Source organism: Apium graveolens, unplaced genomic scaffold (assembly GCF_009905375.1).
Source record: "Apium graveolens cultivar Ventura unplaced genomic scaffold, ASM990537v1 ctg3611, whole genome shotgun sequence".
NCBI classification, from domain to species: Eukaryota; Viridiplantae; Streptophyta; class Magnoliopsida; order Apiales; family Apiaceae; genus Apium; species Apium graveolens.
This window is the reverse complement of record NW_027418179.1, coordinates 91,057-162,254: the sequence shown is the minus strand read 5'-3', so window position 1 is coordinate 162,254 and position 71,198 is coordinate 91,057. Positions and strand designations below refer to the sequence as shown.

At 37.4% G+C, this 71,198-nt stretch overlaps 3 non-coding genes across 3 annotated transcripts; all 3 read right to left on the bottom strand.

The window, feature by feature from the left end:
* Positions 1–26,361: 26,361 nt before the first annotated feature.
* Positions 26,362–26,468, bottom strand: LOC141701232 (small nucleolar RNA R71). The gene has a single exon (XR_012566721.1). It is a non-coding gene; the product is annotated as a small nucleolar RNA R71 (small nucleolar RNA).
* Positions 26,469–31,633: 5,165 nt separating this feature from the next.
* LOC141701231 (small nucleolar RNA R71) lies at positions 31,634–31,740 on the bottom strand. Its single transcript, XR_012566720.1, has one exon. It is a non-coding gene; the product is annotated as a small nucleolar RNA R71 (small nucleolar RNA).
* Positions 31,741–42,599: 10,859 nt separating this feature from the next.
* LOC141701233 (small nucleolar RNA R71) lies at positions 42,600–42,706 on the bottom strand. Its single transcript, XR_012566722.1, has one exon. It is a non-coding gene; the product is annotated as a small nucleolar RNA R71 (small nucleolar RNA).
* Positions 42,707–71,198: the final 28,492 nt, after the last annotated feature.

The following is a 71,198-nucleotide window of genomic DNA, read 5'->3' as shown; positions in this document are numbered from 1 at the left end:
TATCATCCGCAAACCGATGGGCAAAGTGAAGAACTATCCAAACGATTGAAGACGTGTTACGAGTTTGTGCGATCGATTTTGAAGGCAGCTGGGATGAACATTTACCTCTGGTGGAATTTTCTTATAATAACAGCTATCACGCCAGCATTGGAATGCCACCGTATGAAGCATTGTACGGAGAAAATGCCAGATCACCAGTATATTGGGATGAAGTTGGAGAATGCAAAATTTTGGGTCCAGAACTAATTCAACAGATGAAGAAAAAGATTGAACTCATTCGAAAACGACTCGATGCAAGCACAAAACAGGCAACGCAAATATGCAAATCAGCCAGGAAAGATATGGAGCTATCAGGAAGGAGAAAAATGTACTACTCAAAATATCGCCATGGAAAGGATTAACCAGATTTAGCAATAAGGTAAATTGAAGACCACGATACGTTGGATCGTTTGAAATTGTTGAAGAAAGTGGGAAAAGTTGCATACGAATTAGCTTTAACCGCCTCATATGTAGCATATTCACAATGTGTTTCACGTGTCCATGCTTAAGCGATATAATCCTGATTCTAGGCATGTAATCGAGTATGAGCCGATATATATCCACCTGATTTGTCTTTTATAGAACAGCCGGTAAGAATTTTAGATCGGCGAAAGAAAGTGTGTGAGAAATAAGTCTGTATATTTAGTGCGAGTGTTGTGGAGAAATCCTATGGTTGAAGAATCAACCTGGGAACTTGAAAGTGAAATGTTAGAGAAATACCCCATTTGTTTTCATAAAAGATTCTGAGGACAGAATCCTTGTAAAGGGGGAAGGATGTAACGATTGGGAACTTTACGTTTATATTATATCATGATTATAATAAAATATGTGTATTAATGTGTCATTTATGTGTGATTATCTGATAAACCCTAACTGTTACGTGATACGTGATCCCATGTCATTTCTGTTTTTTTAAGGTATTTTCAGATATTTTATTATGCATTCATAGGTTTTATTTCAAAACGTTTTACGACCCAAACAATGATTTTAGAGCCAGTATTTCAAATAAATAATGGGCCTTATTTTCGTCAAATGGCTTTTACAATCGCCTTGTTCTGAACATCTAGATAATTTATAAATTTTCTCGTTTTGCGGAAAATGACTTTTCCGAGCCCAATTGGGTGTCAAAAACCCCACAAAAATCACATTTTTATTTTTATAAAATTATAGGACTTTCATTTATATTATTTCTTTGCATTTTTATATTATTCACAATTTTGAGAATTTTTGGCATATATATTGCATATATAAAATATTTATAAATTAAATTTTAATACTCAAAAATTATAAAATTAGGGCCCAATATTTTATTTAATGTATAATTAGCCCCTTAATTTTAATTAGGAGTATTATTTTTACTACTATAAATAGCCTAATTTTTATTTAATTAATTATAATTAATCATTAAAATCTGCAAAATTACCAAAAATCCTCTGAAATCGGGTCGGGAAGAACAGGTTCGGGTCAAGAATTCAAGTCGTGATTTTGATCTGATTACAGCACCAAAACAAGTGATTCGAGTATCCAAATTGAAGGTTTTGATCTGTTCTTTCTGTTTCTTGCATCAATTTCACGTTTTATTGCATCATTTTTTATTTTTGATTTCTAGGGTTTATGTTCGAATTAGGGCTTTTTGATTCTGGGGTTATTTTGATGTTTTGATGATTGATATAGCTTTGTTAGATGATTTACAGTCGATTCATGGTGTTCAATTGAATAAACGATGCTTGGATAGTGATTCACGATTTCTAGGGTTTAGGTCGAATTTTCAAAACACAACTCGATGATTTCTGTGAATATTTCGTTCTTGTAATGTTAGGGCTTTGATTGTATATGTTCTTAGCTTCATTTTGCACTATATAACGTTTGATGTTATGTACAAATGAGTGATTTGGATTTTTTGCCGGAGTTCTTGATGATTTTGATCGAAGAATGATATCCAGGGATATTTCTGGTCGATTTTGGCCTGAAACAGATTGGGGAAGTAGTTTGGGATGTTTTGGGATAAAAAACGGAACCAAACGGTGTCCGTTTGGCCAGGAATTGGACTCGCCGGAGTCCGGTGAAGTCGCCGGATTCTGGGTTTAAACCCAGATTCCGGTGGTGTTCTTCATAGACCCGGAATCCCACCCGGTTGACCCGTTTCCAGAACCCGTTTTGATCCACCTTGTCAGATGTCTGTTTTCTGACATATGTTTCTGGAAATTATTTTTACTTTTTATTTTTATTAATTTAAAAATCAGTTTTATTTATTTTGTAAATTGATTAATTAATTATTTAATTAATTAATTTATATTATAAATAATTCTGAATTATTTTATAAAAATCATATTGAATTATTTTCTTAATTATTTATTATTTATTTATTACTTATTAATTATTTAAAAGTGATTAATTATTTTGATAATTAATCAATAATTTTTAATAAATCATAATAACTTCATTTTAATTTCAAAAATTATAGAAAAATTATTTTTAATTCTGATTTTCTTAAATAATGATTTAAAACTATTTTTGGGTTTTAAAAAATTAGTAATAATTATTTATAATGATTAATAAATGGAATTATCAGTATTTAATTAATAATAATTCAACCGTCAGTCCGTTTTGCGTGAAACGAAAGCCTGTTAACTCCGAAAAATGAATCCTTTTCATTAAAAATAATATCAAAGCTTAATTTCTTTTAGAAGTTAGTTGATTTGTGACTTGTTTGATTATCAGTCGAGTTACGTGCCGAGACGAGTCCGAAAAATTCCGGAAAAAATGGGAAACGAGTCAGATAACGATCAGTTGAGCGATCAGCGAGTCGATTTTGGTTTTAAAATTATTTTAACCATAAAAATGATTATGTGCTTAGGTGCTTATATGTATTACGTTGTTAATCGAGTCTTACTTGCTTATATGTAATACATGAGTCAGTCATAAGCGCATGGGTAGATGTTAGGATCGGTTTGAAGTAGATTCAAGATGCAAATGAAGTACGACGTGACTTAACCAGTCTATTTTGCCAACAGAAGCTAAGCCAGCCAGGCCAGTTGAGTCGGTAATAGTCCAAGGTGATAGACAGAAGTGATTCAATTGCAGTGAGTCGCGCAGAAGGCAAGTTTTTCCTCTATTCTACCTTCAGAATAGTGATATTGATTCAAATATTTATCACATTTGCATTTTCTTGATTATTGTTCTTAATCACTGATATAAACTTGCTATTCCTTTGTTCATATTTCATTTCAATTCTTGATTTCTCCGTTTCTTTGGATTCTTGATTCATATTCTATTGGTGACACATGGAGATTGATATATTCTAATGTTTGGAATATATCAAAGCATACCGATTGTTCCGGTTGCTAAGCGATGGACTGGATAATGATATTTTGGGATTGAGTGTGTCTTAATCCTGAGGACCGGGATGACTGGTGCCTCGACATGGGCCGTAGTGCCTGGGTACCCGACTGGATCTATATATTGAGATATGGATCTGCATTATAATCTGACTGATCAGCAGAATATAGATTTGAACTTGTGTCCAGTTTAGTTTATTTGTACTCGCCAGTAATGGCCTTCTTTCTATTCTTATGAGGTTATATCTTGGCAGATATACCTGGGATGGCGGATTCATTTAAAATGCTTTAACACTGTTTATATTTTTGTGGACTTGTTGAGCAATTTTTGGCTCACCCCTTTTGTTGTTATTCACCTTATTGTTTTCAGTTGAGAAGGAATATGAAACCAATCAGGACTCGAGTGGTAAAGAAGCGGGTCAAGCCTCGGGATCCTCTCATACCCAAGGTGTTGATCCCAATCCAGGAAGAAAGCTTGGAGTTGCCCGAGCAGGTGGAGTGTTGATAGATAGTATGTGTGTGTGTTTGAATAAAAGTTGAACTTTGTTTAAAATGAATTAGACAATGGTTTGTAATAAAGAGAGTTTGTGAGACTTTGAATGTTGGTTGGTAATAAAAGTAGTTAGTGGTTCTTGTTTTCATACTTCAACCTAAAAAGATCCTGGTTAGTGTTAAAGGGGTTTAATTTCATTTCTTTATTAATTATTAAATCAGATTGTACAGGTTTGGTGATTAGCTAGTAACCCCCAGACTTATACCCCGGGTCTTGAGGGCGTTACACCTTTTCTGGACAAAGACAATTACCATCACTGGAAGGTAAAGATGCATCTTCATTTACTTTCTCAAGATGAGGCCTATGTAGATTGCATAGAGAGAGGCCCTCATTTACTAATGAGAGCTGCAACTGGAAATGAGCCATCAGTTCCCAAGCCAAGGCATGAATGGTCAGATCCTGATATTGAACAAGTCAGGAAGGATAAGAAGGCCATGAATATTCTGTTCAATGGAGTTGATGGTGACATGTTTGACAATATTATCAATTGTAAAACTGCCAAGGAAGTTTGGGATACAATACAGATTATCTGTGATGGCACTGAACAAGTCAAGGAAAATAAGATGTAACTGCTAATTCAGCAATATGAGCACTTTCATAGTGAAGATAGTGAGTCTCTCACTGACATTTTAGTAGATTTCAAAAACGACTAAATGCTCTGAAGTTGCATGAAAGGGTCTATCAGATAAAATACTCCAATCTTAAGTTCCTTAGATCTCTTCCAAAGGAATGGAAACCTATGACAGTCTCATTGAGAAACTCTCAAGATTACAAGGAGTTTACTTTGGAGAGACTGTATGGCATCCTGAAAACTTATGAGCTTGAAATAGAGCAAGATGAGAGGATAGAGAGAGGAAAGAAGAAAGGAGGATCCATTGCACTAGTTGCTGAGTTAGAGAAAGAGAAGGAGATGAAGATGGAAGCTGTTTAATCAACTTCAAAGGTTTGTGAAAACAAGGGCAAAGGGCTGGTAGCAGAAAATGAAGATTCTTTGAGCCAAAATGACATGGAAGATATTGATGAACATCTAGCATTTCTTTCCAGAAGAATTTCCAAGCTCAAGTTCAAGAAGAACTTTGAAGCAGCCAAGCCAAATAGAAACATGGTGGATAAATCAAAATTCAAATGTTTCAAATGTGGCTTAGCAGGGCACTTTGCCAGTGAGTGTTGAAAGTCAGATTCTAGCAAAAAGAAGTTTGAGCCTGTGGATTATAAACAAAAATACTTTAAGTTGCTCAAACAAAAGGAAAGGGCTTTCATTACACAAGAAAATGACTGGGTAGCAGATGGTCTGTATGAGGATGAGGATGTCAACTATGTTAATCTAGCCCTAATGGGCAAGTCTGATGAAACAAAGACAAGTTCTTCAAGTAATCAGGTAATCACCACTAACCTTGCACATTTATCTAAAGCTGAGTGTAATGATGCAATAAATGACATGTCTATAGAATTATATCATTTGCGTGTTACACTTAAGTCTCTTACTAAGGAAAATGATAAAATCAAAGAAAACAATTTGTTTTAAGTGGGAGGAATAATGTGCTAGAGTCTCAGTTCATTGAATTTGAAAAATTGAGAATTGAGTGTAAAATTGCTAAGGATGAATTAACTGAGTCCTTGAATAAAGAAGAGATCTTGAAGAAGTAGCTTGAACGAGAACAAGAGGTAATTAAGGCATGGAAAATATCTAGAGATGTTCATGCTCAAATCACCAAAGTTCAAGGTATTGAGTCCTTTTGTGATGCAGCCTGGAAGAAGAATAAGGAGAAGCTGGAATCCAATTTGGTTGAAGGATTGCTAACAGATGTAGACTCGACGGATGATGAGGGTCATCCGTCGGATAACAAAAAAGGGTTATCCGTCGAGTGATATAAATCCTCATCCGTTGACTGTGAGCAAACATATGAGTAAAGCCAAACTTGCCAAGTTAAATGAGAAATATGGATCAGTTTCCAAGAATTTTATTCCAGGAGAATCCAGTCAAGTGAACAAGGAGAAAAAGGCTAATGTTGGTCATATGACTATCAAGCAATTGAGTGATAGACTGGAAAAGATTGAGGTTAAAACAAAGGCTAAAAAGAAAAATAATAGAAATGGTAAAGTAGGAATTAACAAGCATAACAACTACACACCTGATAAATATGCTCCTAGAAAAATCTGTGTCAAGTGTGGTAGTGTAAATCATTTGTCTGTTAATTGCAAAAATGACATGTCTACTTCCATATATTTGCCACCTCATTTTCCCAACATAAATGCCATGCCTTCTATGCCTATGAATGCTATGTCTACACAGAATATGAATGCACAGTTTGCTAATATGCCATTTGCACCTAATCCTTATTATGCTGCATTTAGTATGCCACAAATGCCATTTAGCATGCCTTACTGGAATAACATGTTTACTAATAGCATGCCATTTCCTGTTAATCAAAATATGCATGATAATTCTACTGTAATGAATGGTTTCAAAGGTCCAACTCAAATGACTAAAGATGAATCTGAAATCCCCAAGTGAAATAAGATCAAACCTAAGAAACAGAAAAAGAAAGTTAACAAGGTAGGACCCAAGGAAACTTTGGTACCAAAATCAACTTGATTTGATTTTAATGTGTGCAGGGAAATAGAAAGAATCTATGGTACTTGGATAGTGGTTGTTCAAGACACATGACAGGTGATTCTACCCTGCTCACAGAGTTCAAAGAGAGAGCTGGCCCAAGTATTACTTTTGAAGATGACAACAAGGGTTATATTGTGGGATATGGCTTGATTTCTAAAGACAATATCATCATTGAAGAGGTTGCCTTAGTGGATGGTCTAATTTGTTGAGTATCATCCAGCTTTGTGATAAAGGCAATTCAGTAACATTCAACTCGGAAGCATGTGTTGTGACAAACAAGATAAGTAACAAAGTGGTTCTCACTGGTGTGAGAAAAGGAAATGTGTACCTAGCTGACTTCAACTCATCAAATACATAATATGTTACTTGTCTTCTCAGTAAAGCAAGTCAGGATGAAAGTTGGTTATGGCACAAGAAGCTATCCCATTTAAACTTCAAGACCATGAATGAACTTGTAAAGATAGAACTGGTTAGAGGTATTCCTCAAGTGGAGTTTTCTAAGGATGGATTGTGTGATGCCTTCCAAAAAGGAAAGCAGATCAAAGCATCATTCAGAAAGAAGCTTGATTCAACAATTAAAGAACATTTGCAACTGCTACACATGGATTTGTTTGGACCAGTCAATGTGTTATCCATCTCGAGGAAAAGATTTTGCCTAGTTATTGTGGATGATTTCTCAAAATTCTCTTGGATATATTTCCTAAAGTCTAAAGATGAGGCTAGTGAAATCATCATCAATCACATAAGGCAAGTCAATAATCATCCTCATTTCAAAGTTAGAAGAATCAGGAGTGACAATGGAACTGAGTTCAAGAATTCTGTCATGAGAGCATTTTGTGAAAAAAATGGGATTTTGCATGAGTTTTCAGCAGCAAGAACTCCACAACAAAATAGAGTAGTAGAAAGGAAGAACATATCACTTATTGAAGTTGCAAGGACAATGCTTGAAGAGTCTAAGTTACCAACATATTTCTGGGCTGAAGCTGTAAATACTGCATGCTACACTCAAAATATTTCTCTGGTTAATCAAGCAAAATGCATGACTCCCTATCAATTGTTCAAGAACAAGAAGCTAACTCTAAATTTTCTTCATGTCTTTGGCTGTAAATGTTATATCTTGAGAAATCAAACTGATCAGAATGGGAAGTTTGATGCTAAAGCAGATGAAGGAATTTTTGTTGGATATGCTGTTGGTAAAGCATATAGAGTCTACAATCTAAGAACCAACATTATCGTGGAATCAATACATGTTATGTTTGATGATAAAAAGATTGAAGGATTGCAAGATGGAGATTACCATGAGAGCCTCAAATTTGATGACAGTGATGATAAAAGTGATCAAGAAACATTATCAAAGGATAATGCAGAAAAATCCACTACCAATGAAGCACAAAATTCAACATCTATCGAGTTGTATAATGCTTCATTTATCGGGAGACAATCTGCTTTATCCGTTAGGAGACAACCTGCTTCACCCATTGGTACTCAAAATTCACCATCCGTCGGGTCATCAAAAGAAGCTAGAGGTCAGAATAGATCACTTACAGAAAGTTCCCCTTTCTCAAATCAAAGATCCATTAACTCAGGGGGAGTTTCTAATAATCTAAACTCAATCACACATCAAGACAATAATGAGGCCTCTTCATCTAGAGCTAATCTACCTCAACAAAGAAAATGGACAAAGGATCATCCATTTGAGCTCATCATTGGTGATGTATCTTCTAGAGTTCAAATAAGGAGAGCAAATCAAGAAGAATATCTATACAGAAGCTTTCTTTCTAAGGAAGAACCAAAAAAGGTAGAAGAAGCTTTGTTGGATCCTGATTGGATTTTAGCTATGCAGGAGGAGGTAAACCAATTTGAGAGGAATAAGGTATAGAAGCTGGTGCCCAAGCCTAAAGGAAAGAATCCAATAAACACCAAATGGGTATTCAGAAACAAGATGGATGAAAATGGCATAGTAGTCAGGAACAAAGCTAAATTGGTTGCTAAGGGCTATTGTCAACAAGAAGGAATAGATTTTGATGAAACATTTGCTCCTGTTGCAAGACTTGAAGCCATCAGAATCTTCTTAGCCTATGCAGCCCATGCCAATTTCAAAGTCTATCAAATGGATGTCAAAAGTGCCTTTCTGAATTGAGATTTGGAGGAGGAAGTCTATGTCAGTCAACCTCCTGGTTTTAAAGATCCTAATTTTCCAGAATATGTTTACTATCTTTTGAAAGCACTTTATGGACTGAAGCAAGCTCCTAGAGCCTGGTATGACACTATGTCAAAATTTTTTTAGAGAATCACTTCACTAGAGGTACTGTAGACAAAATTATTTTCTTTAGAAATGTTAATGGCTCTAGTATACTTGTTCAAATTTATGTAGATGACATTATTTTTGGCTCTACAGATGAAAAACTTTGAAAAAAGTTTGCCAAATTGATGCAAAGTAAGTATGAAATGAGTATGATGGGAGAATTAACTTACTTTCTTGGTTTGCAAGTTAAGCAAGTTAGTGATGGAATATTCATTAGTCAAACTAAATACATTTATGATCTTTTGAAGAAGTTTGATCTAATGGATTGCACATCTGTAAAAATCCCATGGCCACTGCAGCTAAGCTTGAATTAAACACTACTGAAAAGTTTGTGGATATTTCAAGTTATAGGGGCATGGTTGGCTCACTTCTGTACTTAACAGCTAGTAGGCCAGATATAATGTTTGCTACATATTTGTGTGCTAGATTTGAGGCTGATCCTAAAGAATCTCACTTAGTAGCTATTGAGAGAATTTTCAGATATTTCAAGGGAACACCAAAACTTGGCATTTGGTACCCTAGAGATTCTGGTTTTGATCTAGCTGGTTATTCAGATGCAGATTATGCAGGTTGTAGAATTGATAAAAAAAGTACAACAAGAACCTGTCAATTTCTAGGAAACAAGCTTGTGTCCTGGTTCAGTAAAAAGCAAAATTCAGTTTCTACTCCTACAGCTGAAGCTGAATATTGCTGCTGGCAGTTGCTGTGCACAAATTTTGTGGATGAAAAACCAATTGCTAGATTCTGGTTTGCAAGTTGAAAGGATTCCCATTTTCTGTGATAACACAAGTGCAATTGCCATCACTGAAAATCCAGTACAACATTCAAGGATAAAGCACATAGACATCAAGTACCACTTCATAAGGGAACATGTAATGAATGGTACTGTGGAACTACAGTTTGTTCCAAGTGAAAAGTAGCTTGCAGATATATTTACCAAGCCACTGGATGAATCCACCTTTTCAAGGTTGGTAAGTGAGATAGGTATGCTAAATTACTCTTGAATCTTTATAGATTGTTTGCAAGTTATAATGCAACCAGAAATTTAATTGATTTTTCAGTCTTAGATGGAATTTTGGCTAAGTCAAAATTTACATCTCGGCGGATGATCACTATCCATCGAGTTTGATCATCCGTCGGTATACATTTTGTTAACTAAAATCAATTATTTTTCAGGAATATTTTATGACTCGATGGATAACAGATTTATCCTCATCGGTTGAATTGTCTTATTTTTAGCCGTTGATTCTCTGAACATTATCCATCGAGTATACTTACAATTTGTAAGCATAACATGACGGATAATTGAAGGAATATTTACAGTTTCTTTTAAACGGCTATTTTGGGCAATTCTTATTGGTTACTTTATTTTACTTTATTATTTTTGACAGTTATTTTTGAGATAGTATAAAAGCATAATTCATTTTCATTGCTTTTCTTTTATCATTCTCAAATCATCTGCTCTAATTTCTTTCTTTCTCAAAAGCACTTACTCTCTCTCTGCAAGTTTTTACTCTTTAACAATGGCACCTGACGTCAAGATAATGTCTCAAACTGGATTTATTTATGAGAAGAACAACTTCACTGCTCTTATAAATAAGGGGATTCAACAGTCTGGTGACTAACACAAGATGATGGATTTTGTGAAGAACTGCAAACTTAACTATGTCATGCTAGAATCACCCACCATCTACTGTGAGGTTGTTGAAGAGATGTGGACAACTGATACATACAACTCAGGTGATAAGACTATCACTTTCACTATTTAAGGTAAGGAATCTTGTGTCAATAGTGACATTGTTAAAGCATGTCTCAAGATTCCTGATAATACTGTAACTTCACCACACACAGACACTGACATTATTAACATGCTTACTCCATGAACTATGCACTCTCTACTTCTAAATTAAGTGAAATTAGGAGGTTGGGTCTTAGAAAGGAATGGAGTTATTTGTGTGATGTAGTTACCAAGGTCTTTTCTGGTAAAATTAATAATTTTGATTCTGTCAATATCACTATGCTTAACATGCTTGTTACTGATAAATTTTTCAACTTTAGTGATCTTATCATAATTGAGTTGGGGTTTAAGTTAGGGGAGTTAAATAAGAGGGGTAAAAATGGTTATTATGCTAGATTTTTCATGATGCTTGCTAACCACCTCTCTGAGGAAATTGTGCTTGAGAACCCAACCAACAAACTAGATTGTTGGGTTCAAGAAAGAAGAATTATTGCAGATTTGAACAGGGAAAACCATCACAAAGAGGTGCCACTCTTCTATTTCCCTGAAATGGAAGCACCTCAGGTAAGTGAGGTAATTTCATTTGTCTCTACTCTTCCAACCTCACAAATTTCTTTGCATTCTAGTGTAGCTATGGAAACTGTGTCAATGACCCAACAACTGCCTACCCAAGCTACCAAATCCAAAATTTCAAAATCAAAGACAAAGAAAGTCCCCTCTGGTGTCTCTCAAAAGATGCCAGTTGCAAAATCCACCAAATCTAAAGAGGGGAGTGTGAAGGTGGGTAAGGTAGGTGAGGGACAGGGTGAACATAAAAGAAACCCTAAGGATAAGGTTGGAGATGTGAGTGTTTCCCAGCCTAGCCACACTGCAGTTTCCCAACAAACTGCATTGCTTAATAAGGACATAAGCTCATTGCTAGTTGCATCCTCCCAAAAGGATGTGATTATTGAACAAAGCTCTCAGCCAAGAGCACATGCCAAAAGGGTAAGGGACACAAGCTCACCCCAAACCTATACTAGAAAGAAGAAACCAAAAACCCTTGGGGATGCACAGGGTTCACACACTGTGCAAACTGGTGCTGAAGACATAGTCATTACACCTTTTCAAAGTCAGTTTGATGTGACTCCAATAAATGTGGAGTCACAGCCAAAATCTTTAGTTATAGAAGCACCTCAAACACCAAATTATCCCACAAACTCTCTGGATGTGGATATGATCAACACATCAATTCCTGATTCCCCTTCTTTAACTCTGTTGGGGAAGCCAAAATCTAGTGCAAGTGAGCATCATCTTTTGGATGATTTGTTGGCTCATTTGCCAATTCTTTCAGGAACTTTTGAGACATCTGTGCTAAAACTCTCATCAATTTGCATAGAGTCCACAATAGTCTCCACTCTGAACTCATTTATTCCTACTCTCTCGATGGATATTGTTCATCCGTCGAGTGGTGATTCTATCCCGATGGATAAGCCTAACAGCAGTTATCCGTCGGATAGTCAAACTACTAAGTCGACGGATATTCCTCATCCGTCGAGTGTCTCTGCACAGCTTCAAATTTCATCAATTATCTCAAGTGCAGAAGACTTAGTGGTAGTATAATCACTCCTAGGATTGAGGAAAGGGAGTGAACTAATTGAGAGTCTGGGTTGCTCCCAGGAAAAAGGAGAGGAAAAGAGTGAAAATATACAATCCATTTCTTCAGGATTGGAAAAAGAGAGCGTGAGGAGTCCCACCTTAGATGGTGAAGGTGAGGGTATGAGGGTGGGGAGCCAAGGTGAGACCTTGATGCAATAAAAGATAGATAATGAGAGAAATGCAGGTATAGGAGATATAAGGGTGGATGTCATTGTAAGTGAGTTAATGAATGTCCAGGATGCAGACAGGGAGGGACTATCTCAGCAACCTCAAGCTGTTATAGATTCTACCTCCCTTGATGCTGAGACATTTACTCACCCTGTTGCAGCATATCAACTTCTAGTTGAACAGTTGAATGACAATGCATAAATGATGCTCAACTTGGTGCACACCATACAGTCAATGCTAAGAGCTAAGGATGCTATCACAGCGTTGCCCTCTATAACTGGTGATGTTGATTATGAGACTGGTGGTTCAGAAGATTTCTTTGACGGTGAGCATGCAGAAAGTGGAGAAGAGCTATTGCACTTAGGGGGAGAAGCTGGCCCCAGTTCAAGGTCAAGCATGCCATCATGGGCTTTCTCCAAGAAATGTGATGAACATCACTTCAAATCTACTCTCATCCAGCTAATCAGTCAAACACAGTCTACACGTCAATCATCCACAAATGCTAGCACCAAGAAGCTTCTGCAAGCACATCTTGCTTCTCTCCAACTACATCAAATTCAAGGCTATCAACAAACTCTCAATGTCTCCACTCTTAAATAGGAAATTGGTGAACTCAAGAAAGACTTTTCTGAGAGATTGGAAGCTAGACTTCCAGGGACAACAATTATAGACATCAAGAGACAACTCAAGAAAAACTCAGATCTTGCCACCAAAGTTGATGCCTTGGACAAAAGAATGTTTGCTATGGAAGCATCTCTTACAGCAATTCATCTACACCAAGCTCAACAAAAAGACTTGCTTCAGATGCTGGTGGCTGCACAAACCTCCTCCTCTACTCATCTTGATGATAACAAAAAGGGGAGAAAGAGAGTTCTAGGAGTGAGGGGGAGCAAACAGTGATCAACATTCAAGTTAGCAAAGTAATTGTGCCTACAATTACTATCTCAAAGCCACTAGCCAAAGATAGCTTGATCTGATAAATGAAGCAACAACCAATATAAGAGCAGCTGAAAAGGAGCAGTTGAATCCAATCAACTGGGAGAAAATTGATGAGGAAATTCAAAAGAAGTTTGGGCTAGCAAAGAAGCCAGAAAAGTCAGCCATTCATCACTCTCAAGTCAGGCAAATCTCTGTGAATGAAATGAGCATGAACTATCTGGAAAGAGGACAGCCATCCTGCATCAAATCTCCAAAGGCTGAAGTACTTTTGAAGCCAAGGGTGAACTATCCAAAATAATCACTAAAGAACCCCTTGGATACAGTTTATGAGACACCAAAGCCTGATGAAAAGAAACTGTTGTCAAGATCTTTTGCCTTCTACAAGGATCCAGCTGATTCAGCTTTGAAAAGGAGAATTGCTAAAGTTTTCAGGAATGGTAAAGAAATTTGTGTGGTGGCTGGACATCCTCAATTTGCTGAAGCAAAGAGAGAAGAAAAGGCAAGACTGAAGCAAGAAAAGAAGCAAGTTGCTCTAGATGCTAAAAAGGTTAAATAAAAGAAAGAGCAGGCTGCTATCTTGGCCAAGCTACAAGCTGTGAAACCAACACAATAAATTCCTGCTCAGCTATCTGAAATCACTGAATCTCAAGATCCAAAGAAGCAAGTTGAACCACAATAAAAGAAATCTCACAGATACAAGGAAATGGTCAAAAGAACCAAAAGGAAATTGAACTTTGTTGGTAAGGAATTGGAGGATCAGTTCCCCAAGGAATCCATTCCAACTATAACTCAAGCATCAAAACCCTCAGTGGTATTTGAAGACATTAAGGTGGTGGATCCTCAAAGGAACATTCATGGTGAACCTATTGTGCCTAAGGATGAACCAATAGACTGGGAAAGTCTACCAATTTCTGACTTGAATTTGCCAATCCTTAACAAGCCAAAGAGAACAAAGTCAAGAGCAGTCAAGAAAGTGAAGTTGTCACCTCTCAAACCCATATCTCTAACCAAAGCTCAATCCAAAGTCAACAAGGGAGATTACATGTACTTATATGACATCAAGGAATTCTCTGATCTAAACCTCTATCTAGATGAACTGGAAGAAGTTAGAGGGATTGATGCCTATAGGAATCTACCTGAAAGGTTAGTTTTCAAGTATAAGGGAGGAAAGGAGATTCAATGGCCACTTCACGGGATCCTTCAAGAAAGCCAATCTGTGCTGGTAAAGGTTTATTCATCATTCAAGAAGAACTTTGGATTCAATATAACTGCAAGCAGACTTGTTCTAAAGAAGATTGAAGAACTGAGGAGTATTAGAGCTAAAGATGCACTCCCAAAGACTCTAACTATTCCTTACACAGGGAGTATAGTGCATCTAAGGCCCTACTGGCTGATGGAGTTCATGGATGACAAAGGAGTTAGAAGATTTTTCAGATTAGAAGACCAATTGAGCATCTCTAGCAATGAGACCCTTTTGGAAATGCAAGAAAAGCTAAATCCCTCTGAATATGATGAACTGGAATTCCACAGACAGCTCCAAAATCAGATAGAAGAAAACAACAGAAAGCTTGGAAAGAGATCCAGATCTTCAAGGAATTAGATTAATCTGCTCAGGCTAGAGGAGCACCTTGAAAATGACTTTGAGCTAATCTTTGTGCATTTTGTTATTTGAAGCACTATACATTTTTATCTACTTACTTTTAAAGTTGTATTTTTAGGGTATTTTGTTATCATCAAGTTTCTCTTAATTTATGGCTACAATTCCAGTAGACATAAATTGGGGGAGATTGTTGTGGATATGTTGTGAATTTGATGATTTCATTAACAAAACACCTTAGTAGATTTTACTTAGTGAAAAATGTAGCACTCGACGGATAAGGAATATAGTCCCGACGGATGACTCAATATAGTCCAGATGGATGATGATTAATTATCCATCGAGTGAGTAGCTTGTGTAATAATGAGTCTATAGCACATTTCTTCATACACCTTGTTTAGATTCTATAGTAGCACCCAAGTCATGTTGACTTTAATTAGATACGCAGAATAGGTTGATTAATTGTACATAGATGATATCTTGTAATTATGCATAAATGAAATAAAGTCAAGTACCAGATAGCTACCCGACGGATAAACAACAATGCCACTTGACGGATGATTAACAAGGCAACCCGACGGATGATCATGTACCCGACGGATAATCAATTCAAACATCTGTTGACAGTGACAACACAGTCACATGCATCGAGTGTATGCAAAAGGAATGTGGAAGCCTATTCAACTGGGTTTTAGAGAACAAAGAAGCATTGCCATTTCTATGCTATTATGAAGATATTCAAAGATGCTGGAATAGAGTAATGAAGCAGCATAGTATTAGACTTGATAGGTTTTGTTTTATTATCTTGTCTTATTACTTTGTAACCTTGGTGATATATAAATCGATAAGTAGCAAATAGAACAACAACAAGACTAAGAACATTATCTCAGAGAAACAATTATAAGCTGCATTCTTAGCATTTCTCTTTAAACTTAGTTGTTCATATTTGTAAGCAGCTGTGAGCTAATCTTGCTACATAGAGTTCTCTTGATATAATATATATCTCTGGGGGATACATTCAAATCCATCAGAAAGTTTTTAAAGACTTATGTTTTTAATTACTTGTATTTTGATTTTACTAACTTCTTATTCCGCACTTTACAAATCAAACACTTATATATTATTAAGATAGAACCTTTTTAAAACAAGAAAAAGTTTCAAGAATTCTATTCAACCCCCCTTCTGTAATTCTTGTTGCATTGTTAGGGACTAACACATGATAATCAAGATAGTAGCACTAAGTATGAGGTACTGGATCAGTGATAAATTCATAAGTCCTTCAAATATCGAAGATTTAATACTTGTGAACTTATACTAAGAATTTCTTATAACTGGGATTTCCATCTAATATGTAATAAGTAGTATCCACATTTACAAACTAGACTTGAAAAACTAATTTTATCAAGTGATTTAGTAAACGTTTCTACAGGTAACTCTTTGGCTAAAAGACATGCTCTCTAAAGAAATGTGACTTAGAGTGTTCCCCGGAGTTTTTGGAGTTGAAGTTGTTTCTTATCATAACAAGAAATCAATCTTCTTCCATGAAGTTGACAGCTTCCTGAGATGCTTCTCCTGTCACTTAAGTTGACAGCGTCCAAAGATGTTTCTCATGTATTTATTACAACTTGCATAATCTATATCTATATAGCCAAACATGTTAAGCATAATATCTTTAGAGTACAATACTCCAAGAGTTGGTAGTCCCTTAAGATATCTAAAAATCTTTTTAATAGCTCTAAGATTGAATTCTCTATGATCCACTTGGAACCTTGCACATTGGCATCTTGAGAACATTACATGTTGTTTATTTGTATTTGAATAAAAGAGTGAGCTTGACATACCTCTATAGCTTTTCGTTATACCTGAGTTGCACTGATCAAGTTTTAGTAGTTTTATCATTCTTTTGGTTTACTTGTTCTCCTAAAAAATTATTTTTTTGGCTTGCTTGTAGTAATTCCAGATAGAATTGCAACTTTTCCAACACGCTCCTCCATACCTACTCTGCAATTACTTAGCAAATAACTTGCACAAATTTTTTTTAGTAGACCAACATATAATATTATCATGATATCACTACACATATATAACATTATGTTTGTGCCTAGTGATAAGAAGAGTTCTTTATATGACAACTCTACTAGTTCATATTTAACTGCAAATTCAGTTAGAGTGTTATACCATGTCCTTGACGATTTATTGAGTAAGATACTTGTTCATACCAACCTAAAGTGAGCTTGTGAAGAAGAGATATACATAGCACAATTGATCTGCAACTGTAAAGTCCATGAACTGTTGCGCATTAACTTATTCTTTTGAATCACCAAACAGGAGTTCACTTGTTCACATTCACCAGATAGATATTGAAGTTTGAATGTACATCAGGTGCCAGATATGTCATAATATCTTTAAGTCTCGTCACTGCTGCTTTCTGTTAGATACTGCTTTCAGATAATAAACTAGCATCCAATTTGGCCTTGTCTCTCGTAACAATGCCATTGTCATTCAGTTTTAACTTCTGTTATCCTTGTACCAATTACAAAATTATCATTTGGTTTGGATATCAGCTTCCCTACAATCGGCTTTCTAACTGATTGAGTTCATTTTGCTTTGTAATCACCCAATCCGAATCTATCAGAGCTCCTGTAACTTTTTTAGTTTCTTCTTCGGATAGAAAACTAGAGAAAATAATCATTCATGCTCAGTAGCCTTGGTAATCATTACTCCACCATCTAGATCACTTAAGAACTAGACTCTAAGAATGGTCTTGATATCAAACCCTTTTTCTCAGCAGATATGTTCTTGTTGTGTCCTCTTGATTTTCAATATGGTGTTGTGTCTGATTAGTTGATCTATCTTTTGCTCCCCTTAAGCTGTTGCTGGGATTACCTGAAAATCCTTATCCTTTCTGTGTGGCTTCATTGAAGTACTACGTTGTGTAGTTACACTACCATTCCACTAATTGGATATGAATTATCATTGCCAGTATTTTCACCTTTAACAGCTTGGAGCATGATGTTGTTGATCTGTGCACTTAGAATATCTATCACCTTCTGTTGATCAACCACAAATGCCCTGTAGGTTGTAGACCACTGAGTAGCCATGAAAAATATTCTTACTAGTCTTAGCTGTGAATGCCAAGATCTTCAAACAACTGAAAGCATTTCATTGTTTGCTTCTATAGAGCATTCTCTCCAAACATTTTCAGGTTATCCAGTGTTTTCTTCTGGTTGCCATTAACTCATTAGTGGTCTTCATGTATACATCATGATCAAAGCCTGATCTTACTTGTAGCAAACTGTATTGACTGATCCAGCCCATTGATATTTAGAAAGTCTTGATATAATTAACATTGTCCTTGTTGCTTTAATCAAGTTCCGGTTATTTCTTCGTACCACTCCATTCTGACACGGAGTTCCCAGTGCTGAATATATCTCAAAACATTCTTGTTGTTGCATATATTAATCAGAACTACTTCTTGAATTCAGTCCCATTATCTGACCACAAGATCATTTCTATTATAGTTGCTTCCAGCTTGAACTTCTTTGATGTGATCAATCACCATATGTGATGTCTTGTCTTTAGAATGCACGAACAACAACTTTGTGTTAAGAGTTGTCATCAATCATCACTAAGGTATATCTTTACTTTGATGAAGACATGACATTGACTGGTCCATAGAGATTCATTTGTACCATCTGAAGCGGCTCAGTAATGTTAACCATATATTTACTTCGGTGTGATGTTGTCTTTGACTTTTTTTCTGACATGCCTCACATATTTCATCCTTTTGAATTCCAGATGAGGAAGTCCTCTCACTAATCTCTTTTTATAAAAGAGTTCCTTGTGTTTATGTTCAAGGGTGAGAGCTTCTAATGCCATAGCTAAACTTTTGTCCGATGAAGCTTTACAGTAGAAACCATTGACTTTACCTTTTCCTGAGATTTTAGGTTAGCTACGAGCATATCATTTCCTTACTCTAAGAAGAGCAAGCTTCACAACCTTCCTGCCTTAGATGAAACACTACTCCTTCATAGAATTGACATTTTGTCCTTTCTTGAAGAACCGTCTGATAAGAGGATGTGTGCCTTGATTCTCCAGCTAGAAAGATGCTTCTAATTATTTTCAGTGACACCAATGATTAGTTGTTATCAGTGATACCAATTGTTAAATCCATGATGACATTTCTTTTACTACACAGCTTTGTCCCGTAATGTAAACCTTTGTTGTCATCTCCAAAGATTATTTACGGAATATATTTTGTCAATCACATGTGACTGTGAGGCTCTTTCTTTGATCATATGCCTTGAGTATAAATTACCAAGAATATATATGAATCAATTAACCTGTTATATCCCGCACTCATAAATGGATTAACAGTTCTTGGTACCCAACTTATCAGTTTGGATCCAGATGGATTAGAGATTTTTCTTTTAATAGTGATAATAACAACTTCAACCTTATCATGCTAATTCTTATCTTTGACTGACCATTTTCTCCATTTTAATACCCTTGACAAATCTGTCTCTAGGCTTGGAGAAGGATGGTTCCAACCTTACATGAGGAGGACTAGCAGTCTTTTCTTTATTATAATTCTTAAACATGATTTTTCTACAATTATTGCAAGTACTAAGAGATGCATTAATGACATTGAAATAAGTAAGCATTGTATTAAGAATACATGACATTCATTCAGAAACATTACACATAAGAATTAAGCAATATAGGCTTGATATGGAATAAAAAGAATTAACAAATAAATGACTAATTCTATCTAATCTAACCCTGTTGTTGTATGATATCTACTGTCTCTATCTAACTTATAAAACTTATATACCTTAACAAACAATTCAGATAAAATGAGCAAATCATATTATAATAGGGAAACGGAATATGAGCTTTAAACAAAGGTCTTATATGCTTGGAAAATATATATCTCACTTAAGAAATAAATCATATTCAACAAATATTAAAACAATTATTTAAGATCATCTAAAGTATCATGCACAAGTTAAACATCATTCCTAGTTGCCAGAAAAATATTCTAGAGAACTAGTTCAACATTATCTATGTATGATGTTATCATGCTTGTGCGAGTGTTAAAAATTTAAACACTAGGATCTTAGCATGCATTGAATATTGAGAGCAAAATATTGTAGTGGTTCAAGAAATTGAACCTGGGATATGTGAGTTGGATCATCTTCAGAGATTGCTGTGAAAGCAAGATATTTATAATCTTCCATCTCGTCATCTGATCCATCCCAACTCTTTCCCTATGCATTATAAGTTTTGACTGGCTGTTTCTTTAAGAAAATATTCCACCTTTGTCTCAACATGTCAACTGAGTCCCTACTCATCATTGTTTGTCAAGCTTCTTGTTCTGTTGTAGCACACCCCTGATAGTTACTTGTCACATATTTATTATCATAACTGTAGCTATCAATCTTGTTTACATCCCCATCTCATTCTTGTAACCACCTCTTAAACTTAATCTTTAAGAGTCTCTGTTTCAAAATAGATAGTCTTGATCCTTGGATATAGCTTATGTACTCCTTGTGAATCTGATGCGACTAAACTTTCCTGACATGTAAAACACTAGGTTGTCGTCTAGTCCCTCAAGTATTCTTAAAGTGTACAAGTCACTTTCATATACCTGAGCTTCCTCTCATTCAACAATCAGTAACTCTTCTATTTTGTTCTGAGGTTCCAACTTCAATGCCTGTAACTGAGATGTTTGCATGTCCACACTATTCTCTCTAACCTCCTCGCTTCCTTTCTTTATGATCTCTTTGATTCCCGGATAAATGTAGCATTGGTACAAACCATTGTGTGACTATATAATTCAGAATCATTAGAGTTATCTTAAAATCTCTGAGAAAAATTATACCCGTAGAAATTTCATTCATTTCCCGCATCTGAAAATCCAGTGGTATCCTATGGAGTAAGCCTTTGAGGAATAAGAAAACTATTAACTTCAATTTCCCTACTCGGGAATTTTTTGTCTGAAAAGCACATGGTCTTCATTTTCTTCAAAAGATTAAAATCATCTTTAATGCTCGGAGGAATCTTGAGTCTACCAGTCCTTTGAGAACCTTTGGCTAAGTCCAAATTATTTAAAATTCAAAAATCTCAAGTGTTGACAATTTTTGAAAATTAAAAAATCCGAAAATATGAGAACTTGACTGTTTGGGCTAACACACTGGATCTGATCTGTATATCGATTAACAGGATCTGATACCAATTGTTAGGTCCCAAAGTATCGTAGAAGGGGGGTTGAATATGATGCTCACTAAATAAAAAAATTCTTTCGTATCTTTTGCGGATAAATATTTAGTGTTTAATTAGTGGTTCCATGTTCTTGAGGTGAATAGTATTTAGGACATTGATAATAAAGAACATAAGATATTCGGGGAAGTATATATTCATATATAAATCCTCAGGGGTGTTGCTACACTCCGGTAAATGAATTAACCAGCTACAATCCAAGAATAACAATGTTCTTGCTTCTACAAAGATTCACAAATCAAATCCTATACAAAATCTATAATTGTTTATCCAAGAATTTAATTACCGGATAACGATTATAATGCCCCTAAATGATATACAAGATTTAAACCGGGCATTATAACATTTCTTTGGTGAGAAGTTTAACAGATATTCAATATGTTTGAGAATCTCTGTATCTCTTTATTTCTTGTTTTATCATCTCTCGTTGGAGAAGAATATAAACAAAATAACTACAAGTGATTAATATTCTTCTGTTGCTTGTGTAGACTTTATATCAAAAAGAATTACGTGGCTAAATATTTACCACATAAATCAATTGATTAATTCAACAAAGTTGTGACTGAGAGTTGACTTGCGTCCCTGAGATGTTCACTTCTTTACTTGCGTGTACTAGGAGTAGTTTAGCACTTAGATTAATTCTTCGTATTCTTGCTGGCGATTAGATGGGCTCCTTGGCATCCTCTCTTGTGACTAGAAGGAAGAGAAACACATCTGATTTGCCTTACTCCCTAAGTTGTGACCCACAGCTCACTTGAGAGCTAAGTTGCGATTCTTTGAGGATCCTAGAATCTAACTTGCGAGTACTAGTGACCTTGGAGAGTGTAAGTTACGAATAGAGACCTCCCTTGGGGCCTTGAATTGCGACCTAGACTTTTTTGAAGGATGACTTGCGAGCACTACGCCATAAGTGGGCTACTGTAATGCAAGTGTTACAAGCAGCGTTACATTAGCTAAGAATTTTTTTTACTATTGTAACATCTCTCGATTAGTGTTACAATAGCTATAAATCTAGTGTTGCATAGTAATGCTGGTGTTGCACAACATGTAACACCAACACCTGATGTTACATTAATTATTTTTTGATTTTTAAAACTATTAAAGTGAAACTATAACCATAAATTTGTATTAAAATTAGATTTGGTTTATTAATGATTCAATAATGTAACATATAATATATTATAAACTACAAATTTTATTTAAACATAAATACAAAGTTGAATTTTATTATTTTCTATTTAATAAATAATATTTTGTTAAAAATAATAATTTAATAGTTAAAATGAAAATGTAAAATATAAAAAAAAATACACAGATTACGAGGTGAATTATTGGGCGGTAGATTTCCCCCTAAATGGAAAACACACCGAGTAAAAACACAATCCGTCTGTTGTGTGGCATTTATGACATTTTATTACGCTCCGTAAAGCTTTGAATTGGTGTATTTGTACTCAAGTTGTTGGTATTTTAATGTGTTTCTAGTATTTTTACATTTTCAGGCATTCTCCAGGTAATCAAGTGAATTAGCATGGTTTAGTGCTAATTTGGTGTTAGGATGGTGTTGAAATAAAAGCTCGTGGAAAACCACCTCAAATCAGCCAGGAAAAGAAGAAGTCAGAATTTTATCCAGGGAGTCAGCGCGCCCGCGCTGTGATAGCGTGTGCCCGCGCCCAAAGATCAGAAGCTCAACGCACCCACACTGTTGAAGCGCACAGCCGCGCCAGGTCGGGGTAGCAGAATTCTATTTCTACTAGGATTTTGATTTTTAAGAATTTGAAGCCCTGGTCAATTCTACAGCACACATATATATAAATAAAGACGTTTTGCATAAGAGAGACGTACAAAAGCTAAGAAAAAGGAGTAAGAAGACCGGAGAGCATAATTCAACCAAAGCGAAGAAGATCTAATTTATTCTTGTGATTCTTTGTTTAAGTTGTAACGTTGGATGCTAGTTTTCTTATTCTTGAACCTTTACTTATGTTTCGTACTTGGTTTTATTAAGTATAAATACTACGTTTATTATACCATGCTTTCATTGGAACCCATGTTGATGATAAATTCGATAATGGGCTAATCGTTATCGTGGGATTCTAGCAGATTTATTTATGGATTTCTTTAGTTGATTTATTTTGATGCCTTAATGTGTGGTGATTGTATGATAACCTAGTATTGGTTGTGCTTATTCGTCTTATAAGCATCGCGAATTTATAAGATAGTGTGTTAATTCTTAATGAAGCGAAAGTGAATTTAAGGATTTAGAACTTGCCCTGCTAGCATAGGTTCATGTGTTATTATTATACATGATTTATAGGTAATTTGAATCATCTTACTTTCCCTATGTAATCATGATAGATAACTTGTGCATTAAACCGTTATGTTGTCAAATCCTATAGACATATAGGGTCTCAATATAATTGGTGTATATTCAGCTTCTATCTCTTTTGTGGATGTCTGGTAGTATGGTATACGTACAACGAAAGTTGGCGTTTATCAGTTTCGTGTTATCTGATTAGTGTCATTACCATTACATGCTAAGGTTAAGAATGAAAAGGCTATTGAATGAAGTATTTAATGAATTTAGAATCCCATGTTTGTCATATATATTAACTCAACCATTCTTATTCTCTTAGTTATAATTGTTAGCTTAAGTTCAGTTAAAAACAATCTCAATTTGTTAATCGTCTTAGCATTGAATAATAATCATACCATTATTGCATAGATACATTGACTGAAACTACAAACTTGATTCTCTGTGGGAACGAACTAGAAGATATTCTATATTACTTGTGAACGCGTATACTTGCGTGAATTTTAGCACGTGTTTAGCGACTAATAAGTTTTTGGCCGCTGTCGGGGAATTCAGTGTTAATTTTTAGTTTATGTGTTTGTCATCAGTGGTCGTTAAAGTTCATTGACTCAGACATTATTATTTATCTCTTTCCTTGTCTTATTTCAGGTACTCTGGCGAGCGTGTATGCATACGTGTTCGTGGGCTCGAAAGAGAACTCTGGATCAAGCCGAGGAAGGAGCTGTAGTGATTCGAAGGGAAGTTTTTGAGGATGAAGAGAAGGTAGAAGAAGAATAGAAAGTCGAGGAACCAGCTTTAGTAGTAATGGGAGATTAAGCAGAAATTTCTAAGGCTTTGATGGATGATAAGTGGATTTTATATCCACTTGGAATGCTTTATTACAAGCTTAAATTGGTGTTTTGGACTCAAGTTATTGGTATTTTGATGTGTTTTTGTGTTATTGCATTTCAGGTATCAGTTAAATGAAGAAAAGAGCTTTTAAAGGAAATATGATGAAAAGTGATCAGAATTGGAAGCCAAGGCCATTATCAAGTTGTAGAGAATCTCGTTAGCTTTGCGTGGGCAGTTGAATCGCCTAATTCTGACGAGTAGAACTCAAGTTATGGCCAAAACAAGATTCATCAGAATATTTTCCCAGTCAGTAGCTGAGCGCCCGCTCAGAGAGCTGAGCGCCCGCTTAGGAGAGCTGAGCGGCCGCTCAGGGTGCGACTGGTCGCTGATTTCGCTGAAAAAGCCTTTTTTGAGTGGAATTTGACGATTTTAAGGGTCCAGGTCCACTAGGGGCGTATATATACTTAAAAAAAGGGTTTTCATCATCCGAGAAGATTAGGGTACCAAGGAGAAGACCTAGAAGCACAGAACAACTCCCAAAAAGAAGATCTTGTTTTCAACTTGTGATTCTTTGAATTAGTTATAACTTTGGATGCTCGTTTTCGTTCTTGTTGAACCTAGATCTCGTTTATTCGTACTTTAATTATTATTCAGTTTATTAAGACCTTATTTATACCATGCTTTCATTGGAACCCATGGTGATGATGAGTTCGATTATGGGCTAATCGTTGTCATGGGGTTCTAGCGGAATTACTTCTGGATTTCTATAGTTAATTGTTTCGATATCTTGGTGTGTGGTGATTGATTGATATCCTAGTATTGGTTGTGCTTATTCGTCTTATGTGTGTAGCTAACATATAAGATAGCGTGTTAATCTCTATTGAAGCGACAGTGAATATAGAGGTTTAGAACTTGCCATGCTAGCATAGGTTCATGTATTTGTTATGCATGATTCGTAGGTAACTCTAACCGTTTTACTTGCCCTATGTAATCAAGATAGATAACTTGTGCTTAAACCGTTATGTTGTCAAATTCTATAGACATATAGGGTCTCAATATAATTGGTGCCTATTCAGCTTCTATCTCTTTTGTGGATGTCTGGTAGAATGGTACTCGTGCAATGAAAGTTGGCGTTTATCAGTTTCGTGTTATCTGTTAGTGTCATCACCATCACATGCTAAGGTTAAGAACAATAAGGCTATTGAATGAAGTATTTAATAAAGTTAGGATCCCATGTTTGTCATATATAGTAATTCAACCTCAATTCTCTTAGTTAATGTTATTTAGTATAATCTCTTAGTTTAATAAAAACCCAATTTGTTATTTGTCTTAGCATTGAGCGATAACCATACATTGTTGCATAGGTGCATAAATTGAACTTAACCTAAACCAGTCTCTGTGGGAACGAATCTGATTTATATCTTATACTACTTGCGAACGTGTATACTTGCGTGAATATTAGTGCGTGTTTTCGCCCTAACAAGTTTTTGGCGCCGCTGCCGGGGACTCGGTGTTAATTTTTAGTTTATGTGCTTGTCATCCGTGGTCGTTAAAGTTCACTGACTCGGATTCTTTTACTTTCACAGTTTATTTGTTTGTGTTTCAGGTACTCATTACAATGGGAGATCCAACAGCACGAACGAAAGTCTTGATGGATTTTTCTCAACCCAAGATCAATGACATTCAATCTAGCATTGTCCAGCCAGCTATCACAGCTAATACCTTTGAGATCAAGCCTGGCATAATTCAGTGGGTGCAGAATTCAATCCAGTTTGGGGGTTCTTCAACGGAAGATCCCAATATGCACATTAGGGATTTCATTAAGATCTGCGACACCTTCAAGTTCAACGGTGTTTCTGAAGATGCTGTGAAGCTGAGACTGTTCCCATTCTCTCTGAGGGACAAGGCTAAGAGCTGGTTACACTCTCTACCAGCTGGTTCGATTACTACTTGGGAGGATCTTGCTCAGAAATTCCTTACTAAATTCTTCCCTATGGCGAAGACAGCTGCAATGAGGAACGCTATTACTCAATTTGTCCAGCAAACGGGAGAATCGCTATGTGAAGCTTGGGAGCGCTACAAGGAGATGCTTAGGAAGTGTCCTCATCATGGAATTCCTGATTGGATGATCATCACTTGTTTTTATAATGGGTTGGGAGCACAGTCCAAACCCATGCTCGATGCAGCATCAGGCGGAGCATTATGGGCAAAGAGCTATAAGGAAGCTTATGATCTAATTGAACTGATGGCTGCTAATGAATATCAGTATCCAACCCAGAGATGTCCACAGGGCAAGGTAGCAGGAGTACTTGAGGTGGATACAGCTACGACTATCACTGCTCAACTAAAGGCGTTATCTATGAAGATCGATTCTCTGGCTAACTATGGTGTTAAGCAGATAACCAGTGTTTGTGAGCCGTGTGCAGGTCCGCATGCGACAGAGCAATATGCTATATCTAGTGACTCAGCTCAGTTTGTGAGCAACTTTCAGAGATCGCAGCAGCCAGTTCCTGCCACTTATTATCCTGACAACTGGAATCATCCTAACTTCAGCTAGAGCAACAATCAGAATGCGATGCAACAGCCGTTCCAGCAGTTTGCAAATAAGCTATTTAACCCTCCTGGTTTTCAGCAACAATTTACACCAAGACAACAACTCCAACTTCAACAACAAACTAATGATGCAGGTCTATCTTCGAATGAAAAATATGAATTGGAGGAGTTAAGGCTTATGTGCAAAAACCAGGCTCTTATATGCCAAAGCCAGGCTATTTCTATCAAGACTCTGGAGAACCAAATAGGGCAAATTGCTAATGCCTTATTGAATCGACCACCAGGAATGCTTTCTAGTGATATAGAAGCCAATCCAGGCAAGAGGGAAGTTGAAGAACGGGTGAACGCCATCACCTTAAGGTCTGGAAAGGTTACAAGCTCCCAAATTCAGCAAGACGAAGAGCCTGAAAAGTCTCAAGTTCCAGAATCTGAAGTTTTAGCTGAAGAAGATGTGCAGAAGGAAGTAGAGGTCGAACCAAGGAAGACTACTGTGGAACACACTCCTCCTGAGGGTAATACAGGGGAGAAACAGATTTATCCTCCACCTCCTTTTCCTAAAAGGCTGCAGAAGAAAAAGCTGGATAAGCAGTTTGAGAAGTTTCTGAAGGTGTTCAAGAAACTTCATATCAACATACCTTTCGCTGAAGCTCTTGAATAGATGCCTAGCTATGCGAGGTTTATGAAAGGTATTCTATCTCGGAAAGTGAAGCTCGATGATTTAGAGACCGTTGCTCTAACAGAGGAATGCAGTGCTGTGCTATAACAGAAGTTGCCTCCGAAGCTTAAAGATCCTGGAAGTTTCACTATTCCTTGCACCATCGGAAACTTATCGTTCGACAAGTGTTTATGTGATTTAGGAGCTAGCATCAATCTGATGCCCTTATCTATCTTCAAGAAGCTTGGTCTGCCTGAGCCGAAACCAACATACATGTCATTGCAACTAGCTGACCATTCCATCGTTTATCCACGAGGTATAGTGGAGGATGTCTTGGTCAAGGTGGATAAACTCTTCTTCCCTGCTGACTTTGTAATTCTTGATTTTGAGGAAGATAAGAAGATTCCTATAATCTTGGGAAGACCATTCTTGGCTACAGGCCGAACTATGATCGATGTGCAAAAAGGAGAGCTTACGATGAAGGTTCATGATCAGAAGGTCACTTTCAATGTGTTCAAGGAAATAAAGTTACCCACAGCTAAAGAGGAGTGCTTTAAAATAGAGCAAATTCAGGTTTTGAATGCACCTCCGTGGAAGAGGAAGTTGGATATGCCATTCGATTCTCTTGGGTTAGCAGAGCTGAAAATTTCTCAGGAGCGTTTTGAACCATTTACTCAAGAAGCTCCCATACTTGAGCTCAATCGATAGCCAGATCACTTGAGTTATTCATTCTTAGGTGCACCCCCTGACAAGGGGTTGGGATATATCTTTGATGATGTAGAAGGTAGCCGAACGGATCCTCCAGTGCCTATAGAGGGTTCTTCTCATGTGCAGCAGGTAGTTGATAGGACTGGTGTTGGTGATGAGCAGTACAGGCGAGTAATTAGGCGTATGGAAGCCATGCACGACATTCACCGTCATTTTGCTGAAGATTTGACACACGCTTTCGGTACTATTTTCCAAGACACTAGTGGCGAGGTTGATTGGCCACCTGATCCTCCACCCGACGAGGGTGAATCTCCCGCTAATTAGGTATGCCTGAAATCCTTATTATTGCCTTTAATGAGGACATTGAAAATTTTAAGTTTGGGGGTGATAATGTAAGGATTAGTAGTGTGTGTCCATATAGATTCATATAGATTCATGTTGCATGTTTAGTTATAGTTCATTCATATTTTTGTATGATTGTTCATTTAGGACATATTTGTTTGTTTTTATGTGATTTCATATAGTTACATTTGCATGCATATTTAGCATGATCCCTTAAGATGAACTATGATATTTGATAAGTTGATGTTGATTTGAGTGTGGTGATGAGGAACAGAGGGATGTTTAAGTCGTAATGAATTGATTTGCATGACAGAAATAAATATTTTCACAAAGTCATATAGGATTGCTTTTGATGTAGATCATGATCATACTTGTTTGTTGTTGAGATTTAATCACTTGGTTATATTTAGAATTTGTGATATTCTCGTAATGACGTAAAAACACTGATTTTTTTTATCTGGAGAAAAACTTGGATTTCATTGCTAGTTGTTGTAAGGCTAGTAGTCGGCTCATATTTTTATGAGTAGTCTAGGGTTGAATGAGATGGAGCGAAACACACTCAATCAGAAATTTTTGAAAAAAAAGGAAAAAAAGAGAAAAAAAAAGAAAGAAAAAAGGTATGTGTTTATGCATAATTGATCAAGAGTGAGCTCTTTAATACTCGAGTTATTAAGTTCTAGGGGAATTTGTGCCTAGTGACCTAAGGCTTTTATAGTCTGGGATCCGCTAACCTAACGCTCGCTACATGGGTATTATTGTATAAGTCTTTTGGGACCTCATTCATTGCACGATCAAATAAGCATCTTTGTTATGTGTTCAATAATAGTGTGAATCCTTGTATAACTCTAGTAGAAAGGAGGTGTTGTGAGTCATAATGCGTTTATTGTCTATTATATTTATAAACTTTTGATTGTTTTGATGATAGATAAGTTATGCGTATTGATCTAGTATCGAGAGTATATCTGTTAAGCATCCACACACGCATATTTCTGGTTTGTGAGTTGGTTTGTGGAATTTATTCGAGCTCTGTTTAAAGTCATTGCATTCTTAGAGGCATTGGCTTATTCATTTGGTTATGGTTATTCTGAGGGGATCGATTGCATTATCATTTAGTTGCATTCACGTAGTTGCATTCATCCATTAGGTTTATTTTGTAGTTTTGAGTCTGTTTATGCTTGAGGACAAGCATCGATTCAAGTTTGGGGGTGTGATAAGTGGATTTTATATCCACTTTAAATGCTTTATTACAAGCTTAAATTGGTGTTTTGGACTCAAGTTGTTGGTATTTTGATGTGTTTTTGTGTTATTGCATTTTAGGTATCAGTTAAATGAAGAAAAGAGCTTTTAAAGGAAATATGATGAAAAGTGATCAGAATTGGAAGCCAAGGCCATTGTCAAGTTGTAGAGAATCTCGTTAGCTTCGCGTGGGCAGTTGAATCGCCTAATTCTGACGAGTAGAACTCAAGTTATGGCCAAAACAAGATTCATCAGAATATTTTCCCAGTCAGCTCTCTGAGCGCCCGCTCAGCAGAGCTGAGCGCCCGCTCAGAGAGCTGAGCGGCTGGTCGCTGATTTCGCTGAAAAAGCCTTTTTTGAGTGGAATTTGACGATTTTAAGGGTCCAGATCCACTAGGGGCGTATATATACTTAAAAAAGGGTTTTCATCATCCGGGAAGATTAGGATACCAAGGAGAAGACCTAGAAGCACAGAACAACTCCGAAAAAGAAGATCTTGTTTTCAACTTGTGATTATTTGAATTAGTTGTAACTTTGGATGCTCGTTTTCGTTCTTATTGAACCTAGATCTCGTTTATTCGTACTTTAATTATTATTCAGTTTATTAAGACCTTGTTTATACCATGCTTTCATTGGAACCCATGGTGACGATGAGTTCGATTATGGGCTAATCGTTGTCATGGGGTTCTAGCGGAATTACTTCTGGATTTCTATAGTTAATTGTTTCGATATCTTGGTGTGTGGTGATTGATTGATATCCTAGTATTGGTTGTGCTTATTCGTCTTATGTGCGTAGCTACCATATAAGATAGTGTGTTAATCTCTATTGAAGCGACAGTGAATATAGAGGTTTAGAACTTGCCATGCTAGCATAGGTTCATGTATTTGTTATGCATGATTCGTAGGTAACTCTAACCGTTTTACTTGCCCTATATAATCAAGATAGATAACTTGTGCTTAAACCGTTATGTTGTCAAATTCTATAGACATATAGGGTCTCAATATAATTGGTGCCTATTCAGCTTCTATCACTTTTGTGGATGTCTGGTAGAATGGTACTCGTGCAACGAAAGTTGGCGTTTATCAGTTTCGTGTTATCTGATTAGTGTCATCACCATCACATGCTAAGGTTAAGAACAATAAGGCTATTGAATGAAGTATTTAATGAATTTAGGATCCCATGTTTGTCATATATAGTAATTCAACCTCAATTCTCTTAGTTAATGTTATTTAGTATAATCTCTTAGTTTAATAAAAACTCAATTTCTTATTTGTCTTAGCATTGAGCGATAACCATACATTGTTGCATAGGTGCATAAATTGAACTTAACCTAAACCAGTCTCTGTGGGAACGAATCTGATTTATATCTTATACTACTTGCGAACGCGTATACTTGCGTGAATATTAGCGCGTGTTTTCGCCCTAACAATGGACTATTCTCAGCCTAAGATCACTGCTATTCAGTCGAGCATCATCAGACCAGCCATCTCGGCTAACACTTTTGAGTTCATGTGAAGCACGATTTAGATGATACAGAACTCAGTTTAGTTTGGGGATTCTCCTACAGAAGACCCCAACATGCACATCAGGGATTTCATCGAGATCTGCGACACTTTCAAGTTCAATGGTGTGACTGAAGATGCTATCAAGCTGTGACTCTTCCCATTCTTTCTGAGGGATAAAGCAAAGTGTTGGTTACATTCTCTACCACCAGGGTCTATCACTATTTGGGAAGATCTTGCTCAAAAGTTTCTCACTAAATTCTTTCTTATGGCGAAGACTGCTGCAATCAGGAATGGTCTTACTCAGTTTGCTCAACAAACAGGAGAATCTTTGTGTAAGGCTTGTGATCGATATAAGGAGATGCTAAGGAAGTGCCCACACCATGGCATGCCTGATTGGATGATTATAAACTGTTTCTACAATAGATTGGGGGATACTTTTAGACCCATGCTCGATGCAGCATCAAGAGGAGCCTTGTGGGCTAAGAGCTACAATGAAGCTTATAAATTGATTGAACTAATGGTTGCTAATGAATACCAGAATCCTTCTCAGAGGCTAACTCAGGGTAAGGTAGCAAGAATTCTGGAGTTGGATGCAACAACTGCTATAGCTGCCCAACTTAAGGCTTTAATGATGAAGGTGGACACTTTGGCTAATTACGGAGTTAATCAAATCACTAGTGTCTGTGAGCTTTATGTTGGTGCCCATGAGACTGATTAATGTGTTATTTCTAGTGAATCGACTCAGTTCGTGAGCAACTTTCAGCGATCGCAACAACCTGTGCCAGCCACCTATCATCCTAACAACCGCAATCATCCTAATTTTAGCTGGAGCAACACTCAGTATGCGGTTCAACAGCTTTATCAGCAGTACCCAACAAAGCAATACAACCCCCCTGGTTTTCAGCAACCGCAATATTCCCCTAGGCAACAACTTCAACTTCAGCAGCTACCGCAAGCTAATGAAAAATCTGAATTGGAGGAGTTGAGGCTCATGTGAAAGAGTCAAGGTGTGTCTATCAAGACCTTGGAGAATCAGATTGGGCAAATTGCTAATGCATTACTGAATCATCAACCTGGAACACTTCCAAGCAATACTGAAGTGCCAGGCAAGAATGAAGCTAAAGAGCATGTGAAGGCAATCACTTTGAGGTCTGGGAAAGTTGCAAATCCCGAACAAACTCAAGTTTTAGAGGAAGAAGCTGGGGCTGAAGAAGTAATAAAGTAGCAGGAAGCAGAAGTGGAACCAAAAAAGACTACTGTTGAGCACACTCCTCCCGAGGGTAATATAGGGGAGAAACAGATCTATCCTCCACCTCCTTTTCCTAAAAGGCTGCAGAAGAAAAGTTGAATAAGCAGTTTGAGAACTTTCTGGAGGTGTTTAAGAAACTTCACATCAACATACATTTCATTGAAGCTCTTGAACAAATGCCTACTTACGTGAATTTCATGAAAGGTATTCTCTCTAGGAAGGTTAAGCTTGATGACTTAGAGACCATTGCTCTCACGGAGGAATGCAGTGCTGCGCTGCAACAAAAGTTGCCTTCGAAGCTTAAAGATCCTGGAAGCTTCACTATTCCATGCACCATTGGAAATGTGTCATTTGACAAGTGTCAATGTGACTTGGGAGCTAGCATCAATCTGATGCCTTTGTCAATCTTCAAGAAGTTGAACTTGCCTGATCCAAAGCCTACTTATATGACTTTGCAGTTGGCCGACCGTTCTATTACATATCCACGAGGTATTATGGAGGATGTCTTGGTCAAGGTGGATAAACTCAGCTTCCCTTTTGATTTTATAATTCTTGATTTCGAGGAGGATAAAAAGATTCCCATAATCTTGGGAAGACCTTTCTTGGTTACTGGACGAACCTTGATAGATGTGCAGAAGGATGAGCTCACAATGCAAGTGATGGATCAGGATGTAACTTTTAATTTGTTCAATGCTATGAAATTTCCTATGAAAAATGAGGAGTGCTTAATGGTGGAGTTGATTCTGTGGTCACATCAGAACTTGATCAATTGTTAAGGTCTGATGCCTTAGAGAAGGCCTTGTTGGGAAATTCAGATAGTGAAGATGACGAAGGTGAAGAGCAATTGCAATATCTGAATGCTTCTCCCTGGAAGAGGAAGTTGGATATGCCTTTTAAATCTCTTGGTATAGAGGAGTTGAACAAATCTCCAAAATGCCTCAAGCCATCTATTGAGGAAGCTCCCACTCTTGAGCTGAAACCACTACCTGAACATTTGAGGTATGCTTTTTTAGGTGATGCATCTACTCTGCCTATGATAATTGCATCTGACCTTTTAGGTAGTGATGAGGAAAAACTCTTGAGGATTTTAAGAGAGTTCAAATCGGCATTCGGTTGGACCATAGCAGATATTAAGGGAATCATCCCTTCCTATTGCATGCATAAAATTCTGCTAGAGGAAGGTAGCAAGCCTACGGTTGAGCAGCAAAGAAGACTTAATCCAATCATGAAGGAAGTAGTGAAGAAGGAAATTCTTAAGTGGCTGGATGCAGGGATCATCTATCATATCTTTGACAGTTCATGGGTGAGCCCAGTTGTTATTCCCAAGGAACTAACAATGAGATTTACAGAAGGGAGGTTGAATGTAAATCTTAAAACTTTTTCAAGTTTTGAGCAGTTTCAAAAGCTAAGTGTATGGTGAACAGATGTGTGTGAATTGCTTTGAGCAGGTGCAGACAGATGTATATTCAAGACACAAATGTAAAGAACACAAAGGCTTTAAAAACTTTTCTGGTGGATTTGTTGTTCCACCAGAGATGTGTATTTCAGAAAATCTGTGATACAAAGAATTGATCACAGCTGCTTTCTAGTACAAACTAGATGATTTTCTCTCTATGTTTTTCTAAACAGCTCTGGAAAATTCACTTCTAATTACTAGCTGCAACTTGGTTTATATATCACCAAGTTTACAAGTGAAGACAAAGATAAAATACAATTATAAAATAGTTCTTCACATGTTTCTTCTTCATTTCTCTATCTAATGCAATCTAAGATAATCTGTGAATCTTTGAATACTTCCTTATTTGCACCAGAATGGAAATACTGCTTTTTCTTGATTCCTCCAAGAGGCTACCACATTCCAATTGTTTCTGTCAACCCATGTGCCTTTGTCAGCTTATGAATTGTCACTATCAACTGCTATGGAACTGAGTATCCGTTGAAGCTTTCATCCGTTGATGGCTTTATCCGTTGATGCTTTAGCAGTTGAAGCTTTATCCGTTGATGCACTCATCTGTTGATGGATGTTATCCGTTGAAGCTTTAGAGACATCCGTTGAAGCTTTGTTTCTCATCCGTTGAAGGCCTTTAATCTATCAGTTGATACTACTTCATTTATACAAAATTACAAGGCATGAAATATTTACAATTAGCCCTCCTATTTGCATATCCACTAGTAGTCAACATGACTTATAATTTCTCACAACTTCTAAGAATTATAACTTAAATACAGAGACTGAAATGTGCTACAATACTAAACTTATTTCTAAGTAAAGCTACTCCATCAACGGATAGCCAAAGTGGCCTTATCCGTTGAGGCTACAAACACTAGATTTTTACTTAAGTGTTTTGTTTAACTTATCATCAAACTAATACAAATATTCCTAACAATCTCCCCCTATTTATGTCTACTAGAATTGTAGGCATAAATTCAGGGTTAACTTGATGATAACAAAACACTTAACAAATATATGAGTTAAAACCAAGTAGAAATTTAAAAGTGCTGCAAAAGTGTATGTACTGAGATAGAATTGAAGATTTACAGTGTTTCCAAGGGTGCTCCTTTAGTCTGAGCAAATCATTTTCTTTTCCTTTGTTCCCTTGTTTTCTTCCCTAGCCTCCTGTCATTTTCCTCTACTTGGAGTTGGAGTTGTCTGTAGAATTCAGCTTCATCTTCTTCACTGATATCCAACTTAGATTGCATGTCCTTGAGAGTTTCATTACTGGTAATTTTAAGCTGGTCTTCAAGTCTGAAAAATTTTCTGACTCCTTTATTTCTCTGAACTCCATCAACCAATGAGGTGATTTATGAATTGTGATTCCATGCTCAGGGATGAGTAATGTTCTAGGCAAGGAATTTGACTCCCACCAATTCTTCCTTATGTTGGCAATCTTGTTGAGAATCTCAGTTTTGGCAGTCCTAGTAAAGCCGGTATCCCTTTTGATAGCTGAGTAGACTCTAATCAAGGTAGAATAGCCCTCACTTAGAATTTTTTGAAGAGGCCAAGTCCTTTCCACATTTCCTTTATATTTGAACACTAGCCTTTCTGGTAGCTGTCTATAGGCATTTATTCCCCTTACTTCCTCCAGCTCATCCAGGAAGAGTTCAATATCTGTATGTTCTCTTATGTCACAAATATGAACATAATCATCCTTTGAGGCTTGTGGCTTAGGCTTAGGTTTATGTTTCTGAGTGAATTTACTTGAGGTTAGAGTATGTGTTGATTTGGATTTTCTGTTCAGTTTCTTTGGTGGTGGAGAAGTAGTTAGGAAGGTAGGAAATTTGATGGTGTCCCAATCAATAGGTTCCTCTTTGGGGATGATTGTTTCACCATGAATATTTATACTGGGATCAGTCACAACAGGTTCAGGAATAGAGGGTAGTGGTTTAGATTTTGATTGGGTTTCCTCAGTGTCATCTTCACTCTTCCTTTTTGCCTTGGCCTTCTTTCTGTTTCCTTTCTGCCATTCCTTTCTTTCCTCACTTCTTTCCTCCACACTCTCACCAACCATATTCCCAATATCCACATTTATGCTTTCAGTCTTGTCTCCTTCACTCTTGTCTTCAATCTCCTTCTTTTCTTCAATTTGACTTGACTTTAGCTATTTTTCAAGCTTTACTTCTGCTCTTTTGTCAACCTTCAGCTTTTTAGCTTCTTCCTTTAGCCTCTTGGTCTCTTCCCTCTTGGCTATTGAGAATTTGGGATGTCCTTGCATCACACAAATGCTCTTTCCCTCTCTATAGATGATAACCATATTCATTCTTTCCACTACATCCTTGGTCTCTTTATGCTTTACGATGTTACCACCCAAAACTTTGTCTTCACCAGGCTTTGGAAGAGGAAAATCCACCTCTTTTAGTTGAGCAAAGCTTAGAGGGTTCTTTGTAGAGTCCTTGTTGAATCTAGTGGTTGGCTTGAGTACCATGGGCTTCAGGTTCTTGAAAGAAGTTTCTCCAAACTTATTCCTCCTTACTGGCTTGTGCTCCATAATGATTGGCTTAACTTTTGTGCTATGTTTCACATATAAGGATTTTGTAGTTGAAGAGCCAAACACTTGTTGCATCCTTTCATCAATTTTTCTCCTTTGCTCTTTCACCTTCATCTCAGCTGCTGCTAGCTGGATTAGATCAATTCCATCAAGCTTTCCTTTGATTTGAAGTGTTGGAGAAGTAGTGATGGCTGGAACTAGCACTTTTGATATTTGTATATGTGTAGATGGCTCCCCTTCCCCTTCCCTTTTATTCTCCCCCTTTTTGTTATCATCAAGGAGAGGGGTCAAGCCATGTGCTTTAGCCAGTTGCATTAGAAGATTAGTTTGAGACTGTTGATTGTGAAGAATGGTGACCACAGAGTTTTCAATAGCTTGAACTCTTTCCTCCAATTTGGCCATCTTCTTTTCAGCATCGGATTCTCTTCTCAGTCTCAGCAATAGTTCCTGCATGGTACCAAAGGGCATGATTGAATCCAGCTTCTCAGAATTGTACGACTTCAAGTCAGCTATATCCTTCTTGAGTTCATCCATACTTAGATTATGTCTTAATTGTTGTAGCTTCATGAGATGTAGAGAATCTAGGTGGGCTTGAAGAATAGCCTTGGTACCAGCATTTGAAGTTTCCTGAATGGCCTTTTGGATAGACATGACTTGTTTGACTAAGGATACATTGAAATTCCCTGGTGTAGACTCCTTTGTCAATGCCCATTCAGGTAATTCTGGAATAGAACTTGGGCCTTCATCTCCCCCTAAGTTCATGCTTCCATCAAAAGAATCAGAGTCATCATCATTAGAATTTACTTCAAATTCTTCAGATGGCTCACCAGCTGTAGAAGGCATCATATTGACAGCAGCTTTATCCCTTTATAGAGATTCTGAAGTATGTACTAGATTTAAAGTCTTTTCTGCCTCCTCATTGCCCTGAATAGCCAACAGTTGATAGGCTGACACAGGATGAGTAAAAGTGTCAGCATCCAAGGAAATGTTATCAATTACAGCTTTGTAATGTTGCTGAAATTGTCTTTCCTTTTCAGCATCATCCACAATCATTGACTCACTAGCAATGGCTGGATCCACCCTTATACCTCCTGTACCTGCTTTTCTCTCAATTTCTCTCTTTTCTTGCATCAGGGGCTCCCCCTGGCTCACACTCCTCACACCCTCACCTTCACCTACTAAGGTGGTACTCCTCTCACTTTCTTTTGCCATGCTGGAAGAATTAGCATGCATAGTTAGACTCTCAAGCTCTCCTTTTGCCTGGGAGCAACCCAGTCTCTCACTCAAGTTTTCACTCCCTTCCCTCAATCACATAAGTGATTGTACAGTAACAATATCTTCTACACTTGGAATTAATTCAGTTGTTTGTGTAGAGACCATCAACGGATAGGGAATATCCGTTGAAGTTGAAACTGAAGGTATCAACGGATAATTGCTGTTAAGCTTATCCGTTGAAGAACAACCACTTGTCAACGGACGAGGAATATCCGTTGAAGAAGGAAAAGAAGTAGAAATTGAAAGTGACATAATTGTTGAATCTGTGTGGATTGATTTTAATTTAGGTGACAAATTTTTCAACTAAGTCTGAAAGAATTGGCTGATGATCCAACAAATCATCTAAAAGATGATGATCACCAGTATTTGAGTGGGGCTCCTCCCTGAGTTGTAAAGAGGGAGAATCAGGAATTGATGTGAATATCATGTCCACATCCAGATATGGTGATGGAGAATTTGGTGATTGGTGTGTCAATTTTGAGAGAATGGGGCTGTGACTCCACATTTGTTGGAGTCACATCAAGCTGAATTTGAGAAGGCATAGATACAGGTGGTTGTATCTGTGCAGTGTGTGCACCCTGTGTGGAAACTAGGGTTTTGACCTTCTTTCTTCTTGTGAAGACTTTTACAGGTGAGTGTGTGGCTTCAGTGTCCCTCCCTCTTTTGTTTTATGTCCCTGGTTAGGGATTATTTTCAATAGATGTACCCTTTTGGGAGGATGCAACTAGGGATGAGTTTGAATCCTTTTCAACCACCACAGTCTTTTGAGAAACTGTGGCTTGGCTAGCTTGGGTACCACTCACCTCTCCTACCTTATTCTGGGGGTTTTCTTGATGTTCACCCCTCCCCTCACCACTAACACCCTGTTCACTCCCCTCAAAGTTTATGGTAGGTGTTACAACTGTTGTCTTTTGAGAGACAACATAGGTGGCTTTCTTTGACTTGGATTTTGAAACTTTAGGTTTGGTGGCCTTAGTAGAAATTTGTTGGGGCATTGACACAGATCCCATGGCCACACTTGAAGGCAAAGAAATGATGGGGTTGGAAGTAGTAGGAGTTGAAGAAGTATTTACCTCACTTACCTGAGGTGCATCCATGATTGGTAAGTATACCAATGGCACCTGACTGTTGAGGTTAATTCTTAAAAGGTGTGCAAGGACTCTCTTCTCTTGTGCCCAACATTTGAGTTTATTATTCTCATTATTTATGACCAAACCTTCAGCAACATGGTTAGCCTATAACATAAAGAATCTAGCATAAGAGATGTTATGAGGTCTATTAGCCTTGTTACCTAACCTAGTACCCAATTTTAGCATAACATAATTGCTAAAATTAAAGTACCTATCAGAAACCAGAATATAGAGCATATTAACAAGAGATGAAGTTATTGCATCAAAATTACTAATTTTCCCAGAGAAAACCTTGATAAAGGCATCACTAAGAAAACTTCATTCTTTCCTAAGGCCTTTTCTCTTTATACTGCCTAAACTAGTAGAATCAAGGGAATAGCCTATGGAATCTAACATGCTAGATACATCATTATCAGTGTGTGGTGTCATGGCATTGTTTTCAGGTAATTTAAAATAGGACTGTATATCATCACAGTTAATACAGTAAGCATTACCTTTGAGAGAGAAAGAGATGGTCATATCAGTGGGGTTGAACTCTGTAGTTGTCCACATTTCCTCAACTACCTCACAGTAAATCATTGGGGCTTCCAGCATTGCATAGCTCAGTTTGAAGTTTTTGATGAAGTCCATCATCTTGTGATAATCTGAGTGGGATTCATTCTTTTCCACCAAAGCTACGAAATTATTTTTCTCATAGACAAACCCATATTGGGACATTATCTTTACTACTGGTGCCATTGTTGTGAGTAGAAGTTGCAGAGAAAGGTTGAGAGTTTTGGGAGAGAAAGAGATTAAAAGCTTTTGAAAATTGCAAGAAAGCGTAAAGTGAAAATAAGAATTCAAAGGGGCTTTTATACTTTCTCAAATTAAAACATAAAGAGAATGATTAAACAATATTTTTAAGTGAATTAAAGCCGTTTGAGAATAAAAGAAAAAAAAACTGTATATATTCTAAAAACTGCATTTAATACAAATACATACAATTGTGTATATATATATATGTATCAACGGTTAAGTAAATAGAATCAACGGCTGTGACTCACTCAAAACGACTGATGTGACACTTCAACGGATGAGGTAAATAGTTATCCGTTAAAGATTAACACAGTTTTATCCGTTGAAGGATAAAATTACCAGAAATGTATTTATCTTTCAACGGATAATGGACATCCGTTGATAGAACAATTTTGGCTTTCAACGGATAGGGAATATCCATTGATAGAATGAACTTTACTTAAAGCCAACTTTGTTCTTGTAACAAATTCATTTTAGGCTACAAGACAAATTACAATTAGAACATGAATTTAGGAATAATTAAGCATACCTAGCTCACTTACTAATCTTGTGAATGTTGATTCATCAAGTGGCTTGGTAAATATGTCTGCAATTTGTTTTTCACTTGGAACAAAATGAAGTTCCACTATACCATTCATCACATGTTCCCTTATGAAGTGGTACTTGATGTCAATGTGCTTGGTGATAAGTGGCATTTTATACCACTTAGAACGTCTTAAAATGGCTTAAATTGGTGTCTTGAAATCAAGTATTTTGTGTATTTGATGCGTTTTTCTAGTGTTTATGCATTTCAGGGTATTAGTTGCATTTCGGGGGAGGAATCATCAAGAATAAGCCTTGGCATGTGTTCACCATTGCGAGAGGAAAGGAATGGGCAGATTACGGCGAAGAAACGGAGCAAACCTGGATTTTTTCCAGTAGAGGCCTGCGCGCCCGCGCAGCAATGCTGAGCGGCCGCGCAGCAACCTGCGCGAGCGCGCAGGTTGCTGAGCGGCCGCGCAGGGTCGGGGAAAAAGATAAATTATTTTAGACTTCTACTTCTGTTTGGCTTCCAACTTCTATGTAATCTGAGTTTTATGGGACTATTATATAGGTAGATTTGAGACGTTTTCACAGAGAGTATTAAGGGGATTATGTTTTAGATTGTGTTTTACGCAAGAAGCGAAGGAGATAAGGAAGAAGACCGATTTAGCACACCACAACGAAGAGGAAGCATATTTTCTTGTGATTCTTGTTTCGTTGTAACGTTGGATGCTAGTTTTCTTGCTTTGACTTATTTACTCTTGTGACGTACTTTGTTTTAATATAATTAGTTTAGTTATTATTTTCTTATGTTTGTTTATCATGATTTCATATGAACCCATGATGGCGATAAGTTCTATGATGGGCTAATCGTGATCATGGGTTTGCAACGGATTTATTATGGAATTCTTTAGTTAATTGTTTAATACTTTAGTGTGTGATGATTGCTTGACATCTAGTATTGGTTGTGCGTATTCGTCTTATGTGCGTCGCGAACATATAAGATAGGGTGTTAATCTCTTGTGAAGCGACGGTGGATCTTGAGATTTAGAACTTGCCATGCTAGCATAGGTTCATGTACGTTGTGCATGATTAGTGGGTAACTCTAACAGTTTTATTTGCCCTATGTAATCAAAAAGGAATAACTTGAGCTTAAATCGTTGTGTTGTCAATTTCTGTAGACATATAGGAACTCAACATAATTGATGACTATTGAACTTCTATCTTAATTGTGGATGCTTGGTAGAATGGTATTAGTACAATGAAAGTTGGCTTTTATCAGTTTCGTGTTATTCGATTAATATCATCACTGTCACATGCTAAAGGTAATAATAATGGCTATAGAAGGAAGTAATAATGAAGTTGTGATCTCATGAGTGTTTTATTATTGATAAATTGAAGTGTTAGTTAAGTGGTTAATTAAGCAGTTAATTATAGTTAATATTTAATCAACAATTTTAAGTGTTATTATCTTAACATTGAGAAGTAATCATACATTGGTGAGTGAGTTTAATTAGACAATAATTTAGTTTGAGTCTCTGAGGGAACGAACTAGAAAGTATTCTATATTACTTGCGAACGCGTATACTTGCGTGAATATTAGCGCGTGTTTTCGCCCTAACAAGTTTTTGGCGCCGCTGCCGGGGACTCGGCGTATTTGTTTAGTTTATGTACTTACCATCATTGGTCATTAGGACTCAGTGATTAGGACGTAGTAGTTACTTACTCTTTTTGGTTGTGTTTCAGGTACTTTAGCAAGCGTTTATGCAAACTCGTTCTCGTGCTCGCAAGAGGACTTTAGATACAGCTGAGGAGACAAACGAAGTTCTTGATATTCCGGAGAAGTTAGATTTTGAGGATTCGGATTCAGGAACTGAGCAGAAAGAACCAGTAAACATGGGAGATCGTATTGTTCAAGCTGATCCAGCTCTTATGGATTTTTCTCGGCCTAAAATTGATGACATTCAGTCAAGCATCCTTCATCCGGCTATTCAAGCTAACACCTTTGAAATCAAGCCGGGCACTATTCAGATGGTGCAGAATTCTGTTTCTTTTGGAGGAGCGGCAACTGAAGACCCCAACATGCACATAAGGAATTTTGTCGAGATCTGCAGCACTTTTAAGTATAATGGCGTGACTGATGAGGCTATCAAGTTGAGGCTTTTCCCATTCTCACTGAGGGATAAGGCTAAAGACTGGTTACATTCCGAACCAGCTGGGTCCATCACTACGTGGCAAGATCTTGCGTAAAAGTTTCTGGTTAAGTTTTATCCAATGGCAAAGACTGCTGCTATGAGGAGTGCTCTTACTCAGTTTGCGCAGCAACCTACAGAATCTATGTGCGAGGCTTGGGAACGCTACAAGGAAATATTGAGAAAATGTCCACATCATGGAATGCCGGATTGGATGGTGATCACTGGTTTCTATAATGGTTTGGGGGCCCAATCTCGGCCCATGCTCGATGCAGCAGCTGGAGGAGCCTTATGGGCTAAAAGCTATACTGAGGCGTATAATCTTATCGAGACGATGGCTGCAAATGAGCATCAAAACCTAACTCAGAGGATGACGTCAGGCAAGGTAGCAGGTATTCTGGAAGTTGATGCAGCCACCGCTATTGCAGCCCAGCTCCAAGCGCTATCAATGAAGGTTGATTCTCTGGCTACGTATGGAGTTAATCAAATAGCTATGGTTTGTGAGCTTTGTGCAGGTTCTCATGCTACGGATCAGTGTTCTCTTGTCAACGAATCTGTTCAGTATGTGAATAATTATCAGCGACAACAGCAGCCTGTGCCAGCGACCTATCATCCTAATAACAGAAATCATCCAAATTTCAGCTGGGGGAATAATCAGAATGCTATTTAGCCACCATATCAGCAAGGAGTGAGTAAACAGTTTAACCCACCTGGATTCCAGCAACCACAGCAGTATGCTACAAGGCAATCATATCCTCAACAGGGAAGTACAGCTGCACCCACTAGTGCTGATTTTGAGGAACTTAAGCTGTTGTGCAAGAGTCAGGCGGTTTCTATCAAGACCTTGGAAAATCAAATTGGTCAATTAGCCAATGCAGTGCTCAATCGTCAACCTGGCACTCTTCCCAGTGACACGGAAGTACCAGGCAGGAAGGAAGCTAAAGAGCAAGTCAAGGCTATTACCTTAAGGTCTGGAAAAGTGGCTGATGCTGAAAAGGCAAAGGAAGTCGAAGCTGAAGTTAGAGATGAAAAATCTAAGCAAAAGGAGAAAGCGGTGGAACCAAGGAAGACTACTGTTGAACACACTCTGCCTGAGGCTAATACAGGGGAGAAACAGCTCTATCCTCCACCACCTTTTCCTAAGAGATTGCAGCAACAAAAGCTGGATAGACAGTTCGGGAAGTTTCTGGAGGTGTTCAAGAAACTTCACATCAATATACCTTTCGCTGAGGCTCTGGAACAAATGCCTAGTTATGCGAAGTTTATGAAGACTATTCTTTCAAGGAAGGTGAAACTGGATGACCTTGAAACCGTTGCTCTCACGGAAGAATGCAGCGCTGTTCTGCAACAAAAGTTACCACCAAAACTGAAAGATCCAGGAAGCTTCACCATTCCTTGCACAATTGGCAATCTAATATTTGACAAGTGCCTTTGTGATTTGGGAGCAAGCATTAATCTGATGCCGTTGTCGATCTTTAAAAAACTGGATCTGCCTGATCCAAAACCCACGTACATGTCACTACAATTGGCTGACCGTTCCATTACTTACCCAAGGGGCATAGTTGAGGATGTGCTCGTCAAGGTGGATAAGCTCTTCTTTCCTGCAGATTTTGTTATTGTGGATTTTGAGGAAGATAAGAAGATTCCCATAATCTTGGGAAGGCCTTTCTTGGCTACTGGCCGTACCTTGATAGATGTGCAAAAAGGTGAACTTACTATGCGGGTCCAAGATCAGGATGTGACCTTCAATGTATTCAAGGCAATGAAATTCCCTACAGAAGATGAGGAGTGCTTAAAAGTGGATGTGATTGATACTACGGTTACTTCGGAACTCGATCACATGCTAATGTCTGATGCATTGGAAAAGGCCTTAGTGGGGGATTTTGACAGCGATGATGAAGATAGCAACGATCAATTACAATATCTGAACGCTTTTCCATGGAAGCGAAAGCTGGACATACCATTTGAATCTCTTGGTACTTCTGACCTTAAGAATGCTGAAGGGAAGCTCAAACCATCAATAGAGGAAGCACCTACCTTGGAGCTCAAACCATTACCTGAACACTTGAGGTATGCTTTTTTAGGTGATTCATCTACGTTACCTGTTATTATTTCATCTGACCTTTCAGGTAGTGAGGAAGACAAGCTCTTAAGGATTTTGAGAGAATTCAAATCGGCTATAGGATGGACCATATCAGACATCAAGGGGATAAGTCCTTCATATTGTATGCATAAAATTTTGCTAGAGGAAGGTAGTAAGCCAACTGTGGAACAGCAGCGAAGACTGAATCCCATCATGAAGGAGGTGGTGAAGAAAGAAATTCTGAAATGGCTAGATGCAGGCATCATTTATCCTATTTCTGACAGCTCGTGGGTGTGCCCCGTACAATGTGTACCTAAGAAGGGAGGTATCACTGTGGTCGCAAATGAAAAGAATGAGTTCATCCCTACTCGAACAGTTACAGGATGGAGAGTATGCATGGATTATAGAAAATTGAACAAAGCCACAAGGAAGGATCACTTCCCCCTTCCGTTTATTGATCAAATGCTTGACAGATTGGCGGGTCATGAGTATTTTTGTCTTCTGGATGGTTATTCCGGGTATAATCAGATTTGTATTACACCAGAGGATCAGGAAAAGACTACCTTCACTTGTCCATTTGGCATATTTGCTTTTCGCAGAGTTTCGTTTGGGTTATGTGGCGCACCGGCCACCTTTCAGAGATGTATGATGGCTATATTCTCTGACATGATTGGAAATAACGTCGAAGTGTTCATGGATGACTTCTCCGTCTTTGGACACTCATATGATGAATGTTTGAATAATCTGCGCGCCGTACTCAAAAGATGTGTGGAAACTAATTTGGTGCTTAATTGGGAGAAATGTCACTTTATGGTGCGTGAAGGCATTATCCTTGGGCATAAGGTCTCTAGCAAGGGTCTGGAGGTGGACAAGGCCAAGGTGGGAGTCATTGAAAATCTTCCCCCACCTAATTCTGTGAAAGGAATCCGTAGTTTTCTTGGTCATGCGGGTTTTTATCGGCGATTCATCAAGGACTTTTCAAAGATATCTAAGCCGTTGTGCAATTTGCTTGAGAAAGATGTGTCGTTCAAATTTGATGATGAATGTTTGGCAGCATTCGAGACTCTCAAGAAGAGTTTGATCACTGCACCAGTTATTACAACACCAGATTGGACAGAACCGTTTGAGATGATGTGTGATGCGAGTGATTATGTGGTAGGTGCAGTTCTGGGACAGCGCAAGAAAAATCTCTTCCATGTGGTCTACTATGCGAGTAAGACTTTAAATGGTGCCCAATTGAACTACACCACTACTGAGAAGGAGCTTTTGGCTATAGTCTTTGGCTTTGAGAAATTTCGATCTTATCTGCTTGGTACGAAAGTAACAGTATTCACTGATCATGCAGCTATTCGCTATCTGGTTTCTAAGAAGGATTCGAAGCCGAGACTCATTCATTGGGTGCTTTTACTTCAGGAATTTGAGTTAGAGATCAAAGATAGAAAAGGTACTGAGAATCAAGTAGCTGACCATCTCTCTAGGTTGGAGAATCCCGATTCTACTTCACAAGATAGAACATTAATCAATGAATCTTTTCCGGATGAGCAGTTGTTTGCAATTCAGGAGGAAGAACCATGGTTTGCAGATATTGTAAACTATCTCGTCAGCAATATAATGCCTCTTAATTTGACATCCGCTCAAAAGAAGAAGTTTCTGCATGAGGTGAAGTGGTATATATGGGATGAACCATATTTGTTTAGACATGGAGCTGACCAGATCATCAGGAGATGTATCCCGTTCTGTGAGACGGAGGGGATATTACGAGACTGCCATTCCACGGTTTATGGGGGACACTATGGAGGTGAGAAGACGGCAGCTCATATTCTGCAAGCAGGTTTTTTCTGGCCTACTTTGTTCAAGGATGCTCATCAGTTTGTTTTAAGGTGTGATCGTTGCCAAAGAGTGGGAAATTTGTCAAGGAAGGATGAAATGCCATTAAATGTGATGCTTGAAGTCGAGGTCTTTGATGTATGGGGAATCGATTTCATGGGGCCTTTTATCTCGTCTTGCAATAATCAGTACATCTTGCTGGCAGTCGATTATGTCTCAAAATGGGTCGAAGTTAAAGCTTTACCGACAAATGATGCAAAGGCAGTACTAAATTTTCTTCATAAGCAAATTTTCACAAGGTTTGGAACACCTCGGGTAATCATAAGTGATGAAGGATCGCATTTTTGCAACCGTAAGTTCACTTCTATGATGCAGCGTTATAATGTGAATCATCGAGTAGCTACTGCCTATCATCCGCAAACAAATGGTCAAGCGGAAGTGTCTAACAGAGAGATAAAACGCATTCTAGAGAAGGTTGTTTGTCCGTCAAGGAAGGATTGGTCTTTAAAGCTCGATGAAGCTGTTTGGGCTTACAGAACAGCATACAAAACTCCACTTGGGATGTCACCGTTCCAGTTGGTGTACGGTAAGGGATGTCATCTACCTGCGGAGCTTGAGCATAAGGCCTACTGGGCATTGAAGAAGTTGAACCCTGATTTAGATGCAGCTGATAAGAAAAGAATGCTTCAGCTCAATAAACTTGATGAATTTCGACTTCAAGCGTACGAGAATAACAAAATGTATAAGGAAAAGGTGAAGAGGTGGCACGATAGGAAGCTACATCCTAAGTTATTTGTGCCAGGGCAACAAGTTCTTTTATTCAACTCTCGGCTCCGACTTTTTCCTGGGAAGTTGAAATCAAGGTGGTCTGGACCTTTTATTGTCAAAACTGTGTTTCCACATGGAGCGGTGGAAATTTTTGAGAATAATTCGGACCAAGCATTCAAGGTTAACGGTCAGCGGTTGAAGCACTACTATGGGGACATGGCAAACCGAGAGGTGGTTAGTGCCATTTTGTTGACTACTTGAGAAAGGTACGGAACGTCAAGCTAATGACGAAAAAGAAGCGCTGCGTGGGAGGCAACCCATGAATTGTTGTTACAGGAACCCTTAGAAGTTAATAACTTATCCAAAAACACAAAAAAATCAGAAAATAGGGGCTGAAATTTTTTTTTTCCAGAGACCCTCTACGCGCCCGCGTAGCTATGCTGAGCGGCCGCGCAGGGGTCGAGTTCCAGAAAATTTTTTACAGTTCAGAAAAAAAAAACAAACAAACAAAAACATAAAAATAGTTTTAGCCCATAAACCCACGAATTGTTCCCACTACCCCATCATTTTATCCCTTAATTCCCAAACCCTAATCTAATCCACACCCTATATATACATACACCTATCCTACATATCTCCCACAAAACTTCCTACACTTAAACCCTCTAACAAACATCAAAAATCATTTCTTACACACTTTTATTCACGAATCAATGGCACCCAAGAGAGCACGCACTATTGACAGCAGCAGCACAGTTCCTACTGCTGATGCATCGAGGGGTACTGCTGCAAGGCCTCGGTTAACTGACAAAGCTGCGGAGGAGGAGTACACTAGGCTGTTGGGGAAGCCGATTCTGAAGGAGAGGGGGTTTTTACCATCAGGGAGGGATGGTGAGTTGTTGCCCATGATTGCAGAGAAGGGGTGGATAGCTTTTTGTGAGTCACCCGAAGCAGTACCGATGAGCGTTGTTCGCGAGTTCTACGCGAACGCGAAGGCTGAAAAGAATGGGTTTTCTATAGTCCGTGGGCTGACGGTTGATTATCATCCTGCGGCGATTCGCCGTGTGATTGGACAGCGAGAGAGGAAGCCCGAGGAGGAGAACTGGAATGAAAAGACTGCTGAGGATTTTGACTTGGATTTGATTTGTGCGACTCTCTGTCGACCGGGCACAGTTTGGACCCGCAGTCCAGGCAATAATGAGTATCGTCACTTTCCGGCGATCGCCATGAACAGGTATGCCCGTGCATGGAATGCATTTATATGTGCTAATATTTTGCCTTCTTCACATGCACACGAGGTCACAGTTGAGAGAGCACAGTTGTTGTGGGAAATTCTGCATGATGAGTACTATGTGGACCTTGGTGAGTTTATCTACCAAGGAATTCTGAAGTTTTTGAGGGGAGCAAAGCATATGAACATCCCTTATGCATCCACGGTTACGAAGCTATGCCGAGCAGTGGGAGTGAACTGGCCGGCTCATGAGCAGTTGCAGTTGCCAGCAGCTCCGATAGATTCTGGCACTCTGAATGGGATGCAGGAGTGGACCGGTGGTGAGCCTGAGGAGCATGGGCTGGGTTATCGTCTTCCAGGAGGGCGTCCAGCATGAGGTGCTACTATGGCTAGGCCAGGGCGTGGTGAGGCTGGTTCTTCGAGAGCTCAGGAGGGTGCTGGGATGGTTGATGCCCAGTATAGGAGGCTTTCACGGCGGATGGATGCCATGTATGAGACGCAGAGCAGGTTTGCTCAGGAGCTCACCCTTGCGTTAGGGACTGCTTTTCGAGGCCTTGGAGCTGATATCCAGTGGCCAGTTTTTGGTGAGGACTCTGCATACCCGCCGCCTGATACTCCACCCACTGAGGGTGATGATGATGATGACTCCGAGTAGGTATACCCTGTGTTCCTTTTTACTACTTTCACTGAGGACAGTGAAGATTTTTAGTTTGGGGGTGGTAGTTAAGGAATATTGTGTGTGTGTCATTTAGTTGCATATTCATGATAGTTTAGTTCATATAGTTGCATAATTTATGCCATTTAGTTTTTTTTTATGAATGTCATGTAGCTCATGCATTTACCATGATCCCTTTTGCAATAAGTTATCGACTGAATTGTGATATTGATGTGAGTGTAGTGATAGCATTAAAGTGATATTAAGTTGTGTAGGTTGATATGCATGCTAAAAACAATTGTAAGTCCACTAAGTCTTAGAGAATACGAAAGGGCTAGATTGTGTTATGATTTGGTTGTTTTCAAGGTCAATCTACTTATTATGCTTAGAATTCGATTATAGGTTCTTAGTGATAAAGACATGAAAAAGAAAAATTTTGGAGAAAAAAATATGGAAGTTTTTTGCTAGTTGTGGCTAGGCGTCAAATGGCTAGTAGCCGGCTCGCGTATGTTGCGAGTAGTCTAGGGTTGAGCAAGATGGAGCGAAACGCACTTGCTCAGAAGTTATTAAAAAAAAAAAAATTGGCATAATTGATCAAGAGTGGGCTCTTTGGTATTCGAGTTATTAAGTTCTTAGGGGACTTTGTGCCTAGCGACCTAAGGCTTTTAGAGTCTGGGATCCGCTAACCTAACGCTCGTTACATGGATATCATTGTATAAGTCTTTTGTGGACCTCACTCATTGCACGGTCAAATAAGCATTTGAGTTGTAAATAAAAAGCACGATTCCGTAGTAAGCTCCAGAGTTCTTGTAGTGTTGTATATCACTTTGTGCCTAGAGTTTTTATTCTTTGTATAATCGTAGGATTGCCTTGAGGATAGTCTAGTCATAATAATTGGTCTAGTTCCGAAGCATATCTGTTAAGCATTTGCACACACCACGTTTCTGGCTGTATGTCTGTTTGCATGAGTTTATTGATCTTTAGTTGTCTAACTGCATTTGTTGAGATGTGACAATTTGGTTGGTTAATTGTAGTAAGGGGGATCGTTGCATTTTCATATAGATTGCATTCATGCATATTTTTGAGTCTGTGACGCTTGAGGACAAGCATCGATTTAAGTTTGGGGGTGTGATAAGTGGCATTTTATACCACTTAGAACGTCTTAAAATGGCTTAAATTGGTGTCTTGAAATCAAGTATTTTGTGTATTTGATGCGTTTTTCTAGTGTTTATGCATTTTAGGGTATTACTTACATTTCGGGGGAGGAATCATCAAGAATAAGCCTTGGCATGTGTTCACCATTGCGAGAGGAAAGGAATGGGCAGATTACGGCGAAGAAACGGAGCAAACCTGGATTTTTTCCAGTAGAGGCCTGCGCGCCCGCACAGCAATGCTGAGCGGCCGCGCAGCAACCTGCACGCCCGCGCAGCTATGCTGAGCGGCCGCGCAGGGTCGGGGAAAAAGATAAATTATTTTAGACTTCTACTTCTGTTTGGCTTCCAACTTCTATGTAATCTGAGTTTTATGGGACTATTATATAGGTAGATTTGAGACGTTTTCACAGAGAGTATTAAGGGGATTATGTTTTAGATTGTGTTTTACGCAAGAAGCGAAGGAGATAAGGAAGAAGACCGATTTAGCACACCACAATGAAGAGGAAGCATATTTTCTTGTGATTCTTGTTTCGTTGTAACGTTGGATGCTAGTTTTCTTGCTTTGACTTATTTACTCTTGTGACGTACTCTGTTTTAATATAATTAGTTTAGTTATTATTTTCTTGTGTTTGTTTATCATGATTTCATATGAACCCATGATGGCGATAAGTTCTATGATGGGCTAATCGTGATCATGGGGTTACAACGGATTTATTATGGAATTCTTTAGTTAATTGTTTAATACTTTAGTGTGTGATGATTGCTTGATATCTAGTATTGGTTGTGCGTATTCGTCTTATGTGCGTCGCGAACATATAAGATAGGGTGTTAATCTCTTGTGAAGCGATGGTGGATCTTGAGATTTAGAACTTGCCATGCTAGCATAGGTTCATGTACGTTGTGCATGATTAGTGGGTAACTCTAACAGTTTTATTTGCCCTATGTAATCAAAAAGGAATAACTTGAGCTTAAATCGTTGTGTTGTCAATTTCTGTAGACATATAGGAACTCAACATAATTGATGACTATTCAACTTCTATCTTAATTGTGGATGCTTGGTAGAATGGTATTAGTACAATGAAAGTTGGCTTTTATCAGTTTCGTGTTATTCGATTAATATCATCACTGTCACATGCTAAAGGTAATAACAATGGCTATAGAAGGAAGTAATAATGAAGTTGTGATCTCATGAGTGTTTTATTATTGATAAATTGAAGTGTTAGTTAAGTGGTTAATTAAGTAGTTAATTATAGTTAATATTTAATCAACAATTTTAAGTGTTATTATCTTAACATTGAGAAGTAATCATACATTGGTGAGTGAGTTTAATTAGACAATAATTTAGTCTGAGTCTCTGAGGGAACGAACTAGAAAGTATTCTATATTACTTGCGAACACGTATACTTGCGTGAATATTAGCGCGTGTTTTTGCCCTAACACTTGGTCCTTGAATGCTGCACTGGATTTTCAGTAATGGCAATGGCACTTGTGTTATCACAGAATATTGGAATTTTGTCAACATTTAGCCCATAGTCAAATAGTTGATTCCTCATCCATAATATCTGTGCACAGTAACTACCAGCAGCAATGTACTCAGCCTCAATTGTTGATGTAGAAATAGAATTTTGCTTCTTACTGAACCATGACACAAGCTTATTCCCTAGAAATTGACAGGCGCCAGTTGTACTTTTCATGTCTATTTTTCAACCTGCATAATCTGCATCTGAGTAGCCAATTAGATCAAAACCAGACTCTCTAGGGTACCAAATTCCTAGATTTGGAGTCCCTTTGAGATATCTGATAGCAACTAAGTGAGATTCTTTAGGATCAGCTTGAAATCTAGCACAAAGACATGTAGAAAACATTATATCAGGTCTACTGGCAGTTAAATATAGAAGTGAACCAACCATGCCTCTATAGCTTGTAATGTCCATAAACTTTTCAGCCTTGTTTAATTCAAGCTTAGTGGCAGTGGCCATGGGAGTTTTTGCAGATGAACATTCCATTAAGTCAAACTTCTTTAAAAGATCATAAATATATTTCGTTTGACTAATGAAAATTCCACCACTAACTTGTTTAACTTGTAAACCAAGAAAATAAGTTAGCTCTCCCATCATGCTTATTTCATATTTACTTTACATTAACTTAGCAAACTTTTTACAAAGTTTATCATCTGTAGAACCAAATATAATATCATCTACATAAATTTGAACAAGTATTGTAGAGCCATTAACATTTCTAAAGAAAAGAGTTTTGTCAACAGTACCTCTTGTGAAGTGATTGTCTAGGAGAAATTTTGACAAAGTCTCATACCAGGCTCTAGGTGCTTGCTTTAGTCCATAGAGTGCTTTCAACAAATAATACACATGGTCTGGAAAATTTGGATCTTCAAACCCTGGAGGTTGGCTCACATAAACTTCTTCCTCCAATTCTCCATTCAGAAATGCACTCTTGACATCCATTTGATAGACTTTGAAATTGGCATGGGCTGCGTAGGCTAGAAAAATTCTGATGGCTTCAAGTCTTGCAACAGGAGCAAATGTCTCATCAAAATCTATTCCCTCTTGTTGAGAGTAGCCTTGGCAACCAATCTAGCTTTATTCCTTATGACAATGCCATTTTCATCCATCTTGTTTCTGAATACCCATTTTGTGTCAATAGAACTCTTGTTCTTTGGCTTGGGTACCAGCTTCCATACTTTGTTCCTCTCAAATTGGTTTAGCTCCTCTTGCATTGCTAAAATCCAATCTGGATCCAATAGAGCTTCTTCCACTCTCTTAGGTTCCTCCTGTATTAGAAAACTACTGTATAGACATTCATCTTGAGTAGCCCTTCTAGTTTGCACCTTAGATGTTGCATCACCAATGATCAGTTCAAAAGGATGATTCTTGGTTCATTTCCTTTGAGGTGGTAGATTAGCTCTAGATGAGGTTGCCTCAGTATTGTCATGATGTGAGATAGAATATTGATTGGTTGAAACTCCCCCTGAGTTATTGGTCCTTTACAAGGAACTGGGAGTTTTATCAACTGATGATGTAAATTGATTATCCGTTGATGAGCTGTGATCAACAGATTCTCCATTATGTACTTCAACGGATGATGCACTTTGTCTTTCAATGGATGTTGCATTACTTCTATCAACGGATGCTGAATTAGAACTTTCAACTGATGTAGCATTTTGTGCATTATCCAAAGGCAGATTTTGAATCCTTTTTGAAGTGTCTTCTTCATCATTCTCATCTTCACTATCATCACAATATATCTCAATGTTCTCAAATTTGAGTCCTTCATGATATCCCTCATCTGTTAGTCCATCAATCTTTTTATCATCAAACACAACATGCACAGATTCTATAACAATGTTGGTTCTTAGATTGTAGACCCTATATGATTTTCCAGCAGAATAACCAACAAAAATCCATTCATCATCCTTTGCATCAAACTTTCCTTTGTGATCAGGTTGGTTCCTTAGAATGTAGAATTTGCAACCAAAGACATGAAGGAAGTTTAAGGTTGGTTTTCTTCTCTTGAATAATTGATAGGGAATCATGCCTTTTGCCTGATTGATTAGAGAAATATTCTGAGTGTAACATGCACAGTTAACAGCCTCAGCCCAAAAGCATGTTGGGAGTTTTGACTCTTCAAGCATTGTTCTTGCAGCTTCAATTAGTGATCTGTTCTTCCTTTCCACCACACCATTTTGTTGTGGAGTCCTTGGAGCTGAGAACTCATGCATGATCCCATTTTCTTCACAGAACAACCTCATGGTAGTATTCCTGAACTCAGTTCCATTGTCACTCCTGATATTCCTTACTTTGAAATCTGGATGGTTGTTGACTTGCTTGATATGATTGATAATGATTTCACTAGCTTCATCCTTTGATCCAAGAAAATAGGTCCATGAAAACTTTAAGAAATCATCTACAATCACTAGGCAATATCTTTTCCTTGAAATTGACAATACATTGACTGGTCCAAAAAGATCCATGTGTAGCAGTTGTAATGGTTCATCAATTGCTGATTCAAGCTTCTTACTGAATGATGCTCTCTTTTGCTTTCCTTTATGACAAGCATCACACAGTCCATCCCTTGAATTCCACTAGAGGCATTCCTCTAACTAAGTCCTTTTTGACTAGATCATTCATTGTCTTGAAATTCAAATGGGACAGCTTCTTGTGCCATAGCCAACTTTCATCTTGACTTGCTTTGCTGAAAAGACAAGTAATTGATTCTGCATCTGTAGAGTTGAAGTCAGCCAAGTACACATTCCCTTTTCTAACTCCAGTTAGAACCACTTTGTTGTCCTTTTTACTAGTGACAACACAGGCTTCAGAATTGAAGGAAACAGTATTCCCACTGTCACATAGTTGACTAATGCTCAATAGATTGTGTTTGAGACCATCAACTAATGCAACTTCATCGATGATGACATTTTATTTTGAAATCAAGCCATATCCCATAGTGAACCCTTTGTTGTCATCTCCAAAGGTTATGCTAGGGTCAGCTCTCTCCTTGAACTCTGTGAGCAGGGTGAAATCTCCTGTCATGTGCCTTGAACAACCACTATCCAAGTACCATATATTCCTTCTTTTTCCCTGCACACAACAAAATCAAATCAAGTTAATTTTGGTACCCAAGTTTCCTTGGGTCCAGCCTTGTTAGTCTAGGACTTTTTCCTAGACTTTACACTTCATGCACCTTTTGTCTTAGGTAACTTTGAGTCAACCTTGATCTCAGATGTAGTTGGTTGAAGTGTAGGGTTAGTCACTGAATCATTTAGCACATTTGATTGAATTTGATAAGGCATAGATTGTGCAAACATATTATTCCACATAGGCATGTTGTATGGCATTTGAGGCATACTAAATGCAGTAAAATAAGGATTATTAACATATGGCATGTTTACAAAATGTGCATGTGGATTCTGTTGAGACATAACAGGCATAGCATGCAGTGGTGACATAGACATGTTAGGCATGGAAGGAGTTAAAGGCATGGGAGCATTCTTAACAGATTTACAATTAGCAGATAGATGATTAACACTACTATAATGCACACAACTTTTTCTAGGAGCATACTTATCAGGTGTGTAGTTTTTGTGTTTATTAATCCCTACCTTCTCATTTCTATTAGATTTTATTTTAGTTTCCTTTTTATCCTCAACCAACTTAAGCCTATTTTTCAACTGATCTAAAGTCATGTGTCATATATTCACCTTACTGGCATCTTTGGATGTGCTAGCTTCTTCTTTCACAAAGTTCTTGGAAGTTGAACCAAACTTCTTATTGAGATTTTTCAAATTATCCCTTTTAGAATCATTTGCCTGTTTTAATTGATAATCCTTCAACGGATGCTCCTCTTCTTCCTTCAACGGATGACTTTCATCATCTTCATTGGCTCCATCAGCTGCCCAGTCATTTTCCTGAGTCAGAAAATCCTTTTCCTTTTGTTTGAGCAGTTCGAAATATTTCTTTTTGTAATCCACTTGCTCAAATTTCTTCTTTTCAGAAGTTGGCTTTCTGCACTCACTTGCAAAGTGTCCACTTATGCCACAGTTATAACACTTGAACTTAGATTTGTCCACCATGTTCTTGTTTGGCTTAGTGGCTCTAGTGTTTTTCTTGAATTTCATCTTTTCAAACCTTCTGGACAGAAAAGCCAGATGTTCATCAACATCATCAGAGTCATCTTGACTGGAATTGTCTTCAACCTCAGCTACTTGCTCCTTTCCCTTGCTTGATTCTGATTTGCTTATGCTAATTTTGAGACTTGGCATTGTCTTTTCTTCATTCCTGGGTTCAGTTCTCTCATTTTCAGCTACAAGTGCAACTGATCCACCTTTTCTCTTTCCCTTCTTCAATAACTCATCTTGCTCCATCTCAAGTTCATAGGTCTTCAAAATTCCATATAATCTTTCAAGTGTGATGTCCTTATAATCTTGAGAATTCCTTAGTGAAACAGTCATAGGTTTCCATTCCTTTGGTAGAGACCTCAGAAATTTTAAGTTGGAATCCTTGACTTGGTACACTCTGCCATACAGCTTCAATCCATTCAACAGTTTCTGAAATCTATTAAAGGTATCATTCAATGATTCTCCTTCTTCAGAGTGAAAATATTTATATTGTTGAATGAGAAGCTGCATTTTGTTTTCTCTAACTTGTTCAGTACCTTCACAGATAAGTTGTACAGTATCCCAAATTTCCTTAGCAGTTTGGCTGTTAATAACATTATCAAACATATCTTTGTCTAGGCCATTAAACAGAATGTCCATGGCCTTCTTGTCCTTGTGAACCTCTTCAATATCTTCATCAGTCCATTCTACTTTTGGCTTAGGAATAGACTGTCCAACAACAACTATGGCAGTGGCAGTTGTGGCCACTTTGTGAGGGATGTGAGGACCATTCTCAATGCAGTTGATGTAGGTTTCATCTTGAGAGAGAAGATGTAGATGCATCTTCACTTTCCAGTGATGATAATTATCTCATTCCAGGATTGGAATCTTCACTCCAATATCCTTCTTACTCATGATGTTAGTAGAATAGATCTTTAAACTCTTTGTATGTCAAGAGCTCGCTCTGATACCAATTTTTATTCCCAAGGAACTAAAAATGAGATTTACAGAAGGGGGTTTGAATGTAAATCTTAAAACTTTTTCAAGTTTTGAGCAGTTTCAAAAGCTAAGTATATGATGAACAGATGTGTGTGAATTGCTTTGAGCAGGTGCAGACAGATGTATATTCAAGACACAAATGTAAAGAACACAAAGGCTTTAAATTTGGTGGATTTGTTGTTCCACCAGAGATGTGTATTTCAGAAAATCTGTGATACAAAGAATTGATCACAGCTGCTTCCTAGTACAAACTAGATGATTTTCTCTCTATGTTTTTCTAAACAGCTCTGAAAAATTCACTTCTAATTACTAGCTGCAACTTGGTTTATATATCACCAAGTTTACAAGTGAAGACAAAGATAAAATACAATTATAAAATAGTTCTTCACATGTTTCTTCTTCATTTCTCTATCCAATGCAATCTAAGATAATCTGTGAATCTTTGAATACTTCCTTGTTTGCACCAGAATAGAAATGCTGCTTTTTCTTGATTCCTCCAAGAGGCTACCATATTCCAATTGTCTCTGTCAACCCATGTGCCTTTGTTAGCTTATGAATTGTCACTATCAACTTCTATGGAATTGAGCATCCGTTGAAGCTTTCATCCGTTGATGGTTTATCCGTTGATGCTTTAGCAGTTGAAGCTTTATCCGTTGATGCACTCATCCGTTGATGGATGTTATCCGTTGAAGCTTTAGAGACATCCGTTGAAGCTTTGTTTCTCATCCATTGAAGGCCTTTAATCAATCAGTTGTACTACTTCATTTATACAAAATTACAAGGCATGAAATATTTACAATTAGCCCTCCTATTTGCATATCCACTAGTAGCCAACATGACTTATAATTTCCCAAAACTTCTAAGAATTATAACTTAAATGCAGAGACTGAAATGTGCTACAATACTAAACTTATTTCTAAGTAAAGCTACTCCATCAACAGATAGCCAAAGTGGTCTTATCCGTTGAGGCTACAAACACTAGATTTTTACTTAAGTGTTTTGTTTAACTTATCATCAAACTAATACAAATATTCCTAACACCAGTTCAGTGTGTGCCAAAGAAAGGAGGTATCACAGTCATTGCAAATGAGAAGAATGATCTTATTCCTACACGAACAGTCACGGGGTAGAGAGTTTGCATGGATTATAGGAAACTAAACAAGGCCACAAGAAAAGATCACTTCCCTCTGCCATTTATTGATCAGATGCTCGACAAGTTGGCTGGTCATGAGTACTATTATCTTCTGGATGGCTATTCAGGTTATAATCAGATTTGTATCGCTCTAGAGGATCGGGAGAAGACTACCTTCACTTGTCCATTTGGTACTTTCGCCTTCAGATGAGTTTCTTTTGGTCTGTGTGGTGCACCAACCATATCAGAGATGTATGATGGCCATCTTTTCTGATATGATTGGCCAGAATGTGGAGGTGTTCATGGACGACTTCTCTGTATTTGGCGATTCTTTTTATGAATGCTTGCAGAATCTTGGAAACGTTTTCAAGAGGTGTGTTGAGACCAATCTGGTTCTCAATTGGGAAAAATATCACTTTATGGTGCGACAGGGCATTATTCTTGGGCACAAAGTTTCTACTAAGGGTTTGGAGGTGGACAAAGCTAAGGTGGGGGTCATTGAAAATCTTCCTCCACCTATTTTAGTTAAGGGATTTCACAGTTTTCTTGGTCATGCGGCGGGTTTCCATAGATGTTTCATCAAGGACTTCTCTAAGATTTCGAAGCCATTGTGCAGTTTGCTAGAGAAAGATGTCCCTTTCAAATTTGATGATAAGTGCCTTGCCGCTTTTGAGACGTTGAAAAAGAGTTTAATCACGACACCTGTCATAACTGAACCCGATTGGAATGGACCTTTTGAGATAATGTGCACTGCAAGTGACTATGCAGTTGGAGCAGTTCTTAGGCAGAGAAAGAACAACATATTTCATGTGGTTTACTATGCAAGTAAGACCCTAAGTGGTGCTCAACTGAATTAGACTACTGCAGAGAAGGAACTTTTGGCTATCGTCTACGGTTTTGAGAAATTTCGATCTTATCTGCTTGGGACGAAGGTGATAGTTTTCACTGATCATGCTACAATTCGTTATCTCTTCTTGAAGAAGGACTCGAAGCCTAGATTGATGAGATGGGTTCTGTGGCTTCAAGAATTTGAATTAGAGATCAAGGACAGAAAAGAGACTGAAAATCAAGTCGCTGATCATCTCTCGCGTTTAGAAGATCCAAGTGCAACTTTACTAGCTAAGAATTTAATCAATGAGTTTTTTCCCGATGAGTAGTTGTTTGGAGTGCAAGAGGAAGAACCATGGTTTTTAGACATTGTGAACTACATTATGAGTAATATCATGCCTCTCGACTTGTCGTACACTCAAAGGAAGAAGTTTCTGCATGAAGTGAAGTGGTATATGTGGGATGAGCCGTTTCTTTTTTGACAATGAGCAGACCAAATCATCAGGAGATGTATTCCTTACAGCCAAACGAGGGGAATCTTGCGAGATTGCCACTTAACGGCTTATGGAGGACATTATGGTGGAGAAAAGACAACAACTCGTATTCTTCAAGCAGGTTTCTTTTAGCCAACCTTGTTTAAAGATGCTCATCAATTCATTTTAAATGTGATCGATGTCAACATGTGGGTAATATTAGTGTATACTGAAAATATTTATTTGAAGTATGTACATTTATTTCTGGCCAGTTTATTTGAGAATCATTTGAATGTTTACATGTTGTCTAATATTATATATTGTGAACAATCTAGTATCAAATGGGATACAGAATATTAGATTGTTAAATACGGTTATATAATATAATAAGGTTCACAACACAGGTGGTGTTGGACAATCCACTGGTATGGCTGTAGTATTATTTAGATTAGTTTATATTGACTAATAAATAATACTAGTATACTTTGTGTATATTGAACATGATCAAATTTAGAATTGTTCCCTTAATACTGATTAAGAAGGAGAATTAAGATTCTATGTTATTATTAATGCTTAGGTTCTTAATCCGGAAATAGTAATTGACACGTGTATATTATTTACATGCTTTAATTTATATATGAAATAATTCTTTTGAATTATATCATTATATTTTGGGTGATGGAATTATATACATGGTGGATATTATTTATTGAAGGAATCCATGTCCTGATAATATTCGGGTTAATGATGTTCCCTTGAAAGCTCAAAAAGATTTAATTATGTGAAACCCTGCAGGTGGAATTTATTCTGGCATAATTAAATAAAGGTTAAGTGGATGATCAAGGATAAAAGATATTAATTAAATAAATTAGCAGTAATTTATTTAATTAATGGACATATGATATTTTAAACATGGGGAATTTAATAAGCAAATAATATTGGAACTGAATTAATTAAATTACGGTATTAGGAAAGGTAGTGCAAATATTAATTCTTTAGTGGATTGAATTAATATTTAATTACATTGGGCTAGGCTCAAGATGTAATTAGAAGGCCCAACCTAATTATCCATGGTCCCTATTGTAGCCTATATATATTCTTATTCTCTTCTTGCTTGGAATTGTGTGAAAACATATTGAGCCACCAAGGAGCAAGAAGAGAGGATAACTTGAGAAGACGGAGGCCACACTTCGCTCAAGGGAATTTGGGAATATAATAGAAGAGCGTGGAATCAACCATTAACAAGGTAATCCTCTTTTCGTAATCTTTATCGTAAAACGTAGTAACACCCTAAGTCCGTGGTTCCCAACAATTGGTATCAAGAGCCTGGTAATGGGTTCTACGTTTTATGATATAATGTCCATGTCGTAATTATATATGCATGTATATAGTGTTTTGCTTGTATTGGTTTTGATGCAGGTTGTTAATCCACTATTATGGCCATGTATATTTTAATTATGTGTTTGGATCCCACGTGGTTTAATCGTGGTTAATTTTTGTTTTGGTTTCCACGTGGTTTAATCGTGGTTGTAATTTACACGAGGGTTGATCGGGTTAGAATAGATTTTACAAAATTAGTTTTGTATTAGATCTATTTTTTTTGTAATTGTTCCGGGTATTTTGTAATAGTTATGTGCGATCGGAAATCAATTCCGGTAGTTTTTTGTTCCGCTGTGCAATTACAAGGGGCTGCTGTTGATGTTTGTATCGAACAAAATCAAAACAAAACTCACAGAAAAGCAACAGGCGCGCGCGCTGCGGCCGCTGCGGCAGCTGGGGCTGCAGGGGCTGCTACGGCAGCTGGGACTGCTGGGGCTGCTGGGGCTGCTGCGGCAGCTGGGACTGCTGTGGCTGCTGGGGCTGGGGCTGCTAGGGCTGCTGGGGGCGTCGGGGCGCGCTTGGGGCAGATTTTTTTTGAGAGCTGGATTTTTTTTCAAGGGCCATAATAGTGGAAAATTTATTTTAATTTTTTCCATTAAATTTTAATTATTGCTTTAATTTATTGATTATGTGTGTCGTTAATTATGTGTGTAATTCTTTTAAAATTGCATGTTTAACTTAATTAGGACGGCATGGACATAAAATTTATTTATTGATTTAATTAAATGTTATATGTTGCTAAAATTATGTGTGTATTTTGAATGCATGATTAGACATAATTATAACAACATAGGGCCCCATTTAATTTTAAAATTCCTCAATTTTAATAAAAAAAATTCTAAGTGGGAGAGGGAATTAATATGAAATTAAATCCCATGGTCTCCATTATTGGTTGTAGGTAATTTAACATAAAGACGAATATAAATTATATATACGTCACCCATCGTGGCATGTAATTTGTGGTGTCTAGAATGTTATAGAAATTACTAGAACAAACTTCTTAAATTAATAAATTTTGAAAGGAATAAATACGGATTTTCTTTATTTCTGATTTGGGGCGATTTTGTCAAAAATGGGTTCATCGAACTTGTAAGGCTGTGGGTTTTAAGCGAGACCGATGTGACTCCTCCACTACCTGGAAATCAAACCATTGACGAATATTGAATTGAAGTATTCTATTCAAGGCAAAATTACGAATATTGGAAGGTATACACGCCACCCATCGTGGCGTACCAAGTTTCATAGATTTCGAATAATTTAAGATTTGATGATGGTATACACTTAGCTATGAAAAATAATATAGTCCACCCCAACGTGGCATATTGTTTAGTAATAGGACCGAAGTAACATTTAAACAAAATTAGGTGGTATACATGTCACACATCATGGCGTACCAGAAGCTTATGGTGTTTAGATGTTAGTGCATTAAATTTTAATAATTTAGATCTTAATAATTAATGCACCCTTATTTATGTGATGTTTTTATACATGATTCTCAGGATAAAATGGGCTTTAATCCACTATTCACCATACTTAAGGATAACAAACTTACCGGACCTAACTATATTGAATGGAAACGAAATTTGGACATTGTGTTGACTGCTGAGGAGTACAAGTTTTGCACTTATGAACCCAAGCCTGAACAGCCTGCTGCTGATGCTCCTGAATATGAGAAAGAGTATTATAAACGGTGGATTAAGGCTGATGAGATATCGCGATGTTACATTCTGGCAGCAATGTCGGGTGTTTTGCAGCATCAGCATCAGTCTATGGCCACTGCTTCGGATATGCTCTTTAATCTCAAGGAACTTTTTGGAGATCAGAATAGGGCTGCTAGGCAAGTAGCCATGAAGGCTTTAATGAACACTCAGATGGCTGAAGGCACACCTGTAAAGGATCATGTTCTCAAGATGATATCGCATCTGAATGAGATAGAGATCCTTGGTGCTGAACTTGACGGGGAAACCCAGATTGACATTATCCTTATGAACTTGTCCAAGAGTTTTGAGCAGTTTCGCTTGAATTACAACATGAACAAGAGGCAGTATAGTCTCGCAGAACTGCTGACAGAACTTCAGGTAGCTGAAGGATTATTTCGGCAGAGTGTTCAAGTGAATGTGGCTGAGAAAGGTTCTTCCTCTAAGCTGAAAGGTATTAAGAAGAAGAAAAAGGCTCAGACACAGAAAGCTGTGAAGGCAGTGGGAGTTCAGGGTGGTGTGAAAAAGCCTAAGGGAAAGTGCTTCAGATGCAAACAGTCAGGTCACTGGAAACAGGATTGTCCTCTTCCTAAGAAGACAAACAATACCGGTATTTCTCTTTCTCTAGTTACAGAAACATTTATAGAGGCTATATCTACGAGCACTTGGTGTGTAGATACAGGAGCCACTGATCATGTTTGTAATTCTATGCAGGGGTTCCAACTATCCAGAATGCTTAGAGATGGTGAGATATACGTGTTCATGGGAGATGCTACGAAAGTAGCAGTAGTTGCAGTAGGAGTTATTCATTTATCTTTTGGTTCTGATAGGATTTTGGTTTTGATCAATTGTCTTTATGTACCTTCTTTTAGAAGGAATTTAATTTCGGTTTCTAAACTTGCTTTGGATGGTTATAATGTTTGTTTGGATCGTAATGTTTCTATTATGATGAATAAACGAATTATATGTTCTGGTACATTGCAAGACAATTTGTATATAATTAATCCTAGTCAACCTGCACTGCAACTGCAATTTAGGGAATTGAACAACACATCTTCTAACTCTACTAAAAGAAAGGAACCTTCTAGTTTGAACCAAACATATCTTTGGCACTTGAGATTAGGTCATATTAACTTGAGGAGGATTCAAAGACTGGTAGTAGACGGGCCTTTAAGCTCATTGGCTGTGGAGCCATTTCCAGTTTGTGAATCCTGCTTGGAAGGTAAAATGACTAATAGGCCTTTCAAGGCAAAAGGGAATAGAGCCAAACAACTGTTAGAATTGGTTCACTCTGATTTATGTGGACCCATGAATATCCAAGCAAGAGGTGGTTATGAATATTTCGTCACTTTCATTGATGATTATTCTAGATATGGGTACGTTTATTTGTTGCACCGTAAGTCTGAGTGCTTTGATAAGTTCAAAGAGTACAAAGCTAAAACGGAGAAGCGACTTAATAAAAGTATCAAGTCACTACGATCAGATCGTGGTGGCGAATACTTGCTTTGAAAGGCATATGGCATAGCCTATTTGTATATTCGAGGATTTAACTCAACTCAAATAAGAATGTAATAAGTAAATAGTGGATCTATCGTCAGAGAGATCTCACAAAGTAACATCTGTCAAAGGGTTAAGAAACATTATTCATCTACAGACTTGAAGACTTAATTCACTGGAAGAAGCTCAAGAAATTGATCAAGCCTCAGTGATATAAATCAAGATTGTGGATTTAATCAAGTGACAGAGATCTCGTCAGGGTATCAATTAATTGCAAGGATTTAGTCTGAAGAAAATCAAGAGTATCAAGGTCAAGGCTTGAAGAAACGTCACGAAAGTTAGTCACTCATGAACCAGACAGTACATCGAGTGTCAACATTGAAGTGGTGGAATTGATTCATAATTGACAGTAATTTTCAGAAGATTTTCAGAAGAATGGATGCTACACAGGGTTAGTGTTAATTCTCTATTAATTAATTAAGTCATATAATTTAATTAAGAGAATAAATTATATCTGCAAAGATTAATTTATTGATTAATTAAATTAATTGATTAATTAATTCAGAATTAATATTAAGGTTTTTCAGAATTTTAATTGATTTAAAATCTGTTATTAATTCAAAAAGACAACTGATTGTATTAGTATGACAATCGGTATGACAATCAATAGTCATACCGAAAGTCATGCTAATTCAAAAGGATTGTCTTATCAGATTTTTTATTACATTAAAATCTATTATTAGTTCAGTAAGACAATCTGATTTTGAACTACTATGACAATCAGTATGACAATTGATAGTCATACTAAAAGTCTTGCTAGTTCATTCTGATTGTCTTGCCAGTTCAAAGAGATTGTCATGCCAGTACATTCTATTCGACTGTTGGATTAAAAGAAGCACTAGAAGCAGTTCATTAAGACATCATACAGAATACACAAGAAAAGAACACAGCAGAAACAAAAAGCAAGACATATCATTTTTCATCTGCTTTATTCAAGATCAAATTCTAGATTGTAAAGTTAAATCCAAACCACTAGAATTATTTATCTTGTTCTTATGTAACAATCTAGCGGATCAAAATCCCTAGAACTTAATCTCAAATCGCTTATAGCATTTGATCTTTTTATTGCAAAAATAGAAAAAGTTCATGTTGAATTTATTCTAGATTTGTGATAATTGATTTGAGATTAATCCCTTGTAAACGATACCGTTGTTGTAACACCTTTCAAGTTTAATAATAATTTTATTTAACTTGAATTTTGTTTCACATTTTTTTCCCCATTTTATTCGATTAAACGGTATTGTTTGTATTCAACCCCCCTTCTACAAACATATTGAGACCTAACATGCTTGGAGAATTTAGGGAATATTTATCAGAAAATGGGATAGAATCCCAGTTAACTGCACCAGGCACACCCCAGCAGAACGGTGTAGCGGAGAGAAGGAACCGGACTCTTTTAGAGAGTGTTAGATCGATGATAAGTTATTCGGATTTACCCAAGTCGTTTTGGGGACATGCCTTAGAGACAGCAGCTTATCTTCTGAACTTAGTACCTTCTAAGTCGGTTCCTAAAACCCCCTTAGAATTGTGGACCGGGGATAAACCGAGTCTAAGACATATTCGAATATGGGATTGGCCAGCACATGTACTAAACAAGAACGCGACTAAGTTAGAATCTCATACATAATTAAGGTTGTTTGTAGGCTACCCCATGGGAACGAAAGGATATTTATTTTATAGTCCAAAGAATCGGGATGTCATTGTTAGCACCAATGCAAGATTCTTAGAGGAGGAATATATAATGAATCACAAACCCATGAGTAGTGTCGTTTTAGAGGAACTAGTGGGAGGGACAAATAATACCCATGAAGCTGTAGTACAAGTAGAACAACCATAACATAATGTACAACCTGTCACTAATACCGCACCAGTGCCTCGTCGTAGTGGGAGGGTTGTTCAACAGCCTGATGGATTCATGTTTTTGGGTGAGTCTTCAGACATGGTCTCTGGTAAACATGATGATGATCCCCGTACATACGAAGAGGCAGCACAAGACAAAGATGCAGATCTTTGGCAAAAGGCGATGGAATCTGAGATAGAATCAATATATTCTAATCAGGTCTGGGAGCTCGTGGAACCACCCAAAGGTATAAAACCTATTGGATGTAAGTGGATCTACAAGAAAAAGAGGGGATTAGATAAAAAGGTGAAAGCCTGGAAAGCAAGACTTGTTGCGAAAGGGTACACTCAGAAAGAAGGTATCGATTATGAGGAAACCTTTTCACCGGTAGTCATGCTTAAGTCAATCCGTATTCTTTCATCTATAGCAGCTCATCTCGATTATGAGATTTGGCAAATGGATGTCAAGACAGCTTTTCTTAATGGAAGTCTTGAAGAAACCATCTATATTCAGCAACCAAAAGGATTCATTAAGGAAGGCCAAGAGCATCTGGTATGTAAGCTTAAGAGGTCTATTTATGGACTTAAACAAGCTTCTAGAGACTGGAATATTCGTTTTGATCAGGCAGTCCAGTCATATGGGTTTGATCAAAGTCCAAGCGAATCGTGCGTGTATAAGAGAAGTAAAGGTAATGCAGTGGTTTTTCTAGTACTATATGTAGATGATATTTTACTCATTGGAAACAATATTGAGATGTTGTCATCAGTAAAGGCATGGTTGTTCAAACAATTTGACATGAAGGACTAAGGTGAAGCAGCATACATCCTTGGGATCAAAGTTATAAGGGATCGCACGAAAAGGATGTTGGCTTTATCTCAAGAGCCCTACATTGATGAAGTATTAGCTTGTTTTAACATGCAGAACTCCAAGAAAGGTTTTCTACCTTTTAAGCATGGAGTTGCTCTATCTAAGAAGCAGTTTCCTTCGACACCTAAGGATATAGAGAGCATGAAAGCAGTTCCTTATGCTTCAGCATGTGGAAGCTTAATGTATGCTATGTTATGTACGAGGCCTGACATCTGCTTTGCTGTAGGCATGGTTAGTAGATATCAGTCGAACCCATGTCAAGAACATTGGAGTACGGTAAAAACTATACTCAAGTACCTGAGAAGGACTAAGGAGTATATGTTAATTTACAAGGCCTCAGATCTATTTCCTTTGGGATATAATGATTCAGATTTCCAATCAGATAGGGATAAGAGGAAATCAACCTCGGGATATATTTTTACTTTGGGAGGTGGAGCCGTTATATGGAGGAGTGTAAAGCAGAAATGCATTGCAGACTCCACCATGGAGGCCGAGTACGTGGCGGCCTCTGAGGCTGCCAAGGAGGCTGTATGGTTCAGGAACTTCCTTTTGGACTTAGATGTGGTACCTAATTTGCCTAGGAGCTTGACGGTGTATTGTGATAACACTGGTGTTGTGGCAAATTCAAAGGAACCGCGAGACCACAAAGCAGCTAAACATATTGAACGTAAGTATCATCTCATACGAGGAATCGTAAAGCGAGGGGATATAGTTGTGGCTCACATATCATCAGAAGACAACCGAGTAGATCCTTTCACAAAGAGCTTGCCAACCAAGGTTTTTGACAAGCATGTGGAAGCGATAGGAGTCAGATGGATGGACACATAGATTTTTATGTAATAGTGGATTAAATAAACACTGATGTACATATAGAATATTTTGAGTATAAGTGGGAGATTGTTAGTGTATACTGAAAATATTTATTTGAAGTATGTACATTTATTTCTGGCCAGTTTATTTGAGAATCATTTGAATGTTTACATGTTGTCTAATATTATATATTGTGAACAATCTAGTATCAAATGGGATACAGAATATTAGATTGTTAAATACGGTTATATAATATAATAAGGTTCACAGCACAGGTGGTGTTGGACAATCCACTGGTATGGCTGTAGTATTATTTAGATTAGTTTATATTGACTAATAAATAATACTAGTATACTTTGTGTATATTGAACAGGATCAAATTTAGAATTGTTCCCTTAATACTGATTAAGAAGGAGAACTAAGATTCTATATTATTATTAATGCTTAGGTTCTTAATCCGGAAATAGTAACTGACACGTGTATATTATTTACATGCTTTGATTTATATATGAAATAATTCTTTTGAATTATATCATTATATTTTGGGTGATGGAATTATATACATGGTGGATATTATTTATTGAAGGAATCCATGTCCTGATAATATTCGGGTTAATGATGTCCCCTTGAAAGTTCAAAAAGATTTAATTATGTGAAACCCTGCAGGTGGAATTTATTCTGGCATAATTAAATAAAGCTTGAGTGGATGATCAAGGATAAAAGATATTAATTAAATAAATTATCAGTAATTTATTTAATTAATGGACATATGATATTTTAAACATGGGGAATTTAATAAGCAAATAATATTGGAACCGAATTAATTAAATTACGGTATTAGGAAAGGTAGTGCAAATATTAATTCTTTAGTGGATTGAATTAATATTTAATTACATTGGGCTAGGCTCAAGATGTAATTAGAAGGCCCAACCTAATTATCCATGGTCCCTATTGTAGCCTATATATATTCTTATTCTCTTCTTGCTTGGAATTGTGTGAAAACATATTGTAGCCACCAAGGAGCAAGAAGAGAGGATAACTTGAGAAGAAGGAGGCCACACTTCGCTCAAGGGAATTTGGGAATACAATAGAAGAGCGTGGAATCAACCATTAACAAGGTAATCCTCTTTTCGTAATCTTTATCGTAAAACGTAGTAACACCCTAAGTCCGTGGTTCCCAACAGGTAATATGTCCAAGAGGGATGAGATGCCTCTTAATGTGCTTCTCGAGGTTGAATTCTTCGAAGTTTAGGGAATTGACTTTATGGGGCCATTTGTCTCATCTTGTAACAATCAGTATTTCTTGTTGGTGGTTAATTATGTTTCGAAATGGGTTGAAGTTAAGGCGTTGCCAATAAATGATGCGAAAGTAGTGCTTAATTTTCTTCACAAGCAGATATTCACAAGGTTTGGAACACCAAGAGTCATAATCAGTGATGACGCATTTTCGCAATCACAAGTTCACTGCTAAGATGTAAAGGTATAATGTGAATCATCGCATTGCTACGGCTTATCATCCTCAGACAAATGGTCAAGCTGAGGTATCTAACAGAGAGATTAAGCGCATAATATAAAAATTTATGTGTCCATCAAGAAAAGATTGGTCTTTGAAGCTTGATGAAGCTGTTTGGGCATATAGAACAGAGCCTACAAGACTCCATTGAGAATGTCGTCGTTTCAGTTGGTGTATGGTAAGGGGTGTCATCTACCGGTGAAGCTAGAGCATAAAGCGTATTGGGCTTTGAAGAAGTTAAATCTGGACTTAGATGCAGCTGGAAAGAAAAGGATGCTTCAATTGAATGAACTCAACAAGTTTCGACTTCAAGCTTATGAGAACAACAAAATATATAAGGAGAAAGTCAAGAGGTGGCACGATAGGGGTCTAGTGCTCAAATCATTTATGCCGGGGCAATAGGTTCTTTTGTTTAACTTTCGTCTTCGTCTTTTTCCAGGAAAATTGAAGTCAAGATGGTCAGGGCCGTTTGTTGTCAAAACTATGTTTCCACATGGAGCGGTGGAGATTTTTGAGAATGATCTGGGCCAAGCATTCAAGGTAAATGGTCAGAGGTTGAAGCATTACTATGGTGACATGGCAAACCGCGAGGTTGTATTGAAAGAGATATGTCCTAAGTCCAATCATGTATGAGGAATTAGGAATAACTTTTACGTAATTTGTTTTGATTTCATTGATATTAATAAAAGACTTGTTTTGTTTTTTATTGCGGGCTCTATCTATTTAAATGTTTAAATAAGATATACCACAGTTTAGGGTAAAGCTTTCTATGGATTGTGATGAGATCATAATAATGAGACCTAAAAGATGATAACTCTAAACTTAAATAGTTCCTGGTCGTAGGATTACTAACTGGTAATTAATAATCTGCAAAGATCGGTACATACTATACTTGCTTCATTATGAAGGATGTCTGTTCTCATAGACATTTGTGTGGTAACACTATAGCTAGTATGTAGGTGCTTATTATAGAATAAGTTCACTGAACATGACTCACACAGTTGAATAACTGATGGAGTTCACTCACATGTCAGCAGTTGTTCACATAGTGATAGTTGTACAAATATCCTTAGACTTGAGGTCATCATAGTCATCTTGTGTACACTGAACTATGCTTTGGTTTAGCTCTTAGTCTCAAGGGACAATTATAAGGGCTCTACTGGGTATAGGAATTTGTACACGAAGATAATGTATGATCAATAAAGGATCTACCCCTTCTAGTGTAGGAAGAGAATGTCCAGTGTTGATCCACTTATGTTAATTCAGGAATCTCTGGCCAGAGTGAATGAAATTAGAAAGGAGTTTCTAATTTACATTAAATAGAACTAAGCATAGTGGATGGGAAAGCAAGTGATTAAATAAGATAGGTTTGACACAAGTTTCATGCCTTGTATTTAATCATGATATTGCAGGTTAGAAGGAATTAATTGTACGGTAACTACTCACTGAATAGGTTCTTGGTATTCTAAGCAGTGAATTCGTATTATCCGGATAGTCGCGATATGCTGAGAAGTATCCCTCACGATGTAGAATAAATATTATTAATTAATTAATCATATTTAATGAATTAAAAAATTTATATAAATAATGATAAAATAGTTTTATTATTATTTATTTCTACTACCAGCTTAATATTGAACCTACAGGGTCACACCATAAAAGAGAATGATTTAATGGTGGAGGAATTAATTAATAATGGCTGATAATTATTTATTTATAAAATAAATAATTAATTGGCAAATTTAATAATTGATTAAATGAGATTTAATTGATTATAAATTAATTAAAAAAAGGTTCTTAATATTATTAATTAAAAATTTAATTTTTGGAAATTAAATCAAGTGAGAAAATTATTTCTAAAGAGTTTAGAAAAAGGATTAATAATTAAAAAATATGTTAATTATTAGTGAGAATAATAAAGGGTTAATAATAATATTTTATGGGAAAATTTTCAGCTGAAAATTTTGCCTATAAATATACTATTATGGACCCTATTTTTGCCTCATCCAAAAAGATTTACAAAACCCTAATTCTCTCCATCTCCTCCTCCTTCATTACATCGTTTTCTTGGTGGATACCAGTGGAGTGCTTCACACTTGAGGAGCGGCTGCTAAGGATCTCCGTTCATCATTTTTGGATCGCCATTAAAGACCTCCATCTTTCCATTAACATAAAACTTCTTAAGGTAAACATACTGAACTACGAATTAAATATTATTTTTCGCATGGATCTTGCGGAGGGTTTCGGTTTTTTTTAAGATTTAAATTTACG